We start from the raw sequence: 52,209 nt of genomic DNA on the forward strand, positions 1-52,209 counted from the left end.
CACCGACTTAAATTTAAAATAGTGGACAAATATGTATATATATATAATTCATACATAATATTTATAGAAAAAATGTATATAAACTAAGAAAAGTAAACAATGAACCGGCTGACTTGACTATTTATGTAAAGATCTCATTACACCCATGATAGTGAGTACACTAGTTTATAGGGGATCTTTGGCAAATACCTAGGCGGGGGAAACTATTTACCCGCCCATGCCCATGTGGTTTGCCCCCAACCCATTTTTTTTTTAATACCCAATGAAAGCCAACCAAATGAAGTGAAACTAAGCTATTAAACCAAGTCAAACAAAGCCAATTTAAGCCAAACCAAGCGAAGTCAATTTAAGCGAAGTCAAGCCAAATCAAGCCATGCCAAATCAAGCAAAGTTAAGCCAAATGGATAATGGGTAGGTAGGTAGGGGTAATTAGTTTTAATTGAGTAGGTATACATTACAAATAATTTTTAAATTGGTAGAAAAAAACAATTATTTTAAGCTCAATAGGTATTTTGCATAAATTGCTCTAGTTTTTTATAAGTTTACCTAATGAATCTAACACCATTACACCCATACAAGTTTAACTAACTATGTTAGTGAGCGCTCGAACAAACATTAAGTAATTCAAATAGAAGTCCACTGCCTCTTTCTTTGTCTCATTACTAATATACTGTTATGGCTGGCTGCATTACTCGAGAATAAATTCACCAAACACTTACAAGTGACCATCTACTTGTGCTCCAATCCATGACATAAAATATAAAAAGAAACAATAATAATCAAGCACGTAAAATTGTAGTACTACTTTGTATTGATGGTATAGAAAATGTTTATATTATAAAAATTGTGTCAATATAATATAATTACGGATATCTTTACAACAAGTAACTTGATAAAAATAATAACTAACATGCTATCACAAATTAAATTTGTAGTGTAATTTTTTTTTTAGACAATCTAGAAACATCAAACATATATTGGATAGCTAGGTAACTAGGTTACCACTACCAAGATTTATAACTCACCAGTACTGTTGAAAATTTTAAGCTGTAATTCAATTCTCACGGTTCACCTTTTCTCTTTCATTTATTCTTCCCTTTGTAATAATACAAAATCTTTTTTTAGGAAGAAAAAAAAAGGAGCTAGATTGGCTTGATGTATCAAGTAATTAGGTAGCAAATGCAATGAAAAGAGAAAAAACAAATAATTAGGCAGCAAATTGAAGATTCAATTAATTAAATGAAGAAACAAATAGTATTAGAGAGAGAGAGAGAGGGAGAGGGAGAGAGAGACCATACAAAATCAGCCACGTCAGCATAGGTTAGAAAGGAGAAAGTCCTCGTTCCAAATTTCTTGTTATAAAACTGCTCCACCATTTCCTCTCTCTCAGCTCAACCACTTCCTCCCTGTTCACCTCGAAACCTATTTTCTTCTCTTTTTTCTTCTGTTTCTTTATCTGGTATTCTCCATTGAAGCTTGAAAGTCTGAACTTCTGATTAATTGGTAAGAACACAATCTCTTTATCTTCCTTCATTTATCTCGACAATTGAACTTATTTTCCCTTCTTTTATATTTTGGTTGAAATTGTAGTGATTAATGGTGTGTAAAGGTTAGATCTTTGAGGGTTTTTCTTAGATGAATTTTTTCTTGTGTCTGATCATATCATGCTAAGTTGTACTGCAAATTGATCTTTGTTGGTGCTTAAGTCTTTACCTTTACCTACCATAATTAAGCAAATAATTTTGAGATCTTCTTGACATTATGTGTATGATATAGAAGAGGGTTTCCTCAATTATACTTTGGAATTAATGTCGTAATCTGCTAATGTTGGAATGCAAATTTTACTGTGCAAAAGGAGAGATTCAAGATTGAGATATTTTGTTAAACTGAGCCAATTAGTAGTTGTTTTAATTACTTATTGGCTACTAATGCTCTACAATTTTATATTTAGATTAGACAATCTTAGTAGCACCTAAGTCACATGTTAACATGTGTTTTTCCTTCATATAGCCAAATAAATTTTAATTTCTTGTAATTCTTTGGGGACATCCATAAGATTGATAAATGTCCACTGTTATGATTCTCATTGCTAATGTTCAGTGTAATACATGTTCCTTACTAGGATAAGTCAAGTAGAGACAATATGATTGACATTGAATAATTAGAATTTTTGAAGTCCTACCACATTGGCTAGTTGCTGGTGCTGTAAATCTATATTTTCTCTTTTCTTCTTTGTGTTTTTCCCATGTGCTAACTATTAATTGTTCTTTCAGATTTTTAAGAATCCTTAGGTTGAACAACTTATCAGGAAACAAATCCCATGGCTTTCGAGCAGTATTATGCGAACGAGTGGAAATCAATCCCTGCTCCAGCATCAGACTCAGAGAATACTTCTGCCTGTTTTGATTGCAACATATGCTTGGACTTTGCACGTGATCCGGTTGTTACACTTTGTGGCCATCTCTATTGTTGGCCCTGCATTTATAAGTGGTTTCACTTCCAGAGTGACTCGCTGTCTTCGGATGAACGCCCTCAATGCCCAGTTTGCAAGGCTGAAATTTCCCGAAAAGATTTAGTCCCTCTTTACGGGCGTGGGGAGACACTGCCTGAATCTGAGCCCGAAAACAAGCCCTCTTTAAAAGTACCTCCCAGGCCAGCTGCTGTTGGTCCATTATCCTTGTCGAATTCCTTTAATCCTTCTCAGCAACTACCACATCCTAATGCTTATAATCCGTATACAAGTTACCTCAACAGTCCATCATCGCCTTCTTCGTTCAACCTTGGAAACGATACATCAGTGGGAGTCTTTCATCCAGTTGTTGGAATGTTTGGAGAGATGGTCTATGCTAGGATGTTTGGGAACTCAGAGAGTTTATATACATATCCTAACTCATATCATCTAGTTGGAAATAGCAGCAGCTCAAGATTGAGAAGACAGGAAATGCAGGCTGACAAGTCTCTCAATAGAATTTCCCTTTTCCTCTTCTGCTGTTTTCTTCTTTGCCTATTGTTATTCTAGTTTCATTGAGGCACTCTCTTTTGTCCCCCCCTCTTCATCTTGTACAACACTAATGTTGATGAGCATCAAGTCATTAAAAATCACATGTGTGAGATGATAATAAGCAAAATTTTGACTTAAGTATAGTGAGTTCAAACTTTGTACATTGAAGGCATATTGTCCTATTATTTCCCCTTTCTTCATTTTCCACTTTCCTACTGTGCATAGGGCATGAATTTTCTTTTGCTCAAGAGATAGATTTGTCCACCAAGTGGAATTTGCCAAAAGAGCTCATGAAAGGGCTAGTTTATGTTGTATAGTGTTCAACTTTTATCCATCGATAACATCACCTAAAAGATAACCGGCCATAGTTGTCCATATTAATGAGATTGCATAAAAATAAAGCAAGTAGCCTATTATAACATGTTAAGATATACTGACAGTGTAAAGAAGTTTTAGACTATAAGCTTATAATAAGTTAAATCAATGAATGTTTTATCATGTTGCTTGTCCACCTTATTGTTCATATTGTTATAGTTCTGTATTGCTGTAATAAATAATTAATTAAACTTTCTGAAATATATATAAACAAAACAGAAAGTTAATAATACTTATTTAACGAAATAAATTCATAAAAAAATAGCATAGGAATAAATCAAGCCCACTGAATACACAGTGTATCCTTAAGGAAATTATTCCCCTCAAGTACCCGAGGTGTTGGAATATATCCTCCCAGGATAGAACGATTTAACTCACCGGAGTGTTGGTACCAAAACGCCGGTGAACAGCGAGCCACTCGAAGGCTGTAAAACACACTGGATTTTTTGTGCGGAAGAAGAAGCTAAGAAATTTCGTAAGGAAAGATTCTGGGATTAAACTCTATTTATAGAGTTGCTAGCATTGTTTCTGAAAAGGTTTGCAACCTTTTCAGAAACAGCCATGGCTGTTGGAATTGTTTGAAATATTGCGGGAATGGATTTAAAATAATTAAATAATTGTTTAATTATTTAATTATTTCGAATTGAATTTTTCGTTAATTATTTAATTAATTAATTAAATAATTGAAAGGAATTTTGTCCAAAAAGATTAATCAATCAATCTTTGTCCGAAGCCGAGCGAGCGAGCGACGACAACGGCGCGAGGCTTGCCTTCTTCTTTAACTCTTTAAGAGTTAGAAGAAGAGCAATTATATATATACCCATCAAAAGCCTTTTCTTCCTCCAATATGAGACAATGTCCCTTTGTCAAGGAGGGAAACTCAAATATTTCATTTTCCCTCCATTTCTCATTCACCCTCTTTAAGCTATACAAGCTTAAAATCCCAACACATATCTCTTTAAAAGTTCTAAATATAAGAATTGCTTCTAAAATTAGGATGCGAGTGGAATAAACGAGTTCAATACGCTGGATTTGCAAATTTTACACTTTCAATACGCTGGATTTGCAAATTTTACACTTTACGGCAGATTCTGTGTCCCAAAACATTTAGACTTAACTAAACAAAATGGTTGGTGGAATAGCTATAAACGTGGACAGAGAGAAAATAGCAAAAAAATTTTCTTCTGTTTTACCAAGTCCCCAACAATTTCAAGAATTTTCAAAATGGGGTCCTGACATTGTTCCAAAACAACGTAAATAGATACTTGGCCAGTGGTCTGTGAGGCAAATAGAGAAAATCTTGGCGTGCTCTTAAAGATCATTTAGCATTCTTTATTAAAATTGTCCCATTCAACATAATTCAAGTGCATGTCCCACTAAAGATAAGATATTGTAGATAAACTTTTCACTTAATCATGTGATTATTAACTCCTTACACCAAACTTTTCAAATCACTAAAATGGTTGGTTGACATGTCACTGTTTTGCCAACCACATAGAATATCCTAACTTGTTACAATGAATTTGCCATCTTTGAGTCAAATATCTTTCTTCTAATCTTAAAAGCCACATGATAACAGTAAGGTCTTTAATAACAAGCAATTGTTCTTGTTTTTCTTCAAGATAATTACTTATTTATTCGGCTCTCTAATTATATCATGTATTGTTAAATCGTTTTGTATTGTCTATTTGATGAAAATTCAAATCGTGAAGGTGGTGAGCATGTTCAAAGTTGACCCTTCTTTTCTTATTTTATTTTTTCCCTTTCCCGAATGCACAAAGCACAATAGAATAAGATGATCGGAATAACAGACTGACTATAAAAGATTCATATAGCTCACTCAAACTAAGTTGAAGTAACGTAGTTAATTGACTTATTGATTTTTACCTACAACAATTCATTCTTTGGGGAGTGAGAAAATTGAACTAGTATTCTATTAAATCAATCGCCCTCTAGTTTGAGGAAGATCCAGAAACTCCCCTATAATTTGAAATTCCGTTACAGACTTTGCAGTTACTACGATCTTTAAAAGCAATCGTGCCATATAACAGCTAAGGCATCCCTTGAGAGTAACAGCATAAAGAATCATTGTAAGAGAGAAGATTAACTCTCATTTTCACCATCAAAGAGGGTAGGTCTCAGATATTCTTCAATCAAGAGAAAACGTTCATTAAATATGCTAAACTAGGGAGAAATGACCCTACTCTATTTTTAGGAGGAGATGGCACACCGTCGGGCTTGGACTAACATTATCAGCTTCAACAAACAATATTGTCACATACTTAAACTACAATAACATCATATGGCGAAAATCGAAGAACCGAAGTAATGTACCTTCTTTTACTGTCTTCATAACCACACTCAAACAAGCCCAGGAAAGGAACTTTGGTGCTCCCACCAGCTATAGTTACCAAAACAAAGAATATACACATTCTGTTGAATTTTGGCCTTCAGACAAGCTCATTGACGCAATATATGTTACGACTTACGAACAAATCAGCTCATCTCTCTTGAGGACTAATCTTGCAGTATATTACTAATCAGCAATGAATATGCAGCCTAAGATCACTTGAGACCAACCACAGGTGAATCTCAATGAGAAATATCAACTATTTTCAGTTTGAACCCCAAAGAAAAGGAATCTCTGTCCGATAAATAAATTTCTCTTTAATTGTTCCATATCTAGCCGGCCTAACAGCTTCAGTTCACACTTACAGCTATTGTTGGCCATGCCTAACCTTGCGAGAGTCTCTCAAATCAGTTGTTTCCACGCAAGCTGTGTCGCTCAGGTCTGTAGTTTTTCTTCCTTAATAAAGCGCAACAACTTGTCACGAAAAACAGCCGAGAACATATGCTCTGCTTCTAAAGACCTTACAAAGTCCTCCGCTTTATCCACATTTCCCTGGTTTTCCCAGTATTGCACACATGTAACTAAGGTCTCCCTGCTAGGTCTATAATTAGGCGGGCATAATGAGATGGCCTTCTTCAATGCTTCTACAGCCTCTGGGACTCGATCTTCATGTATGTATCCATTTGCCAAGTGACACCACGTGGTGATCCATGGAACACCCCCTTTTGACATTCCTTTGTCCACTAGGGCCTTAGCTTTCTCTAGAAGACCATTTCTACAGTAAGTACCAATCAAGACGTCTGGAACTCGGAAGTCATAGGACAAAGCTTCCGATTCCCATTCCTCAAAGATCTTCTCAACTCCTTCTGTATCACCAAATTTCACTAGTGCGCTCATCACACTAATGTAACCTTTGTTAAGAATTTTCTCCTTCTGCTTGTACAAATCCCACAATCGGTGCACCTCTTCTTTCTTTCCAGCTTCCGCATATAGTTTTAGCAATAAATTATATGCACCATTACTTTTCTCACCACTCACAATCATGTCCTCCAATTTATTCAGCATTGATAAAGCTTTCTCCACCTGCCCAACTCTCAAACACATATCTGCTGCAATACTGTAAGTACCCCACCGCAAAATGCGATGCTTATCAGATTCCATCATCGCTACTATTTTATCCACTCCATCAGAATCTCCAGCATCAGCATATGCAGTTAACCGTATTGTGAGCGTGAATTCATCAAAATTTATGCCTTTCTGCTCCATTTCATTCATCAGATTGTCCATTTTTTCCCATCTTCCTGTTTTAGAATAGAGGTTCAGCATCAAATTGTAGCACAATGTACCCTTAGCAAACCCCATATCTCTAAGTTTCTGCATTAGGGCCTCAGCTTTCTCTGCAGACTTCTCGCTGGTATAGCAATTGAGGAGAGATGTATACACTGTCAGGCGTTTCAATTTCTGCGGAGTGCTATTGAAGTATTTTTCAACCTCTTCGAGGCCTTTAACTTTATACATCAAATCAATTCGTGTAGCAACATCAGCAGGTTGGACGGAGAAATATCTTCTGTCTGTCATCCAATGAGATACCTGTCACAAAACTATAAAGATAATGGCAAGATTTATAAGTTCAAGAATGAAGATACATAAGTAGCTCAGATCTTTCATCACCGACAAATTTTGGCTCTATGCTGTATCTTGCAAGGGTGAATGCTGTTTTATTCATTTCTATGATCTCTAGCTGTTACCTTTGCTTAAATTAACAGAATGACCAATGGGCACATGGAGGTTGGGAACAATCGATAACTAGATTAGGGCAAAAGATCAAGCGCTCAGTAGCTCTTTCTTTTTGTATATCAAAAGCTCTACTCTTTAAATGCTCAAGGCCTTTTGAGTGGTATGCCTAAGCCCATCGGTGACTTCAAACATGCACTTGTCAACACGACGAAGCCGCCTAACAGAGGTGGATACATGATTTACACTTAATAGGCTCAATCTTTAAGATTCTTAGCACTGAACTAAACTCATTGTACCGTTAAGAGTTATGGATTCGGATCTATTAAATCTTAAGATTTTGGCAGGTTTTTACATATATATTTGCACTCCGGGTCGAATATGGGTTCAGATGAACCATAGCCAGAAGGCCACATCCGCCTCTGCCGTCTAATAGATTCTCTGCAGCAACTTAGGAACAAAAAATGCTCTCATCAAAAACTTTATCAAGCTCATCCTCAACTTAGTTTTCTTGAACAAATAAAAATTTCTCCAGCAATACCTAACTATAATTTTATATTAGATCCATATATGCTAACAACTAATTGGTATTAAGGCTTGGTCGTGTTGGTACACTTACACTAGGTTTGGTGTCTGCCAGTTTTATGTATGTGTGTGTGCATCATTTGCTTAGCGAAAAAACACAAACAATTTTTTCAATGAAAGTTGGTGTCCAAAACAGCCTGTCACACCTCGACTTCCCGTAAGAACATGCTACATTCTACCAGCACAACTTTACCCACCAAAAAACCTTAGGCAAAGTGTTTTTTTTTTCTCTACCGGGTTTTGAACCCTGGTCTCCAGACAGTTTATTTCACAATGCATAATCTTAAACTCACTAAAACAACAACAAACAGCAAGATTTGTACCTCAAGGGCATGTTTGTATCTTTTGTAGCTCCTTAGCCTTTTGATAATCCACTGAAGCTCACTTCTCAACACTTGATTACCTTCTTTAACCCATTGTTCCAATACTGGAACCATTGAAACCTCTGGGCTACCTAATGGTGCAATTCTTGCGTAGACCCACTCACTCCTCTCCTCGTTATTTTGTTTAGTCGACGTTGTTGTGCCATAAAAACGGTTAATTGTGGCTTTGCAATAAGATATTGAATTTTGGCTCCTTAACGTAGAACGGGAAAGCTTCATTAGGGTTTCTGTTGATTTTGCTGAAGATGAAGCAGAAATGATTTGGGAGATTTAGGTGGGTTTAAGCAGCTATGGGTGACCCGGTCCATCGAAGTTTAGCCCGTGTCAGAAGAAGATGGATTGTAGCCCAAGTTATTAGGAGCCCAACATACATGGAGCAATTTCATATATACCACTTTTGGGGTCACCATTGAAGTTATATCCGTAATACACAAAATTTTATAAAGTATACCCGCTCGGATCTGAAGTAGTTCAATATCTTCAATGCAACTTCAGAAATCAAATCTGAAGCACTTCTACCTTTCAAATGCAACTTTAGAAATTCAAATCTGAAGTAGTTCAATCTCTTCATTGCAACTTCAGAAATCAAATCCGAAATTCTTTTATCTTTAAATGCAATTTTAAAAATTTGAATCTTAGATAGTTCAATCTATTGAATGCAAGATTTCGAATCTTAAGTTCTGAAACATAAACTTGTTCTTCGATTTTCAATAATCCAATACACGACTCAATGCCTAAATTTTCTCTGAATAAGCTCAAATTTGAAACATAACTTTCAAATATCATAAAGAACAAATCTCAATTCATCAGTATATCAAAATAATAACAAATTTAACAAATTTATCTTGCAACTAAAAAAGAAGAAGAAGAAACTCTAAGCATAAAGAAGAAGAAAACAATATTAAAGAAGAAGAGAAAATTATATGTGTATGAAATTATTCAAAATTGAGTATCAATTAAATTTTTTTTTCAAAGTGGGTATAAATTTAATGGGTGGCACAAAACTGGGCGCACATAAAAATTTACAACATACACTGGGCCGAGGAATTGCTGTCATCTGAAATTGAATTTCTTGAAAAAGAAAAAGCTATATTTTGTATAAATTTGCAGAACCTTCTTCTTCCTTCTTCGACCCAGGACTGGAAATATAATTAAACTCGCCCAAATGTTTTACCCAATTGCCCAAAAATTTAGATATAAGCTCCTTAGAGTTTTTTTCAATTATTTTCCTTGTACCCAATAAAAACCGAATCCAATTTTAAAAATTTAATTTTTGAATTCGAAGCTTTGAAACTTTAGTACTGGCAAAAAGCTCTTCTTCAAGTTTTTACAGTCCGAATCAATAGGTAAATACAGAAAGGACTTGTAAACAACAGCAAACCAACGTGAATCACTTGATTTTTAATTTTTTTAACAGATTTGCAGCTATTCGAACTCAAACCAGGAACTGGAGTTTGTATTACAACAACATGGACTAAATAAGAGATAGTAATAAGTGAAAGGGGGCAATATGCAAATAGACAAAAGAGATGAAAAGGTCGGCGTATAAGAGTATGTTAGAATGTACAGAGGAGATTCTAGAATATTCTGATCTCTAGCCCTCTTTCTTGTCTTCTTCTACCTCTTCTCTGTATCTCTACTGTATTTAGTTGACAATTGAATCAATGCTGGAATACATGATTGCATGTGTAGAAATGATCAATTAGCTCTCTCAATTTAGCTTACTTTGACATGGTATCAGAGCCACGATCTGGTAATTAGGGTTCCGACGAAAATTTCGGCAATCGGAGAGAAGTTCCTTGATAATCAAGTTCTGACGGAGATCACACCTGATAGATATGACAGAAAATGAGGTAACTCTACTTGAGCACAATCATCCACTATTTCTTCAAGCTTCAGATGCTCCTGGGTTAGTTTTAGTACCAATAAAGCTCACATGGCTAGAAAATTATGCCTTTTGGAGCAGGGTGATGAGATTAGCTCTGAGGGGAAAGGGTAAGCTAGGATTTTGTGGATGGAACATGTGTCAAAAGAATGTACAGAGGAGAGCTCGCGGAACAGTGGGAGAAATGTAATGCAATTGTGCTCTCGTGGATTGGTAGCACAGTTGCAAATGAATTAATGCTTGGGATTGTTTTTGCATCAAATGCAAAGAAAGTATGGAGTGATTTCAAAGAGAAGTTTGATAGATGTATTTTAACGAGAATCTATCACATGTGGACAGAGATAGCTACACTAAAATAAGGTACAGATTCAGTAACAACCTATTATTCTAGAATGAGTGATTTGTGGCATGAATTAGATGTGCTAGCCCCTAAGTCTTCCCGTGATTGTGAGGAATCTTGACCTTCATTTGAGCTTTTATAGAAAAATAGGCTACTGTAATTTCTCATGGGTTTGAATGAGAGTTATAGCAATGTTAGGAACAATGTTCTTATGAGAAGACCAGTTGTTTCAGTAAACGAGGCCTATGCGATAGTAACTCAGGAGGAAAGTTGGAGATCACTAGGAGTGGTTGATACAAATAGAGATCCCCTCACTATGATGGCAGGAAAGACTCAGGGATTCAAGCCTAAAAGGTTTGGGTTGGTCTGTGAGCACTGTGGCTACAATGAACACTTAAAAAAAAATTGTTATAAAATTATTGGCTATCCAGCAGATTTCAAAAGCAAAAAGAAGTTTCAGAGTGGAGGACCAAAGACTTATGCTAATGCAGCAAGCACTGAAGAGCTGGAATCAACTGTGAATAAATTTCAAGGACATGTACTGATAGAGGACCAATACAATCAGCTAGTGGGACTGCTAAACAAACCACCAGCTGGACAATGCTCATCCAACATGGCAGGTATACTTTCTTTATTTTTCAGTGCTTCAATGATAGATTGGATAATAGATTCAGGAGCTACGCTTCACATTACTCACAATAAAGAGGTCCTAAGTAATGTTAAGAGTATGGAAGGTCAGAGTAATAATGGAGTGCAGTTACCAACTGGAATAAGAGCAAAGATAGCACATACTGAAAATGCAAAAATTTTAGCAGACCAGTGGGTAAAGAATGTGTTACATGTACCTGATTTTAAGTTCAATCTACTGTCAGTGTCAAAGCTTACTAGGGATCTCAAATGTTGGGTCAGCTTCTACCCTGATTTATGTCTGTTTCAGGAACTCTTCAGTGGGAAGGTACTGGGGATTGGTAGAGAATCAAAAGGTTTGTATTTGCTGAATAAACGTGCAGCAATATTAGCTGGTGTGGTTCAGAGAAAGGGAACATAATCTACTCTTTGGCATCTGATATTTGGACATGCAGCTATGAGGACTGTTCAGCACATTCCAAGTATAAAGAATAAAGTTAGCAGTAGTGAAGTTAGTGACTGTGATATATGTCCTTTGGCAAAATAATGTAGATTATAATTTCCTATAAGTACTACTAGATCAACATCTATTTTCCAGTTAATTCATCTGGATGCATGGGGCCCCTATAAGGTGCCCACATATGATAAGAAGCAGTGCTTTGTCACTATTGTGGATGATTTTAGTAGGTACACTTGGGTTTGTCTGATACATTCCAAATGTGAAGTGATAGTTGTATTGCAGAACTTTCTTTATATAATAAAGAATCAATTTGCTGCTACTGTGAAGTTTTTAAGATCTGATAATGGCTCAGAAGTTTTCAATTCTAAGTGCAATAAACTACTAGCTTCACTTGGTATTATACATCAAAGTAGTTGTGCTTACACTCCACAACAAAATGGCATAGTGGAAAGAAAATACAGGCACATTTTGGAAATGGCAAGAGCCTTAAAATTTCAGAGTGATGTCCCTATCAAATTTTGGGGAGAGTGTGTAAGAACTGTAGTTTATTTAATAAATAGACTGCCTACACCAGTATTGCAAGGAAAAGCTCCATATGAGCTATTGTATAAGAAGCAACCCAGTATTGAGCATCTCAGAGTCTTTGGATATTTGGGTTATGCAAGAAACTTGCCAATAAGGGACACATTTGCTCCTAGAGCCAAGAAGACAGTGTTTCTTGGTTACTCTGACACTCAGAAAGGGTACAAGTTATATGACTTGGATAATAGAAGTTTTCTTGTAAGTAGAGATATTACCTTCCAAGAACACATCTTCCCATTCAAAGACATAGGCAACATTGAAGATGATATGTTAACTCAATGTCCAATTCACACTCAACTACTATCACCAGACACTTCATCTATCCATCATTCACCAACATAACAATAAGGACCTGCTAACAGCAGCCTTATACCTTATGCACCAGTACAGGATCAATATGATCATGACAACAATTCTGAGGATAGGTTCATTGCTCCAAGCCCCTCTCTTTGTGATGTTGAACCAGAAGTTCATCAATTTGAAGGGGAGACAGAAGCTGTTAGTGAAGTGTTTGAGCCAACAATTCCTGCAGTCCTACCTACAACTGCCCCAGCTGAACCATAGATTCAACTAACTGCACCTTCTGCTTCCACAGAGACACAACTAACTCAACCTGCAGGATCTGCTAGACCTCAAAGGAATTCAGCTCCTCGTGCTTGGCACAAAGATTATATAATCCATACCAGACCATCATGTAGAAGAAGATATCCCTTATCTTCCCACATTGCCTATCATCATCTGTCACCAACATATCATTCCTACCTGGGAGTATTCTCAGCCCAGACTGAACCAAAATCCTTCAAGGATGTTGTTAAGGATCAGAATTGGGTTACTGCAATGGAACAAGAGATTCAAACTATGGAGGAAAATAATACATGAGAGATAGTAGACCCCCCTGTTGGGAAGCAACCTGGTTCAAAATGGGTCTACAAAATTAAGCATAAGGCCAATGGAGAAGTGGATAAGTTCAAGGCAAGGTTGGTTGTCAAGGGTTATACACAACAAGAAGGATTAGATTATCATGAAACTTTCTATCCAGTGGCCAAAATGGTCACTGTGAGGACTGTGATCAGTGTTGCAGCCTCCAAAGATTGGCCCTTGTTTCAAATGGATGTTATCAATGCCTTCCTACAAGTGATTTATTTGAAGAGGTTTACATGGATCTTCCTCAGGAATTTCACAAACATGGGGAGTACAAGGTGCGTAGACTGTTGAAATCCCTTTATGGATTGAAACAGGCATTAAGGCAATGGAATATCAAACTCACAAATGCACTTCTACAAGCTGGATACACTCAGAGTGCCCATGATCATTCCTTGTTTACCAAGAGGCATGAAGAAGACATTGTGATAGTCTTGGTTTATGTTGATGATTTTTTAATAACTGGAAGTAAGCAGTCCCCCATTGACCAAACAAAGGACATTCTACATAATTCATTTAAGGTGAAAGACCTAGGGGAACTAAGATATTTTATGGGAATTGAAGTTACGAGATCAAAGAGAAGAGTGTTGCTGAATCAGAGAAAATATGCATTGGAGTTAATCACTGATACAGGCATGAGTGGTTGCAAATCAGTAGCAACTCCAATTGAATTGAATCAGAAACTAACAACAGTTGATTATGACAGTCATGTTGGAAGAGCAGATGATCCTCAACTTGAAGATGTAGGAGCCTATCAAAGACTTATTGGAAGCTAATTTACCTCACAATCACAAGACCAAGCATCTGTTTGCGGTACAGGTGTTGAGCCAATTCATGCAGTAACCCAAGAAGTCTCACCTAGATGCATCCGTGAGGGTTGTAAAATACATCAAATCAACACCTGGATTAGGGATACTACTGAGAAGAGGACATGCATCAACACTCACATCCTTATGTGACTCAGACTGGGCAGCTTGTCCCAACATAAGAAGATCTGTGACGGGGTATGTTGTGAAACTTGGGGATTCTCTGTTGTCATGGAAGTCCAAGAAACAACAGACAATTAGTAGAAGCTTGGCAGAAGCAGAGTATAGAAGTATGACAGTCGTGATGGCAGAAGTCGCTTGGATGGTTGGACTATTGGAGGAATTGAGAAACAAAATGGAAGTACCAGTCAACTTACATTGTGATAGCAAGACAGCTATGCAAATAACTGCAAATCCTATATTTCACGAGCGGACTAAACATATTGAAATAGATTGTCACTTCGTCAGGGAAAAGCTCAAGAATGGACTAATCGCAACTTAGTACATACCTACAAAAATGCAACTAGCAGGCCTGATGACAAAGGGCTTGAGTGCAACACAACATCAGTCCCTATTATACAAGCTAGGAGTAGAAGATGCCTTCCACTTACCAACTTGAGGGGGAGTATTACAACAATAGGGACTAAATAAGAGACAATAGTAAGTGAAAGGGGACAATATGCAAATAGACAAAAGAGAGGAGAAGGTCGGTGTATAAGAGTATGTTAGAATGACAAATCAGTTAGTTAGTTACAAAAATGAGATTCTAGAATATTCTGATCTCTAGCTCTCTCTCTCGTCTTCTTCTACCTCTTCTCTGTATCTCTACTGTATTTGGTTGACAATTGAATCAATATTGGAATACATGATTGGATGTGTAGAAATGATCAATTAGCTTTCTCAATTTAGCTCAATTTGACAGTTTGAAATTTCTCGATCTAACAAGGTTTTGTTCAACTTGGGGCCATAGTTGCAGTCATAGATCTCTTACCCAAGTAGTTTCAATATTAAAATCCCTATTTAAAATTATTCATATAATAATTTCAATTTTTACTACTAAGTATAATGTCTAAAATAAATTTATATATTTTGATAGTTCAAATATATTTTTAAAGTATATTAGCTTCACACATGTTATTTTCTATATTCTTATCACGAAACAGTCTCATCTTTTACTACTGAGTAGAATGTTAATATTTTCATACGTTAGAATAGTCAAATATATTTTAAAATAAAAAAATATTTGTGTTTACCCGAAAAACGGATAGAATTAAATTTGTACGTGGTTCTAAGGATATGTGGTGCAACTTAATACAAATTGTAAGGATAAATAGAAATATCAAGTATAGATTACAAAGAATGCAAAATGGATAAGGTTGCAAAGAAAGGTGAACTTTAGGACTAAACAAGTGGAATCAATTTAAAAAGTTTGAAAGAACAACTCTTCACTATAAGAGAATATGATGCTTGAATTACAATATAAGCAAAAAACTTGCCCTCTACAGAAATGATAACTATCCCCATTATAGTAGAGGGATCTTACTTTAGATATAATTAAAAATACGTAGTGGGAGACCCATAACAAATCAGCTTTTCCACAATTCCTGCCAAGATTCTCTCCTCTAGTGGGATTGCAACGGCTCTTGTCTATAAGCTCGATATTGACTCGAGTTTTCGGTCTTGACTCGAGCTCTCGATCTTGGCTTGAGCTCGATTCTGACTCGGACCCTTGAATTGATTCGGGATCAATATTGTCGGTCTCTGGATCATAAGCTCGACAACTTTACTTTACATCATAGCTCGATTTGGATTCGAGCTTGATTATAATATCGAGCTCGACATTGATCGGCCCCTCGGACTCGAAACTTGTTTGTACCATCTTCGGAATCCATCTCGAAGTCTTACTTCGATCGATTATGTTTCGAACTTGATCAATCGTACGAAAACCGAAATATATTTCGACCGTATACAATTTGGTCCACTTGTGGCATTCAATTTTTGAACTTCAACGCAATTGATTCAATATCCTTATGCAGTTTTATCTGGGAAATTAATTGATTGTCTTAGAAGAGATTAAATCATACTTACGACCAAACATATTAAGAGACTAAAAGAACCATATACGACAAATTTATATTGTAATCCATAATATTAAGAGAAGGAAAAGAAAATTAAGGAGAAGATCTATAAAGTACACCGAAAACAGCCCCTAACATGTGTACTCCTTCTATTTCATTTTATGTAATATCTCCTTTTTGAATTTGTAAATGCCACATTATTATATATAAAAATAAATTAATTTTAAATTTCTTATTTTCTTATTATATCATAATTCTCTAGTCGGAGAAATATTACAACTTATTTCACATAACAAATTTTAAAAATGATTTTAAAATTTTATTTTCAACCGAACATTCTAACTTAAAATGAAATGGGTAAAGTATGTCTCATGAGTATGGTCGTGGAACAACATATATGAGAGTTAAAATTGAAGAATTAAATTAAATACTAATGAAAAGTGACAATTACTTTTCTAGACACTTCTGAAGCCGAGTCAGCATTCGCGGCTCTTCTCCTCTGATCTCCATCCTTTTTCAATAACTTGTGAGTGCACACATTCTCATTACACCTGCATTCTTACTCATTATTTTAACTTAAATTATATTAGTATATATAAAAATTATTTTTTATATATTATTACTATAGGAGTATAAAACTTAAATACTTCAAAACATTACATATCACACGACAATAATATGATATTGTATGCCACGTTTGAAGAATGAGTATGGTCTTTTATTAGTTAAAAGAAATTCCAAGAGGCAAATTAAATGTGTCCAAATTCTACGTATCTTTGGCTTATTATATCCAAGAATATAATCGTGAAACTTCTACACATCTTCTAGTCAAGATATCGTCTCAATACCAAAAAAAAAAGATCAATAAAAATATCCACAGTAGAATGTATCAACACTAGTATAAGTAAGAACAACAAGCACTAGAAGTCTTTTTGGTTAGTCAAAAAAAAAAAAAAAAAAACTCCATTAATATATATAGCCATGGCTACAGATGCTATTCCGGCAACGGCAGATGATCGGAATATCAGCCGGAAAATCGGACGGTCATTGAGAACGAAGTGCCCGGCGCCGTTCTTGTTGAAAACTTATGATATTTTGGAGGAACAAGAAGAAGAGAATATTAATAAGGTTATTTCATGGAATGGTGAGGGAAATGGTTTTGTAGTGTGGTGTCCAGATGAGTTTTCTGAGCATATGTTACCAATATACTTCAAGCACAACAATTTCTCCAGTTTCATACGACAACTCAACACCTATGTAAGTCTCTACATCTATAATTTTGTGTTGTGTGTGCGCACATATTTAATTACATGTCATATACATATTTATCCTTAGCAAAATATGATTATCAACATATATATTCAGCTACTGTTTGCTAAGTATATATGTAGATTTAGAGGACTTGCTCTTGAGAAAAATAGTTAATTCCTTACACTTTGGTCTCTATATTTAATTTAACCATGATTAAAAAATATATAAATGCATGTGTATATAGAAGACATATGTCTTGTATCTATTTGTTTTTCCTGAGCAGAGGTCTATTAATTAGAAACAAACTCTAAGGTCTTGTATTCATTGGATTTGTACGAACGAGTGAGAAAAATCAAGTTCTTTCCCTCAACGCACTTAACCGTCTGTTATTTGGAGCTTTCTCTTCCAAGGGTTGTAGATAATTATTGGTATATATGTCTTTAAATTTCTAAGTGGATAAAAAAACGCACTGCTTCTGCTTGGTTTGGTACATATACAGAACCATGGTTATTATATTAAACTATATAATACTTTTATAGGCCATATATTTCGTGTTAATATTTCAAAATTTCCTAACATTTTTCTAGCAGAGAATTAGATGAAATACAACATAATAATAATAATATGCAAGATTATGGTAAAATTACTCCCATCTTAGCTTGGAACAAGCAAGGTCCGAGAGATGTTATTTCAGCCAACCTCTCTCAGTGACTCGATCAGTCAAGTAGTCATTTCACAAAAGCCCTTTTCCCCACAAATTAAAAGACCTAAAGAAAAGAAAAAGAAGAGTTGAAAGGTTGGGCAGATTGCTAGCCATTGTATAAAAGAAGTTGGGAATATTTCTCTTATTTTGACTAGACGTAAGAGTTAAGATAGATGGAATTAAGAATCTTTTGTTGGTGATCAGGCTTCGTAATTTGAGGAAAACGCATTTTTTTTTATTGTTATGAGATGCCTAATAATATTGTAACGCAAGTAGTGAAGTATTGTCTAATATGCTTGGTATTAGGATCAATGTCTAATATATCATAATCAAACTCTTAATCTACTAGTCCTTTTTCAACTGTATCTTTAATTGAAGAATCACATCATTAGTATAGCATGGCTGCTGAAAACTTTTTTTTGACGGTTTATTATCGGTGAAAGAATTTCTGACGGTTTTTAGACGATGTTGTTGGTCTAAATTTTCTATATTTCTTGTGTAGTGTCAAGTTTTCGTAACTAATTAAATGGTAGTCAAATTGGTAGAAAGAACCGATCGATCAACAAAAACCATCATAGTCTAAAGGCAATTTAATCACACGTTGTCGCCTTACGGTTTTGGGAAGAATTTATTTGACAGTAACAAGAGTACACTATTTATAATGAAGAAAATAACTTCAAGTTTGACAATGGAGCTCTACAATTATAAAGACTGTAAAAAGAATTGATCAACATTTAATATATATCTTGAAAATTTTCGTTCCCCTGAATACGACCAATTCCATTTTGTTGAATTCATGCGCTGAATATATTTCACCTTTATTTTATATTTCCTTAAATTAATGTTGAAAATTTTAAACGAATAATAGGGATTCAAGAAAGTAACATCAAAACGGTGGGAATTTCAGCATGACAAGTTCAAGAAAGGGTGCAGACAATTGTTAAAAGAAATAACAAGGAAGAAATGTGAGCCAAGTGCCTTTCCTACATACTTACAGCCAACTGAAAGGAATACATTTGCTATAAAAGAAGAGAATACAACAAAGCAGCTGCTCATGGAAGAGAACAAAAACCTAAGAAAAGAAAGGTTAGAATTGCAAATGCAGATTGCTCATTTCCAAAAATTGGAGATAAAGTTGTTGGAATGCCTTTCTCAATATGTGGAAAATTCACAAAATAAAACTAGAAGATTGTTTTAGAATGCACGGGAGCTTCGTGCAACGAACTATTTTTTTTTTTTATTTTATAAACAGCTATGTATAATTACCTCAAACCCAATAATTTTCGGGGGGGGGGGGGGAGGGAGGGGGCAAGGGAGAAGATAATTAACCCCGTGCACCCCCTCCGTTTGGCCAAAAAATAATTATCTTTGGCTAAACTAATTGAATGTATTAAATGAGGGGTTAAACCTAGCTAATAATAATAACTTCAGATATGAATTCAATGTTCGAATAACAATAATGGGAGAGGAATATTCAAGATTCAATTACATTGAATGGCTCAAAAGTAAATAGAGAGAATAATTCACCTAATCTCAAATGTGATGACATGGTTCTTCTTTTGACTATGATGAATGACAGATAGATACAAGGATTTCAGAGCCTTTCTGGGATCTGATGTCTAAGATATAGAGAGTCTATTTTTTTGTCAAGGAATTTCTTATCAGAGCCCCTTTCATTTGATCTATCTCTTTCTATTTATAGGGGCAGACCCTCAATTAACCCTAAAAGTAAGTATAAAGAATATCTAACAGAATATTCTCTACTAAACTTGTTGTTACTGCTCCCTCCAATACTCGACCTCGGCCATAATCGGTTGCTCGGCAACGGATCCTATTAGTTATTAGTCGACCTCGGCCATATTACTTATGGCAACATCACTCGTGTTGAATGCCCTTAGGCAGATTTTGACCCATACAGTTAGTCCTTGCTCGCGTATGAAGGTGATCACTTCCTGCTCGCGTATCTGAGCGAATGCTCCTGCTTCTACCCATTTAGAAAAATAATCAGTCAAAATTAAAAGAAAGCGTACGTTACCTCGTCCTGCAGGGAGGGGACCGACAATGTCCATCCCTCACTTGATGAAAGGCCAAGGGGAAGTAACCAAATGGAGTTGCTCGCCTGCTTGGTGGATCATTTGGGGCATATTTTTGGCATTGCTCTATCACGACCCAAAATCCAACTAGCCGTGATGACACCTAACCCAACCCGTTAGGTAAGCGAATTTACAAATATCTGATTCTAATAATATTTAACTCACTCTAATAAACTCCTTAAGGACTGGTAGTACAAATCATGAGATTCTAAGATTAGAATTTACAAAGTTAGTATGAAATAAATACATCATCTGTTCGAAATATACATAAACATATTTTCTTAAATAAATCTAAGGCTACCATGAACAAGAGGTAGCTACGACCGAAACACAGGTACGTCTCCAAATTCAGTTCCCGTCGATCACATCAACATCAACATCCAATATCTGCACGCAAGGTGCAGAAATGTAGTATGAGTACAACCGACCTCATGTACTCAATAAATAACAAACCTAACCTTAGGTTGAAAGTAGTGGCAAGCTGGAACAAAGGTCGGGTCCAACACCAATAGCCAACAATAATCCATAATAATGTAAAGCAAGTAATAAAAGAAGTAACTCAGAGATAAAATGCTCAGCTTAATCATGATTTCTGAAAATAACTCTGCCTTTCAAGTGTATCAGTAAAAGATCAAGTCTTTTACCGAAGTTGCCAAAAATATGAGTAAGTTTGAAAACAGTAGTTTTTCCAATTTTCTTTCAACAATAAATAAGATGTTTCATTTTCTTTCCACATAGCCAGCGAAAAATGCATCACTATGCCCATATGCTAATATGTGTGAGAAGTCATGAATGACGTGATACCGTACAACATGAGAAAAATGCATCTATATGCCTGTATGTCAAGTGTGCATGTCAATGCGATGCAACTTAGTGATAAAACCATATACATACTTTCAGAGTATCATTTCACTCAGTTCTCTCAGTCACTCAGTCCTCCCAGTCACTCAATCCTCCCAATCGCTCGGCACTCGCACTCGACACTCGCAGTCAGTTGGTGCATGCGCTCACTGGTGGTGTGTACAGACTCCGGAGTGGCTCCTTCAGCCCAAGCACTATAACAAGCCAATCATGGCATAAATCAGTCAATAATATTGTGGCGTGCAACCCGATCCCTTAAATAATAATATATATAAATCCAATATGGCCTGCTGCGGCGTGCAGCCCGATCCCATAATTATCCTCACAATCAGGCCCTCAGCCTCACTCAGTCATCAATCTCTCCAGTCTCTCGGGCTCACAATGTCATGAAACTAGCCCAAAATGATGATATGATGTATCATTAAATAACAACAGAGACTGAGATATGATATGCAATGAATGAACATGATTGAGTATGAAATTGTAATGTAAGCAAATAACTCAACAACAGTAATAATTTCAGTGGGTCCCATCAGGATAAGCATATAGTCTAGACATGGTTTCTAACATGAATCACAGCTCGATAACTCTAGTACGTAGAGATTCATGATTACAGATAAGTTCAGGTAATTACACAGTACCACAGAAATAACAGAGTCACAGTTCACACGGTGTACACCCACACACCCGTCACCTAGCATGTGCGTTACCTCAACACCAAACACATAACACATATAATCAGGGTTAATACCCTCAGCTCCAAGATTAGAAGAGTTACTTACCTCGAGCAAGCCAAATCCAATACCGAGCAAGCTGTACAATACTCCGGAAATTCCATTCCGCATGTATCAACCTCCATACGCCTTTCTATCTCCTCAATTCAATCCAAACGATTCGTATCTATTCAAACAATGTTCAAATTAATCATAATTTACTCTAATGCTTATAATTTAACAATTAACAAAAAATCCCAACTACGCTCGAAAAATCGACAGTGGGGCCGACGTCTCAGAATCTGACAAAACTCACAAAATTTGACAACCCATTCAAATACGAGTCCAACCATACTAATTTTACTCAAATCCGACTCCGAATCGATGTTCAAATCTCGAAAATTCATTTTATGAAATTGTAGAAAATTCCTCTAATTTATCTTGAAAAATCAATAATCTAACACCGAAAATGAAGATTAATTCATGGAATATAATCACAAGGGAGTAAAGAATGCCTACCCCAAGTTGTATGGTGAAATTTGCCTCTGAAAATTGCCCAAACCGAGCTCCCCAACTTTGTTTTCGTCAAAAATGGCAAAACCTCCAGTTTATAGGGATTTTTAGTGTTTGGGCGCCAGAGGTGGCATGGGGCGCTGCATGTGGCACAGTTTCCAGTATCCCAAAAATTTCCAGGGCCAGGGCTAGCGCCCCACGCTACCCTGGGCATTGGCGGCGACGAAAAATCGTTCCCGACACGGAAATGGGCGGGGGCGCTAGCCCTGGGCGTTGGCGGCGACGAAAAATCGTTCCCGACACGGAAATGGGCATAACTCTCTCATACGATGTCCGAATTCGACGATTCTTTTTTGCTATGACTCCGTAATTTCAATACGGATCTAATAATTTAATAAAAACTGCATTTGGAGCTCATTTTATTAATGTGATACCACTTATACTTGAAGAAACGACGTCGGAACATTCTACATTCGATGCCGAAACATAGCAAATCAAGTCCGATTGACCTCAAATATTGCACACAAGTCATAAATGATATATCAGACCTATTTCAAATTTCTAGAATCAGATTCTGACCCCGATATCAAAAAGTCAACTCCCCGGTCAAACTTTCAGCTTAAATTTCTATTTTAGCCATTTCAAGACTAATTTAACTACGGACTTCCAAACAATTTTACGGATACGCTCCTAAGTCCAAAATTACCATACAGAATTGTTGGAATCATCAAAACTCTATTTTGGGGTTGTTTACACATAAGTCAATCATCCGGTCAACCTTTTCAACTTAAGTTTTCAACTTTGAGACTAAGTGTCTCAATTCATTTCGAAACCTCACCGGACCCAAACCAATTACCCCGACAAGTCACATAATAACTGTAAAGCATAAATTGAGTTGTAAATGGGGGAACATGGCTGAAATACTCAAAATGACCGGTCGGGTCGTTACATTCTCCCCCACTTAAACATACGTCTGTCCTCGAATGTGCCAAGAGTTGTTTCTAAGCCGTCACATCACTATTTCATCTTACCACGCACATACCCGGGGGTGATCCCACATCACCCTATACCATATAGGCCTGAAAATACCACATAACAGAAAATCACTAATTTAGCCTTAGCCCATTAACCTTGGAATCCAATTTCCAACATCCAAAAATTTCTTTTCAAGGCCCGAATCTCACATCTACACGCTGTATGAGTCTTAATAAGTTGTATTAGGCCTTAACCATACCCCATATATAATAACATAACATACTACACAACTCGCATACTCGCAACACCATTTCCTATCACAGTAACTACTCAACCAACCGGTACTAGTATTAAACCTCATATCAAACAAAACCTCGTTCCCAAAACCTTCGTACACTGCTGATAATTAACGAAACATGTGGAATCTCATAACCACTTATCAGATCAACTAGTCATGGAGCTATCTCGCCCCAACCAGACCCATAATAACTTTTTAAGCTGACTTTCGATATCATCCTCCCAAATATAACATTATCAAATCCGATAGTACTTATTCTAGGTCCAATGACCTCATCTCATCAAACACAACCACTTTATTGACTTGCAACCCCAACACAACCTGATATTTACAACCAACTCCTCAAATTTCCTGAAGAGGATAACCGTAGGCGTATGTGCACAATTCCTCAAATACACTACTCAAATAATTTTTATCGTAGAGGAAGGAAAACAATAAAATCAGATAAATTATCAAAGAAATGAAATTCCCACACACTGCAGGGACAACTCACATGCGACACGGACAACTCACGTGTCAATGATACCAATATGTAGATCCGCACGGACAACTCACGTGCCAATAATATAAATCGCATGGCATGGTCACATGCCTCCAGTCCCAACATATCATATAGGAGCAATTAAATAAGTACACATGTATATGATAATGAAATAAGATTCTCATGCTCCTAGACTGGTATAAATAACACGCCATAGTGTAAGCATGTACAAAGTCTGCTATTTACAACTCAAATCGGCAAGTTAACACAGAAATAGTAACTACCAAGTTTTCTCAGGGAATTAGCCTCTTTATAACCTCGAGTATAGCCCAGATAGTTCTCCAAAAAGGTACGAATACGAGAAACCTTATAACTTTATGCTTTACAGTCAACTCTAGGCATAGCATAGCCTAAGCATTCTTTCGAGTATGAATGCTTGCCCTGATTCTCGCTTATGGGCTCAAACCTCACATATATACGCACTTGTAGCGCGTAGCTGTCACAAATAATTAATGCAACTAGTGCCTCCATTGAGTTTAAATAAAATACTCACCTCAAAACAGGCCATAACCCTGAAACAATATGCTTCTGAGAACTTCCAGTCTCCAAATTCATATAACGCATGAATCACCGTAACTGGTCCCAACTCCAACACTCGAATGACTAACACATCTTTCATGCACAATCATCCCATGAGGAATTCTTCCAAAAAATTTCCGTGCCACATAGCAATAATTAGAATATCAACAGTCTATCAACCAGGTGAGTACCGTAATACCGATGAACATCCGTAAGTCAAAACACTATGCGCCTTCTCAAATGTGCACCCTTCTCAGGGATTACCGAGCAGTTACAACATTTATCTAAATATCTGAAACTTACCATTCTGTCCAAACTTCATGACCTTCCCTTCAAGGCCGAACTGCCACCTTGTACATGTAAATCTTAATCCCGCACAAAATACCACATCTATCATACCATCATGTGAAAAGCACGAGAATCTCATTATCAACTCTGAGTCACCAGCAGTTTACATATCCGGTTATTTAGAAACCTTCCTCTTTCTTCCTTCCAGGAGGAAATCACAATACACAACACGTTCCCCACACCGATAAAAAAATAAATATTTGGTCCAAATCATGGTAGAAACTATCAAGAACACTTTGAAATCCATTTGCACATAACCAATCTATCAGAACTGAATTTCTTTAACTTGACCAAGCCACGCAAGTCACCAAATCCAAGAATATTGCAACAAAAACATATGTAGAGCCTCACCACATCATAGGTAACCAAAGAACCAATCATACCATTACTATACTGGTCCAGCCTGCTACCCAGTCGTTCTATTATCCTTAAGTTGACACTTCTCCTTGTCAAAACTCCACAATCCTTACCCAATGCTCACTACAAGACATCCTAACATAAAACCACATCACCCTAAGGCCCATAAGCCGTTGTATTCTTCTTAAGCACCTCATAAATACCACAACCGAGACACCCACTCTGAAAGACCTTATGTGAAATAAAAATTATTCCTCTTTCCTTTATTATACTAAAATATAGAATCTATAGTCATACAGAATTACCGCAAGTCCCGACACCCTCCAATGTAACTAACCGATTTTAGCGATATACAAATCTGAAAAATTCTCCATTGCTTACATATAAATCTTGAATGCATTAGAACTTTCTCGAGAGTCATCCACTCTGCTCAAATCTCAATTGCACCGCCCAAATGGGCCGAACTGCCTATGCTCAATTAGTACAACAACACCCCAAAGAAGTAACCATGTCTTAACACAAACGAGCAAATTCATACTTCATGTACAATACATCCGTCACGAATAACAACTCAACTCATTCAGTGATTTTTATATGCTCATAAAGTGCAATATAACCCGTATCCAGGAATTTCCTTACTCGACTCACCCTCCATCTCAACCTCTGCAAGTCATAACTAATCCACAAGTATACCTCAGACCAAAACCAATACAACACATAACCGTGCAATCAAATCGTAGATAACAGACTTCCCCACTTGGCTCAAAGCCATAGAACAAAACATTCCATAACTCACAATATCCATACTCTATTACTGTCATAATACCGCAGTCAATTCAATGAAAATTCTTCTCAAGCTCATGCTACACCAACCATAAAATACCTTAATCATCTGTTAAGCTCGTATTTATTTCTCTTGACAGTAAAGTTAACTTTCTCAACCATATTCAAATTCAGATCTCAACACATACACCCATCTTGTAGAAAAGAAACTCTCCGCTTAGCATTATAAGGAGCACACCTCCGTAGATTGCTCCGCATGAGATAACCCACATGCTTTGCCAAAAATTGACATCTTGATATACCCTTTCGCAGCCACAATCACTACACGATCACTTAATCTCCCTAAGTCTGAACTCATCTACAAGACATGAAAATCTACTTTGCTCCACAATTAAACAACATGAAAGATCCTTCAACACATTCATACTCGAGACTATATGTCAAATCAAGACAGACACCATATCTCAAGCAAACTATTCTCGTCACAATCAAACCATTTAAACACATTCTGCAGTCACATCATGCTCATCATATAGCTATTCAATCGCTCATTGAGCCACAAATTCCACTCATATGGACACTACCGTACATATGAGTCCAAATGTACAAGTTCACACAACTGAAGCTACCGAGCCTAAGATGTGGTCTAAACCCGGCCTCAAGTACTCCAAAATGGCCCATCACCAAAACACAGAATACACATCTCAAGCATCGTTCATAGAATCACAAGTCGGTGATGCACAGCTGATACTGAGCGCTCACATGCGCACACAAATGCGTGGAAGGAATTCAAAGTGTTATATTTCAAGCTGAATCAATTCCGTACGATAAGGAAAGAAAGATGGAAAATTATCCTAAATGCCCTGTAGCCTCTCGGAGATAAGTATGGACGTCATCATACCGATCTACAAGACTCTACCAGACACTTGCTCATGATTTGTAGAACCTATGAACCTAGAGCTCTGATACCAACTTGTCACGACGCAAAATCCAACTAGTCATGATGGCACCTAACCCAACCCGTTAGGTAAGTCAATTTATAAATATCTGATTTAAATAATATTTAACTGAATCAAATAAACTTCTCAAGGACGGGTAGTACAAATCATGAGCTTCTAATATTAGAATTTACAAAGCTGGTATGAAATAAATACATCATCTGTTCGAAATGTACATAAACAGATTTTCTTTATAAATCTAAGGCTACCATGAACAAGAGGCAGCTACGACCGGAACACATGTACCTCTCCAAATTCAGCTCCCGTCGATCACATCAACATCAACATCTAATATCTGCACGCAAGGTGCAGAAATGTAGTATGAGTACAACCGACCCCATGTACTCAATAAGTAACAAACCTAACCTTAGGTTGAAAGTAGTGGCGAGCTGGAACAAAGGTCGGGTCCAACACCAATAGCCAACAATAATCCATAATAATGTAAAGCAAGTAATAAAAGAAGTAACTCAGAGATAAAATGCTCAGCTTAATCATGATTTCTGAAAATAACTCTGCCTTTCAAGTGTATCAGTGAAAGATCAAGTCTTTTACCGAAGTTGCCAAAAATATGAGTACCAATTTTCTTTCAACAATAAATAAGATGTTTCATTTTCTTTCCACATAGCCAGCGAAAAATGCATCACTATGCCCATATGCTAATATGTGTGAGAAGTCATGAATGACGTGATACCGTACAACATGAGAAAAATGTATCTATATGCCTGTATGTCAAGTGTGCATGTCAATGCGATGCAACTTAGTGATAAAACCATATACATACTTTCAGAGTATCATTTCACTCAGTTCTCTCAGTCACTCAGTCCTCCCAGTCACTCAATCCTCCCAATCGCTCGGCACTCGCACTCGGCACTCGCAGTCAGTTAGTGCATGCGCTCACTGGTGGTATGTACAGACTCTGGAGTGGCTCCTTCAGCCCAAGCGCTATAACAAGCCAATCATGGCATAAATCAGTCAATAATGTTGTGGCGTGCAACCCGATCCCTTAAATAATAATATATATAAAGCCAATATGGCCTGCTGCGGCGTGCAACCCGATCCCATAATCATCCTCACAATCAGGCCCTCAGCCTCACTCAGTCATCAATCTCTCCAGTCTCTCGGGCTCAAAATGTCATAAAACTAGCCCAAAATGATGATATAATGTATCATTAAATAACAACAGAGACTGAGATATGATATGTAATGAATGAACATGATTGAGTATGAAATTTCAATGTAAGCAAATAACTCAACAACAGTAATGATTTCAGTGGGTCCCATCAGGATAAGCATATAGTCTAGACATGGTTTCTAACATGAATCACATCTCGATAACTCTAGTACATAGAGATTCATGATTACAGATAAGTTCAGGTAACTTCATAGTACCACAGAAATAACGGAGTCACAATTCACACGATGCACGCCCATACGCCCATCACCTAACATGTGCGTCACCTCAACACCAAACACATAACACGTATAATCATGGTTCATACCCTCAGCTCTAAGATTAGAAGAGTTACTTACCTCGAACAAGCCAAATCCAATACCGAGCATGTTGTACATCGTTGATTGCATCCAAAGTTTCTTGGCTTCATTTTTATCATCTGGGAGTACGCCTTCCTGCAAGTATGCAATAATACGGTTGTGCCAATCCCAATTTAGGTTTATAGTCCTTACTTCAATTTTATCTATTGACGAGTGGAGGGCGACCACGTCTCCTTCGCCGGTTATCCTTTTGGTGGCTGCCACTAATTTGGCGAGGCCGTCGGCTTCGTTGTTTTGTGCTTGAGGGATTTGGTCAAGCTAGCATTCATCAAACTCGGACAGTAATTTGCAAATTTTTCTCTTTGATCTGGAAAGTCCCTCTGACTTGGTTGACGACGAGTTGTGAGTCACATCGTAGGATGACCCGCTTTGCTCCGTACCTGAGCCCTTTATCCTGCAATCACGGCCTCATTGTCAGTCATGTATAGACACCTTATGAACTGACAAATTACTTCGCCTATCAGGACCCCGTATACGAGTCCCAGTCCAGACCCTGATGCATTGGAGGCGCCATCGGTGTACAAAATCCATTGATCTTACGTTTGCGGGGAAGTGTGGGCGGCTTCTTTTTCTACTTCATGCATTATTTTTGCGCTGAAGTCGGCGAGGACTTGTGATTTTATCGCAGTCCATGGTTGATACGTTATATCATGCTCACTCAATTCTATAGCCCATTTAGCCAATCTCTCCGATAGCTCAGGCTTATGTAAAATACTTTTGAAGGGGAAAGTTGTGACTACCGAGATGGAGTGGCACTAGAAGTAGGGCCTAAGCTTTCGCGAAGCTACGACCAAAGCCAATGCCCATTTTTTGAGGTGTGGGTACCATGTTTTGGCGTCGATTAAGGTTTTGCTAATGTAATAGATGGGAGATTGCGTACCTTTATTTTCTCGAACTAGGACTTCACTCACCGTAACTTCGGATCCATCGAGGTAGACGAGCATACGTTCCCCTAATTCTGCTTTGGCAAGCAATGGTGGCGATGATAGGTAGGCTTTTAAATCCTTCAGGGCTTGAATGCACTCAGATATCCATAGGAGGTCGTTGTCCTTCTTGAGCAAGCCGAAAAACTTGTGACATCTATCAGATGATCGTTAGATGAATCTTGACAAGGCGGCGATGCGACCCTCAGCTTATGAACTTGTTTTTTGCTGGTTAAGTGTTCTGGTATTACCCTCAATGGTTTTGATTTGGTCGGGATTGACCTCGATGCCTCTTTGTGATACTAGGGAGCCCAGGAAGTTTCCTGAAGTTACACCGAACGCACACTTCTCAGGGTTTAGTTTCATCCCATATCGCGTGAGTATGTCGAAGGCATCTTTCAGGTGGTCGATGTGATCTTTTTTTTTTGGACTTGACCAACATGTCGTCTATGTAGACTTCCATGGTCTTGCCAAGTTGGTCTTTGAACATTTTGGTCATCAACCTTTGGTATGCCGCCCTCGCGTTTTTCAGTCTGAAGGGCATCACCTTGTAGCAGTACGTTCCTTGGTGGGTTATGAAGGTTGTTTTCTCCTGGTCCTTCTCTTTCATAAGGATATGATTGTAGCCCGAGTAGGCATCTAATAAGCTCAGCAGCTCATGCCCGGTCGTTGCGTCAATGAGCTGGTCAATGTGAGGTAGCGGGAATGAATCTTTGAGGCATGCTTTGTTTAAATCTATAAAGTCTACGCATATCCACCACTTTCCGTTCTTTTTTTTTACCATAACCACATTGGCGATCCACTGGGGATATTTTGATTCCCTGATGGAGCCGTTTTCTAACCGTTTTTTGACCTCCTCGCGGACTGCAACATTTATTGCGGAATTGAACTTCCGCCTAACCTGCCTCACCGTGGGGTGGAATGGGTCGACGTTCAACCTATGTGTAGCGACCTCTTTTGGGATACCTGGAATGTATGCATGGGAAAAAGCAAACAAGTCCGCGTTAGCAGTTAAGAATTGATAGAATTTACCTGGTTCTTGAAGCTTGCGGTCAACGTAGGTTATCTTGTTATGGTCATTATTGTCAAGTTGGACGGGTCAAGTCCTTCTACGATTGATCCCATGGCTTCCATTATTTTGGGATCTCTGATGACGTTCGCTTTCTCATCACAACTCGACCTCGACATTGTTAATTGCTATGCATCCTCTGATTTGCCCTTTATTTGTTGGGTATATGTACAATCCTGGGCGATGCGATAGTATTCTCGAGATGTGTGTTGTTATCCTCGTATGTTGAACACTCCCCATGGGGTTGGAAATTTGATAACTTGGTACAAGCTGGAGGGGATAACCCTCATGGCGTGTATCCAAGGTAGACCTATTACGGCTTTGTACGCCGTATCCTGGTTCATGATGTGGAATATGGATTCTAGAGTGACGCCACCGGCTAGGACGGGGAGTGTGATTTCCTCGGATGTTCGTTCAACTGCATTGTTAAAACCTGTTAGCGTGATACAGCACGGTACTATCTTATCCTCGAGTTTTATTTGTGTAAGTACTCGAGGATAGAAAATGCACACGCCACTCCCATCGTCCACCATAATGCATCTTACATCTGTATCTAATATTCGTAAAGTGATAACAAGGGCATTATAGTGAGGGAAAACCAAACTGTGGGTATTTGACTTATCGAAGATGATACTTTTTTCGAGTTCGTCGTACTATTTATGAGTGATTGACTGTTTGAGCTTGTGGGTTGTGGAAAATTTTACGTTGTTTATCGAAACGTCGTCGCCGCTCCCGATGATCATTTGAATGGTGCGAGTCGGTGATGGTGATTTCAGCGGTCCTCGATGTTGTTCACGTCCTCGGGCAAAGTTGGTCCTTCCTCGGTCGCTCAACAATTCTTTGAGGTGTCCTTGATGAAGCATGTTCATCACCTCCTGTCTTAGGGTGATGCAGTCCTCCGTTTTGTGACCTCGCTCTTGGTGGAACTCGCAGAGGGCGTTTGATTTTATAGTGCTTGGATCTGACCTCATCTTTTGTGGCCACTTTACTTTTGGTCCGAGTTTTTCCAATGCATAGACTATTTCTGTGGGTGACACACAAAAATTATGAGCGGATAGTAAAGGGGGCATACCTCTCTCGTTCCGGTGAGTCCCTGTCCTTGGCCTAGATGGGCCCTCTTCGTGGCGGGAGGGGGTCATGATGGCGTTTCTGATATATGGGTGATGCCTTTCTCGGTTGGATCGTGGAGCTGCAAGATCTCTCTTGGAATCATTTTTTCGATCCTTCCTGGTTTCGTCTTGTGCCAAGGTCAATCGATGGGTTGGCCCATTCAAGTCGTCTTCGTCGGCACGGACCTCGGCACAGTAGGCGTTGTGTATTTCATACCAAGTGGTTGGAGGATATTTCATAAGCCGGCTTAATAGTTTTCTGGTCGCCCTTGAGCCATTCCTGTTCAGCCCGTTCTGGAAAGCTCCTACAACCATTCCTTCCAATACATTCGGTAAGGTCATCCTTACTCTGTTGAATCGTGCGAGGAAGTCCCTTAATCCCTCTCCGGGTGATTGTTTGATGGCAAATATATCGTTCACTCTTGACTCTACCCTTTTAGCTCCAGCATGGCCGTTTCGAACTTGTCGGCCATATCTTCGAATGTTTCAATGGAGCACGCGGGCAGCTGTGAATACCAAGTTAACGCTCCTCCGGTAAGGGTTTCACCAAACCTTTTCAACAAGATGGAGGAGACTTGTTATTTTGCGAGATCATTGCCCTTTACTGCAGTGACATAGTGAGTTACATGATCTTTGGGGTCGGTCGTACCGTCATAAATTTTCAGATAAGGCGGCATCTTGAACGTCGATTGACCTCAAATTTTGCACACAAGTCATAAATGATATAACAGACCTAATAAAATTTTTAGAATCAGATTCCGACCCCGATATCAAAAAGTCAACCCCCTGGTCAAACTTCTCAAAAATTCGACTTTCGCCATTTCAAGCCTAACTCCATTACGGACCTCGAAATAATTTTCCGGACATGCTCCTAAGTCCAAAATCACCCCACAGAGCTATTGGAATCATCAGAATTCGAATCCTAAGTCATTTACATATAAGTCAATATCTGGTCAACTTTTCCAACTTAAGTTTTTAATTATGAGACTAAGTGTCTCAATTCACTCTGAAATCTTTTCGGACCCGAACCAACTAACCCGGTAAGTCATAATACAACTGTAAAGCATAACTTGAACAATAAATGGGGGAATGGGGTTATAATACTTAAAATGACCGGTCGGGTCGTTACATTCTCCCCCTCTTAAACAAATGTTCGTCCTCGAACGAGTTTAGAATCATACCTTGAGTCTCAAATAAGTGTGAATTTTTGCTCCGTATCTCTTGTTCAATCTCCCAAGTAGCTTCTCCGACTGGCTGGCCTCTCTACTGTACCTTCATTGATGCTATGTTATTTGAACTCAGCTTTCGAACCTGCCGGTCTAAAATGGCCACCGGCTCCACATCATACGTCAAATTACTGTCCAGCTGCACTGTACTGAAATTCAGAATATGAGACGGATCCCCGATATACTTTTGGAGCATGGATACATGGAATACTGGATGCACACCTGATAGACTAGGTGGCAAAGCAAGTTCATAAGCCACCTCTCCAATTTTCTTAAGTATCTCAAAAGGCCCAATATATCGAGGGCTCAACTTGCCCTTCTTCCTGAACCTCAACACACCCTTCATGGGTGAAATCTTGAGCAGAACCTTTTCCCTAACCATGTAAGCAACATCACAGACCTTCTGATCATCATAACTCTTCTGTCTAGACTGGGTCGTGCAAAGCCGCTCCTGAATCAATTTAACCTTTTCCAAAGCATCCTGAACCAAATCAGTACCCAATAGTCTAGTCTTACCCGGCTCAAATCAACCCACCGGAGACCGACACTGTCTCCCATATAAAGCCTTATATGGGGCCATCTGAATGCTCGATTAGTAGCTGTTGTTGTAAGCAAACTCTGCCAGTGGCAGAAATTGATCCCAAGAACCCCTAAAATCAATGACATAAGTGCGTAACATGTCCTCTAAGATCTGAATAGTGCACTCGGACTGTTCGTCCGTCTGAGGGTGAAATGCTATACTCAACTGAACATGTGTGCTCAATTCTCGCTGCACTGCTCTACAAAACTGTGAGATAAACTGCGTACCCCGATATGAAATGATGGACAGTGGCACACCATGTAGGCGAACAATCTCGCGGATATAAATCTCAGTCAACCGCTCCGAAGAATAATTAGTACCAACTAGAATAAAATGCACGGATTTGGTCAACCGATCCACAATCACCCAAACAACATCAAACTTCCTTAAAGTCCGTGGAAGCCCAACTACGAAATCCATGGTAATATGCTCCAATTTCCACTCTGGAATTTCACGTCTCTGAAGCAATCCTCTCGGTCTCTGATGCTCGTATTTCACCTGTTGACAATTTAAACACCGAGCTACAAACCCAACTATATCTTTCTTCATTTGCCTCCACCAATAGTGTTGCCTCAAATCCTGATACATCTTCGTGATACCTGGATGAATGGAGTACCGCGAACTGTTAGCCTCCTGGAGAATCAATTCGCGCAAACCCTATGCATTAAGCACACATAGCCTACCCTGCATCCGTAATACACCGTCATCCTCAATAGTGACTTTCTTGGCATCACCGTGCTCAACCGTGTCCTTAAGGAAAAGCAGATGAGAGTCATCATACTAACGTTCTCTAATACGACCATAAAGAGAAGACTGAGAAACCACACAAGCCAAAATTCGGCTCGGCTCGGAAACATCCAATCTAACAAACTGGTTGGCCAAATCCTGAACATCCAAGGCTAAAGGCCTCTCTACTACCGGTCAGTATGCCAAGCTGCCCAAACTCTCCGCCTTACGTCTCAAGGCATCAGCCACCGCATTGGCCTTTCCGGGATGATAGAGAATGGTGATATCATAATCCTTAAGCAACTACAACCACCTCCGCTATCGCAAATTAAGATCCTTCTATTTAAACAGATGTTGTAGACTCCGGTGATCGGTATAAACCTCACAATAGACACCGTACAAATAATGCCGCCAAATCTTCAAGGCATGAACAATAGCTGCTAACTCAAGTTCGTGGACCGGATAATTCTTCTCATGTACCTTTAACTGTCTGGATGCATAGGCAATCTCCTTACCATCTTGCATCAGCACTGCACCGAGACCAATACGCGATGCGTCATAATACACCGTATAAGACCCTGAACCCGTAGGCAATACCAATACTGGGGCCGTAATCAAAGTTGTCTTGAGCTTCTGAAATCTCTCTTCACACTCATCTGACCACATGAACAGAGCAGCTTTCTAGGTCAATTTAGTCATAGGCACCGCAATAGACGAGTAACCCTTGATGAAGCGACGATAATAACCAGCCAAGCCGAGAAAACTCCGAATCTCAGTAACTGAAGATGGTCTAGGCCAACTCTGAACTGCCTCTATTTTCTTCAGATCCACCTTAATTCCTTCACTGGACACTATGTGTCCCAAGAATGCCACTGAACTAAGCCAGAACTCACACTTAGAGAATTTGGCATATAGTTTCTCCTCTCTCAGCCTTTGCAATACAATACCTAAGTGTTGTGCATGCTCCTCCTGGCTACGTGAGTACACCAGGATATTGTCAATAAATACTATGACAAACGAGTCAAGATACGGCTGGAATACGCTATTCATTAGGTGCATAAATGCTGTTGGGGAATTGGTTAGCCCAAATGACATCACAAGAAATTCATAGTGACCATAACGAGTTCTGAATGTCGTTTTTAGAATATTCGAATCCCGAATTTTCAATTGGTGATACCCCGATCTCAAATCAATTTTGGAGAATACCCTCGCTCCCTAAAATTGGTCAAATAAATCATCGATACACGACAAAGGATATTGGTTCTTGATTGTAGCTTTGTTCAACTTCTGTAATCAATGCACATCTGCATAGTACCATCTTTATTTTTCACAAACAAAACCGGTGCACCCCAAGGTGACACACTAGGCCTAATAAATCCCTTATCAAGAAGTTCCTGAAGTTGTTCTTTCAATTCTTTTAACTCAGTTGGTGCCATACAATATGGAGGAATAGAAATGGGCCGAGTGCCCGACACCAAGTCAATACCGAAATCAATATCCCTGTCGGGTGGCATACCCGACAGGTTTGTAGGAAATACATCTGAAAAGTCTCTCACTACCGGTACTGAATCAATAGTAGGAGTATCTGGATCGACATCTCTCACAAAAGCCAAATATGAAAAACACCCCTTCCCAACTATACGTTGGGCCTTCAAATAAGAAATTACTCTGCTGGGAACATGATCTAGAGAACCTCTCCATTCGACCTTCGGCAACCCCAGCATTGCCAACGTCACGATTTTTGCGTGATAGTCCAGAATAATATGACATGGAGACAACCAATCCATACCCAGAATTACATCAAAATCAACCATACTGAGCAATAAGAGATCAACTCTAGTCTCCAGTCCCCCAATGGTTACCACACAAGACCGATATACACGGTCCACAATAATAGTATCGCCCACCGGCGTAGATACACGAACAGATGAAACTAAGGAATCACGGGGCATATCCAGATAATGAGCAAAATATGATGATACATATGAATAAGTGGAACCAGGGTCAAATAATATATAAGCCTCCTTGTGGAACACTGAAACAATACCTGTCATCACTGCATCTGAAGCAACAACATCTGGCATGGCAGGAAAAGCATAGAATCGGGCCTGACCACCACCTGATTGGCCTCCCCCTCTTGGGCGACCCCTAGCTGACTAAGCCCCACCCCAAGATGGATGAGCGGGTGGTGGAGCAACTGGTGCAGAAGTAGTAGCCTGACTCCTCTACTGAGCTGGACCTCGAGTAAGGCGGGGGGAAAATTTCCTTACATGACCTAACTCTCCACACTAATAGCACTCCCTCTCGAAGAATGGCGGCGAGTTCTGTGGCGGACCTCGAGAACCAGAATAACTACCAGAAGAACCTGGTACAGATGATCCCTGAATTGAAGGAGCACGGGGCGTACTCTGGGCTGGAAGTGCACTGAGAGATGACTGACCCTGATGAGAACTATATGAACCATGGCTGGATTATGCACCACGGTGAACTGGACGACCCGTCTGAGCGTGTCTGTAATTACGACCCCTGTTGTGGTAGGACTGCCTTCCAGAAGGTACCCCACCAGAACCGCCTGAACCTTGAGGCCTCTTGGACTTCCTCTCACCACGCTCCTAGCTACGGACCACCTCTATCTGCTGAGTAATGTCAACCACCTCGTCAAAAGTGGCACCAGATACCCTCTCCCCAGTCATAAGCAACAGCAACTGATACGTGAGGCCATCAATGAACCTCATAATCCTCTCCCTATCAGTGGGAACCAACCAAACTGCGTGACAAGCCAACTCAAAAAATCTCATCTCGTACTGCGTCACAGACATGCCATCCTGACGTAACTGCTCAAACTGCCTGCGCAGCTCTTCTCTGCGAGACTGCGGCACAAACTTCTCCAAAATGAGAACGGAGAACTTCTGCCATAAAAGTAGTACTGCACCGACCGGACTGTGCCTCTCATAAGCCTCCTACTATCTGAAGACAGCTCTAGAAAATTGAAAAGTAGTGAACGAGACCCCACTAGTCTCCAGAATACCCGCTAACCCAAGCATCCGCTGGCACTTATCCAGAAAACCATGAGCATCCTCTGACTCAGCAACGCTAAATGATGGAGGTCGAAGCCTCCCAAATCTCTCAAGTTTCCTCTGCTCATCATCTGCCATAACGGGGACTACCGGGGCCTGAGCAGCTGCAACTGGCCTGAGAAGTGGCAGGTGCAACCTGAGCAGAAACCACCTGAGCAAGGCCAGTGCAAACTGTCAATATCTGGGCCAAAGTCCCCTGAAGGCCTGGAATCTCAATGGGCACAGCTGGTGCCTAAGCTGGTCCTGTCGGCTTAGCTTTATCTGGAATCTGCTCCTGAGCTGGATCAACTAGTGGTGCTACACGTGCTGCTCCAACTGTTGTACGAGCTACACCTCGACCTCTACCTTGGGTGGTCTGGGAGTATTTCGGCGCTTATTATGGAAGGATGGAATTTTGGAAGTTTAAGAATTTCGTAAGTTTGATTTGAAGTGAATTTTTGTGTTATCGATATCCGTTTAGGGTTCCGAGCCTTGGAATAAGTTTGTATCGTGAATTGTGACTTGTGCGTAAAATTTGACGTCAATCCGTGATGTTTAAGTATGAATCGGACGCATTCGTCGAAGTTCGAATGTTTGATAGTTTTGATGCCGAAAGATCCGAAACTATCCAAATATTGTACAAAATAATTAATATATGCTAAATGATTCGAAATCTATCTATTAAATAAATCACCTTATCCAAAATGGTAAAATTTCTAAAATTCACCCCGGGCTCACGCGCTCGGATTCTGGAAATTTTCGGATGAAAACATTACCAATAATCTCAAGAACTTAAATATATAATTTCTACCCAATTTCATGACTATTTTCGTGGTTAAAATCTCATATATATAAAAATTTAGGTTTTTCATCTAAATCTTTGATTTCTAAGATTTACTAGTTATAATCTACCTATAATCTATGTATTTAACTCAAGGGGTGTGGAATTAACTTACCTTTCAATTGCTAATTGAAACCCCCTTCTCAAAAGCTCTGAAATCGCCCATCAATGGATGAAAAATAGAAAGAAATGGACTAAATTTTCGTCCATTTTAAGGTTCTGCCGAGACACATTTTTCGCACCTTCAGAAGGAGTACAACACATGCGGCTTTCGCACCTGCGAAAATTCCTCGCAGGTGCGCATTTTCCCTCTTTTTCTGATTCCGCACCTGCGGAAGAAGAGCTCGCTTCTGTGCAAGCGCAGGTGCGCCCATTCCTTTGCACTTGTGCATCCCTTCGCTTCTGCGCACAAGACCTTCGCACCTGCGCCAAATTACTCTGCATCTGCGATGGCTGGGCAGGCTCCTCTCTTTCGCACCTGCGATTGGTGGCTCGTACCTGCGGCTGTCCAAGCGCATGTGCGATTATGACAGTAGCTGGGAGCTTCAGTCCTTGCTCAATTTCCCAAAATTGGTCCGAGCCTCGTCTAGTTAATACTCGGGACCCCCGCGGCCCCGCCCGAACATACCAACAGGTTTGAAATTTATAAAACGGACTCGCTCGAACTCTCAGAACGCATAAAACAACATCAAAGCTAAGAATCATACCCTAAACCAAATTGATTCAAACTTAAGAATTTTAAATTCTTCAATTTACTTCCAATGTGCCGAAATATACTTAAACTACTCGGAATGACACGAAAATTTGTGTGCAAGTCTTAAATCACAATACAGAACTATTTCCAAACTCAAAATTCCAAACGGACTTCAATTACTCAAAATCCTACTCCAAACCAAATTTAAAGAATTTTAAACCTTCAAATAGTTGATTTTTACTATTAAGCGTCAAAATACTCCCGGGTTATTCAAAATCCAATTCGGACATACGCCCAAGTACAAAATTATCATACAAACCTATTGGAACCGTCAAATCCCAATTCTGGGGTCGTTTTCTCAAAATATTGACCGAAGTCAAACTTGTCCATTTAAAGCTAACTTAAGGAACCAAGTGTTCCGATTTCAACTCACACACTTCCAAATCCAGAACCAACCATCCCCGCAAGTCATAAATCATTAAAAATACATACGAAAAGTTTTATTTAGGGGGACGGGGTTCTAACAGTCAAAACAACCGGTTGGATCGTTACAAAATATATGAAAATATTTGTTATATTACCTATGGTTTAGACCTATTTTTAATTAATTAAATCTAAAGCATTAATATTAAAAGGGGATAGTGTCATTCATCTAAGTAGGAACTCGGGGAAATGGAGATAATAGAAAATGGAAAGGAGTTGTATATGCTAAAGCTTACTATTACGCAACAAGAGAACTTCATAATTTTTTTCACTTGAAACTACAGTAGAATATAAACTATGAAACTATAGTTATTATTCTCATTTTTTTGGTACATAAAAATCTTATTACCAAAGTTGGAATATGTACAGCTCAACAAAAAACAAAAATCAGTAAATCTGCAGTTTGGACATAATGACCCAAACATACAACAACAAACTCATTTTATATTCTCTTTTCACAATAATATTATTTTATAGGAAAATATTTATGATTTACATTAGATAGTAGATACTCCCTCGATCCCTTTCTATATAACCTTTTCATATTGAACTGGGAGTTTAAGATATCAGTTTTACTTTTATATTAATTTGTAATAGTAAAAAAAAATCAAAATAATAGTGTAAAGTTTGGTGTATATAGTAAAAAAGAAAACTTTCACTTCAAAGTTAAAATTTTTGAATTCTTAAAGTAATTAAAGTTTTATATAATAATAATATTATAAGAATGGGTCTAAATATTTTAAAATTAGTAAAAAATAAAATTAAAGAAGTTTTATATAGAGATAATTCATTTTTTTAAATTGAGATAAAATCTTTCGTTTAGGTGTAGATGCAAAATGGTGGATTGAGAACCTCCTCCTCCCCAAACCTTTAACCCCCTCCTCCCCAAATCTTCCAATAGTTAATTAACAGAATAGGAAGTATAATAAAGAGCAAATACTATTATTTGGTCCATAATGAGGCAATGGCTCTTGTCAGAAGGAGAAACTCAATAATTTGTTGACTCAACAGTTGGTTATGAATTTCTACACATTTCTTCTATCGTGGAAGCAGTTCAAGAGTTGAAACAAGAATTATAGGTATCATGAGGTGTGTTGTGAACATCAGATTCGTGAAATTTCGGCTATTGTTATCGGAGGATGATATTATGATCATGTGAATGGTGCGGTGCATGGTCTAAATTCAACCAAGGTATGCAACCATGTATTGGTACATCGTGTAGTGATTGATTCAGTGTTCGTAGGTTAGAAACAGGCATGGTGGAGAATTCTCGATGTTAGAATTGGGCTTTAATGCTTATTTGCCTAAATAAAGGGGAGAATCTTCAGATTGGCTCGAGCTAATATGCTCAACTGGGTGTGGTAGCACGAGTAGGTGCACGAGGTATTAAACAGTAATTTTTGGATCTCCGAAACACTCCTTAGCACATTCGAGGACGAACGTATATTTAAGTGGGAGAGAATGTAACGACCTAACCGGTCGTTTTGACTATTAGAACACCGTTCCCCTAAATAAAACTTTCCGTATGCACTTTTAATGATTTATGACTTGCGGGGATGGATGGTTCGGGATTTGGAAGTGTTTGGGTTGAAATCGGAACACTTAGTACCTTAAGTTGGCCTTAAAATGCTAAGTTTGACTTCGGTCAACATTTTGTGAAAAACGACCCCGGAATAGAATTTTTATGATTCCAACAGCTCCGTATGGTGATTTTGGACTTAGGAGCGTGTTCGGAATTTTATTTAGAAGTCCGTAGTTAAATTAGGTTTGAAATAGGGGTGTTCAAAACCAAATCGAAACCGAAAACTGAACCGAAACTGAAGCATAATGGCTTATTAGTATCAGGTTAACGGTTCAATGGACGGGGAACGGATTGAATTTTTTTTATTAACGACTTATCGGTTTGGGGGCGGATTATTCAATTTTCTTAACGGATAATCCGTTAACCCGTTAAGAATATATATATATATATATATATATATATATATATATATATATATATATATATATATATATATATATAGAGAGAGAGAGAGAGAGAGAGAGAGAGATAGATAAAAAAAACCTTCCACTTCTTCCGGTACTTTATCTCTAAGTTCAAACGCCTAACTCCTAAATAATCAGAACCCTTACGTACTATGCATCAGAAGATCCCAGGCTTGGCTTGGCTTAGCTTACTCTCCCACCCTACAACAAGATTGTTTAAGTTGATGTCTATGGTTCACCTCTGCTTTTGTTTTTTAAAACTAATGCATGTTGTCTATGTTTAATAGAAGAATAGCAGTGTTGTGCCACATCTTTTTTCACTCTACAACACATGACACACTACATCATTCTTATGTAGGCGTTAACAGACATGTATGTCTGGACTCAATGTATAATTTTTTATTCTGAATTTGTATGTTAGGCGGTCAGCAAATAATTAATACACGCAATATAGATTGAATTAGGCCGATAAACCGCCCAATAACCGCCCGATAAAAGCTAAACCGATACCAATCCGTCCGATATCTTATCGGGTGGCTAGCGGATTAATACATTTAAAAGCCGATAATCATTAAGCCAAACCGTTAAGAGTAATTAACAGCCCAATCCGCCCGATAAGCAGCCCTAGTTTGAAATGGCTAAAATAGAAATTTAAGTTTGAAAGTTTGACAGGGGAGTTAACTTTTTGATATCGGAGTCGGAATCCAGTTCTGAAAATTTTTATAACTCCGTTATGTCATTTACGACTTGTGTGCAACATTTGAGGTCAATCGAACTTGATTTGATAGGTTTCGGTACCGAATGAAGAAGTTGAAAATTTTAAGTTTCATTAAGCTTGAATTGGAGGATGATTCGTGGTTTTAGCGTTGTTTGATGTGATTTGAGGTTTCGACTAAGTTCGTATGATATTTTAGGACTTGTTGGTATAATTAGTTGAGGTCCCGAGGGGCTCGGGTGAATTTCGGATGGCTAACGGATCATTTTTGGCCTTTGGAACACTGCTGGTATTTTCTTCTGGTATCCTTATACGCGATCGCGTAAGTTGGTCTGCTATCGCGCAGAGTAATTTAGGCAGAGGTGGATTTGTTCTACGCGATCGCGTGAATGGGGTTGCGATCACGTAGGGTTAATTTGGGCATCTGGGAATTTGTTCACTACGATCACGTGGACACGTCCGCGATCGCGTAGGATTGGCGATTGTGTATCGCGTGTCAGTGTTTGCGATCACGTAGGGGAAACTTGAAAGGAAGCTGGGCCATGCGTTGTGCTACGCGATCGCGTGAAGAGGGGTGTGATCTTGTAGAGTCGGAACCTGGTGCATTCGCGATCGCGTGGGACTTGATGCGATCCTGTAGGGATAATGTTTGGGCAGTAAAATTTGTGCTACGCGATCGCGTGAGGAAGTTCACGATCGCATAGAAGAAATCACTAGGCAGGGAGTTTAAGCCATTTTTAACGATTTGGAGCTCGGATTTAGGTAATTTTTGGGAGATTTCTAAAGAAAATAATGGGGTAAGTGTTCTTAACTCAATATTGGTTAAATTACCCGAATCCATCACTATTTTTATCATTTAATTGGTGAACTGAGTTGGAAAAGTTTGAAAACCCTCTTGGATAGATTTGAGGATTTGAGGGCCGAATTGTTATCGAAATTTAGTGATTTTGGTATGGGTAGACTCGTGGTTGAGTGGGTGTTCATATTTCGTAACTTTCGTCGGATTCCGAGACATGGGTCCCACGGACGAATTTTTAATTAATTTCGGAATTTTTATTGAAAAAGTAGTATTTTCTTATAGAATTGATTCCAATAATTTTTAGTGATTGTATCGAATTATTTTGGATAGATTCGAGCCAGACAGAGTTGGATAATCGTGGAAAAGACCTTCGAGTGGATTAAATTGGAGCAAGACGAGGTAAGTCTCTTGTCTAATCTTGTGAGGGAGAAATTACCCCATAGGGATTAAATTGAATAATTGTTGCTAATTGCGGGGGCTACGTACGCACGAGGTGACGAGAGTCCGTGCGTAGCTACTATTAATGCTAAAGTCTGGATAGTTTACAACTCAAAGCATGAATTACTTGTGTGAATTGTACTCTTTGTTTAATTAATATTATTTGATATATATGAATATATTGTGAATTGTTAGATAAAGATATTAAAGTATGGAAATCTCATATGTTTGATCTTCTGTTTAAATTAATTAATTATTAAAAGAAATTATTCTTCCTCCCGAATTTATCTTATAATAAATATACTCTCCTTCCGGAGGTACATAAGAAAATATTCTCCTTTCTTGTGGAGCGGGCCGAACGTCTCGGCATGATAGATGCATCTATGGATCGTGCCGCACGTCCCTCGGCAATGTACACAACACTCTGGATCGGGCCGTACGTCCTCGACAGAAATCGTACTTAATAATAATAATCACATGATACCTTAATAGTTTATTGCAGCTTGTGAAGCTAATTGATAAATTGAAAATCTTTGGAATTTAATGAATTATTATTCCTGTTTGTTAAGGAATTATTGTTATTTCTATAAATGAGACTAATTGATAAATTGAAAATTTATTAAAATTGAATTGCAGCTTGTAAAACTATTTGATAAATTGAAAGTTTTATTGAAATTGCATGATTTAATTTATAAATTGAAAAATTGTTGCATTTGAAGGATTCTTATTATTTCTGCTAATTGAATAAAATTTTTGTTAACTCTGTGAACCATGCTGATTTGAATAATTATAATTTATTCCAATTATTATTATTGACCTATAGTGAGTGTCAAAGTCGGCTATCTCGTCTCTACCACTTCGATATTAGGCTTGATACTTACTAGGTACACGTTGTTTTCGTACTCATACTGCACTTGCTGCATATTTTATTGTGCAGGTACATATATGTATAGCAGCCTTGTGGGTGCAGAGGTGTGGTTAATAATTGTGGGGGGCATATGTGAGCTGCATTTTATATTACGATCCTTAGCTAACAGAGTCTCCTTCAGAGTTATTATATTTTTCTGTCTAATTTGTATTCTGGACAAATGTCGTATTTTATTTTTAATTCCTTAGTAAATGCTCATGCACTTGTGACACCGGATTTTGGGAATGATTGTGAATTGTTTAGAAATTTAGTTGCTAAAAATATTTATCATTTACTCTATAAGTTTTATCTTTACAATTTCATTGAAGAAATTTTTATTTCAAAAATATTAAAATAGGTAATTAAGTTAATTGATTATGGTTGGCTTACGTGACAGTGGTGTCCGGCGCCATCACGACTTTTTTTTGGATTTTGGGTCGTGACAATATGGTATCAGAGCACTAGGTTCACATAGGTCTCACGAGTTATGAGCAAGTCTAGTAGAGTCTTGCAGATCGGTACAGAGACGTCTGTTCTTATCTTCGAGAGGCTACAGGACTGTTAGGAATACTTCCCTTCTTGATTCCTCATCGTGCGATTCGATTCCTTTGAGGCTTATGCCTACATTTCCTTCATATTCAATCTTATGCGACGTGAAGCGCTTGTTATAAATTGGGGATCGAGAAAATTTTTAATGGTACTACAGATGTAGTGCTGGATGCTTCTCCCTGTGTAATTAATTGGGATATTGTCGTCGCCTTGCGGAAGGCCGCTCTATCATTTCAGTACAGTATCAATACTACCTAAGGTTTTGAGATTTGTCATTGATTGTTATGACGATTCATGCATTGTTATCACATAGTGTTTATATAATGGTAGAATGCATGTCTATGTGTCAGGGCAGTAAACGACTTGAAAGAAGGTTTTTCTCAGTACATGATTCAGAGGTTCCATGTTTTAATTCCAGCGGAGAAAAGACAATCAGACTATGAATGTTCAGGTTTGGGGTTGATGGAGTAACGAAGCTTGATATTTTCGAGAGTGGTAGAATTCTCAATTTTGATGTGGTGTCATCGCCTTGTAAAATGCGTTAAGGTTCGCCGGTGTTATGGTTTTCTTTAACTTGCCTTCACGACGGGGTATTAAGAATTGGTATAGGGGAAGCAGTCGTTAGAGATTACGGTGTGCAGTGATTCAGGATCGAAGCAGCGTTTCTAGTGTTGATGTCTCGAGAAGGATGATTGTCAGAAAGGTTTAAAGCTAGTAACGAGCTATTGGTTCAAGTGCTACAGAGATGGATTTTGAGTTAAGGCAACAACTGGGCAGTGAAGGATGAGGAAGGACATGTGGAAGGTGCCTTGTGGTGGTTAAATTCCTAGAAGGCCAAGTGTAAGAAAACAGAAGCCGAGTAGTTGCTTAAAGGAGAGGGTTTGACCAAAGTTAGAGAGTGGCAAAGTAGCATATGGGTTACGTGGTAGGATAACTACACGGCTTGAGGAAGGTTTGAAGTGATTTGGGATCCATGGTGGACACTGACTATGTCTACGGGCTTAATTTGGAATATTGGCTGCTATATTGAGGAAGATTTGGTGTGACAGGAGAGAGTTGCTTGATATGAAGAAGGATACAACATGACTTTGGATTGGAATGTATTGTCGCACCTTTAGCAGATGACCATGAGGAGTGAACGGACTGAATGCAACTGGTGAATGAGCTTGGACTCAGGATGATCTACTGATTTCGTAGTAATTGCACCCAGTGCAGCGATGTTGGAATATGTCAGCATGTAATTTCCACATGTGGGTTATCTCCTGTAAGCAGGTTAGAGGTCGCGTGGTGTTGACGAAGCTTCTGCGAAGAATTCTACTGGCTACCCGGTAAGAGATTTAATATGTAAATGTGGCTAGTGGTTCAGAGTGTTTATTAAAGGTTAATAGAAGGATTTCGAGAAAATTTGGCAAGTTGCGTGTGCAGGATCATATCAATGATGAAGAAAGAATCTCGGTGGATTCCAAAATTTTGTAATTGTAGCTTCAAGCTAAGTGAGAGAGCCCCACCATCTATGATTGGATTGCGTAGTGTCAACTTGTGCGGTTTCTGGTTATCGGTGTATTGGTGGATCATTGAAACTAAGGAAAGAAAACATCAGTGGTAATTTGAGCAAAGGATTTGGGGAATGTGTGCCATATTTGGACTTACCAATTCATATTCAGGTTTTTGGAAGACTCAGAGTTTATGCTTCGTGTAGATGTAATGCACAGGAAAGTGAAATAGTCGGATGTTTCCTTGATAAAGTGTCCATGTGCTAGCAGGGCCTTGGAATTGATCATGTTTGGGAACAAATCAGAGCAAGTGACTCTCAATAACGGTCCTAGTAGATTCAAAAATTTAAAGTGTGGTGTCTAAGGATCTCGAGTCTATAGTATGGTTGAGTATCGAGCTTTTGCAGCAGATTATGAAACGGGGCTTGGAGTACTCTGCGTTATCTTCAGGTTGTGGTGTAGCATTAGAGAAACGGAAGAAAATAACTTCGGATTCATAAAATAAGTATCATAATGGGTATACCAGTTGAAGATGTAAAAAGTGCGCACAAGAAGGGATATGAGATAATTAGTGGGTTTTGAAATAGCGTGGTCTCATGAAATAAGGCCACTTGGGATGAGTGCGGATTTGAGTCCGTGATGTAATGAATGGAGCTATTATTATTTCTAAGGCAAGTTGAGAGTAAATTGAGAAAAGACGGATCGACTAACAATGGTTGAATCGGCACGATAGTGGCAATGATTAGTTCCTTCAGCGCATTGAATTATGCATGTGATTTGTGGCGGTACGTACGAGGCTTGACGACCGCCGTAATTGATTTTATTTGGAGGAATTCAAGTATTATGACATATTATGTGTAGAGGGATCCCATAAGAGTTATGGTGGTTTAGACCACTACCTGAGGCCGGTATTTTTTTACGGATATGGGAATTCAGTCACGTGTTGCAATGGTTCTCTTGAAATGAGTTAAGAAGAAGGTTTCTATATGATGAAGTATTTACCCTATTAGTGGTTCGGGAGTTATGATGGAATTCTTGTACTCCTGCGCATTTGCGTTATTAAATGCACTAAGTAGCATGGAATTCGAAAGTTGAGGATTTAAAATTTCGGTTCGGTGTTGACAAGGATGTCATGAGCTCGGATGAGCAGGAAAAGGATTTAGATGTTTAAAGTAATATGGTATTATTTTTGGCATCATCTAAGGTCGATGTCAGGTGTAAGAGACCTTGTGTATTGATTTGTGAATTCTTGATATGCTTTACAACATTAGTGTAACCGGTAGCATGGATGTGCAGACTTGTTACCTGGTGCGGAAGGTCGTGGGAGCATGTCTCACGGAAAGATTGTGTAAGAGTGACATGTAGTCACTTGATTGAGTGAAGATTGAAACCAAGTATGAATATTGTGGTAATATCGCTGATTCGAGAATTTATGCCTAGAGGGCGCTCGGTTCATTTGGTTGTCGACTGTGGAAGTATTATTCCGGTTATAATGGCTATTCTTGTATGTTATGGGAAAAAGGGTTATTATGGATACTTGAAAGGTTATTAGCCTAATATGATGCGATAAGAATTGACTTGAGGTTTGTGGATGGATTTGAATATGAATATGGGCTCTATATCAGGCCGGATGTGTTCATTTCAGCATAACCGCTCCCTATGGAGGAATATTTAGACGTTGGATGTCGTTTCGTCGTCGGTTATTTCATGTAATACTATATTGTGCCGTGTGAGTTGCGAACCGGATTGATAAATTTTCTTATGTATTGAGGTTCCGCATAGCGATGGTGTTATGTGAGCAGGATGGCTCTCAGATTCAGATCATATATCGCACCTTAGTTGTGCTTGAGTTTTGTAGAGTATGGCGTTGTCGGTCCTTCCAAGGATGGTATTATGCACTTAGCGTGCTTGTGTCCGATGTTCGGATATTTTGTAAGTAATGAGCATTCTAGCTCGATAAGTATTTTCTTATAGATTCTTTTGTGTGGATCGGGTTGCACGCCGCAACAGTGTGATGTTGAGTACAGTTCCCTATATTCTATTTTGTGTGTTTTGTGTCCCATTTTCTGAGGAAGGTTCATGACACCTTTTCAGTTGTTTAATTAGTCACGTGGGTTGAGTAATCCTTCCCATAGTCTATTTTCCTTATGTATCGCAATCGAGTCTGTAGCTTATTAGCTCATTGTGGCGTCATATGAGACTTTTTGTCATGTCTGAGGTGGCTTATTACCTGAGCATCTTATACTAAGTGAGACGAGGTTATTGGATCCGGGATCAGTACGATCGGATTATATGAAGTATAATAAAGAGAAAATACCATTATTTGGTCCATAATGAGGCAATGGTTTTTGTCAGAAGGAGAAACTCAATAATTTGTTGACTCAGCAGTTGGTTATGAATTTCTACACATTTCTTCCATCATGGAAGCAGTTCAAGAGTTGGAACAGAAATTATAGGTATCATGAGGTGTGTTGTGAACATCAGATTCGTAAAATTTCGGCTATTGTTATCGGAGGATGATATTATGATCATGTGAATGGTGCGATGCATGGTCTAAATTCAACCAAGGTATGCAACCCTATATTGGTGCATCGTGTAGTGATTGATACGGTGTTCGTAGGTTGGAAACGAGCATGGTGGAGAATTCTCGATGTTAGAATTGGGCTCTAAGGCTTATTTGCCTAAATAAATGGGAGAATCTTCATATTGGCTTGAGCTAATGTGCTCAACTGGGTGTGGTAGCACGGGTAGGTGCACAAGGTGTTAAACAATAATTTTTGGATAACTCCGGAACACTCCTTACCACGTTCGAGTACGAACGTATATTTAAGTGGGAGAGAATGTAACGACCCAATCTGTCGTTTTGACTGTTAGAACCACGTTCCCCTAAATAAAACTTCCCGTATGTACTTTTAATAATTTATGACTTGCGGGGATGGTTGGTTCGAGATTTGGAAGTGTTTGGGTTGAAATCGGAACACTTGGTTCCTTAAGTTGGCCTTAAAGTGCAAAGTTTGACTTCGGTCAACATTTTGAGAAAATGACCTCGGAATAGAATTTTGACGATTCCAACAGCTTCGTATGGTGATTTTGAACTTAGGAGCGTGTTCGGAATTTTATTTGGAAGTCCGTAGTTAAATCAGGCTTGAAATGGCTAAAATAGAATTTTAAGTTTGAAAGTTTGACCGGGGAGTTGACTCTTTGATATCAGAGTCGGAATCCAGTTTTGAAAATTTTCATAGCTCCGTTATGTCATTTATGACTTATATGCAAAATTTGAGGTCAACCGGACTTGATTTGATAGGTTTCGGTACCGAATGAAGAAGTTGAAAATTTTAAGTTTTATTAAGCTTGAATTGGAGGATGATTCGTGATTTTAGCGTTGTTTGATGTGATTTGAGGTTTCGACTAAGTTCGTATGATGTTTTAGGACTTGTTGGTATAATTAGTTGAGGTCCCGAGGAGCTCGGGTGAGTTTCGGACGGCTAACGGATCATTTTTGTTCTTTGGAACACTGCTGATAACTGCTAGTTTTTTCTTCTGGTATCCTTATACACGATCGCGTAAGTTGGTCTGCGATCGCGTAGAGTAATTTAGGAAGAGGAGGATTTGTTCTACTTGATCGCTTGAATGGGGTTGCGATCGCGTAGGGTTAATTTGGGCTTCTGGGAATTTGTTCACTACGATCGCGTGGACACGTACGCGATCGCGTAGGATTGGCTAGTGTGTATCGCGTGTCAGTGTTTGCGATCGCGTAGGGAAAACTTGAGAGGAAGCTGGGCCACGCATTGTGCTACGCGATCGCGTGAAGAGGGGTGCGATTGCGTAGAGTCGGAACCTGGTGCATTCGCGATCGCATGGGACTTGATGCGATCGCGTAGGGTTAATGTTTGGGTGGTAAAATTTGTGCTACGCGATCGCGTGAGGAAGTTCGCGATCGCGTAGAAGAAATCACTGGGCAGAGAGTTTAAGTTCTGATTTTCTATTTTTAACATTTTGGAGCTCGGATTTAGGCGATTTTTGGGAGATTTTCAGAGAAAACAACGGAGTAAGTGTTCTTAACTCAATATTGATTAAATTACCCGAATTCATCACTATTTTTATCATTTTATTGGTGAATTGAGTTGGAAAAGTTTGAAAACCCTCTTGGATAGATTCGAGGGCCGAATTGTTATTGGGATTTAGTGATTTTGGTATGGGTAGACTCGTGGTTGAGTGGGTGTTCATATTTCGTAATTTTCGTCGGATTCCGAGACGTGGGTCCCACGGACGAATTTTTAATTAATTTCGGAATTTGTATTGAAAAAATAGTATTTTCTTATAGAATTGATTCCAATAATTTTTAGTGATTGTATCGAATTATTTTGGCTAAATTCGAGCCAGACATAGTTGGATAATTGTGGAAAAGGCCTTCTAGTGGATTAAATTGGAGCAAGGCGAGGTAAGTCTCTTATCTAATCTTGTGAGGGAAAAATTATCCCATAGGGATTAAATTGAATAATTGTTGCTAATTGCGGGGGCTACGTACGCACGAGGTGACGAGAGTCTGTGCGTAGCTACTATTAATGCTAAAGTCCGGGTAGTTTACAACTCAAAGCATGAATTACTTGTATGAATTGCACTATTTGTTTAATTAATATTATTTGATATATATGAATATATTGTGAATTGTTAGATAAAGATATTAAAGGATGGAAATCTCATATGTTTGATCTTCTGTTTAAATTAATTAATTGTTAAAAAAAATTATTCTTCCTCCCGAATTTATCTTATAATAAATATACTCTCCTTCCGGAGGTACATAAGAAAATATCCCCCTTTCTTGTAGAGCGGGCCAAACGCCTCGGTAGGATAGATGCATCTATGGTTCTTGCTGCACGTCCCTCGGCAGTGTACACGACACTCTGGATCGGGTCGTACGTACTCGGCAGAAATCATGCTTAATAATAATAATCACACGATACCTTAATAGTTTATTGCAGCTTGTAGTTATGAAGCTAATTGATAAATTGAAAATCTTTGGAATTTAATGAATTATTATTCCTGCTTGTTAAGGAATTATTATTATTTCTGTAAATGAGACTAATTGATAAATTGAAAATTTATTGAAATTGAATTGCAGTTTGTAAAGCTATTTGATAAATTAGAAGTTTTATTAAAATTGCATGATTTAATTAATAAATTGAAAAATTATTGCATTTGAAGGATTCTTATTATTTCTGCTAATTGAATAAAAATTTTGTTAACTCTGTGAATTATGCTGATTTGAATAATTATAATTTATTTTAATTATTATTATTGACCCATAGTGAGTGTCAAAGTCGGCTATCTCGTACCCATACTACACTTGATGCATATTTTATTGTGCAGGTACATATATGTATAGCGGCCTTGTGGGCGCAGAGGTGTGGTTAATAATTGTGGGGACATAGGTGGACTGCATTTTATATTACGATCCGCAGCTAACAGAGTCTCCTTCAGAGTTATTATATTTTTCTGTCTAATTTGTATTCTGGACAAATGCCGTATTTTATTTTTAATTCCCTAGTAAATGCTCATGCACCCGTGACACCGCACCGAGTTTTGGGAATGGTTGTGAATTGTTTAGAAATTTAGTTGCTAAAAATATTTATCATTTACTCTATGAGTTTTATCTTTATAATTTCATTGAAGAAATTTTTATTTCAAAAATACTAAAATAGGTAATTAAGTTAATTGATTATGGTTGGCTTGCCTGGCAGTGGTGTCCGGCGCCAACACGACCTTTTTTTTGGATTTTGGATCGTGACAAAAGAAATATTAAGCGTGATATAAAAGTGCATAGCTAAAGCTTATTACGCAAGAAGAGAACTTCACAATTTTTTTCACTTGAAACTCAACCGTAGGGGTGTACAAAGAAAATCGAAAAATTGCACAAAATCGATAATCCGAGTCAAATCGAGAAAAAAAACCCGACTATGGTTCAATTCGATTTGATTTGGTAT

The 52,209-nt window shown here is 38.4% G+C and overlaps 1 protein-coding gene and 2 long non-coding RNA genes across 3 annotated transcripts; 2 read left to right on the forward strand and 1 right to left on the reverse strand.

The window, feature by feature from the left end:
• The first annotated feature begins 1,372 nt into the window (after positions 1-1,372).
• On the forward strand, positions 1,373-3,201 carry LOC104119800 (uncharacterized). The gene is made up of 2 exons (XR_011413994.1): positions 1,373-1,503; positions 2,274-3,201. It is a non-coding gene; the product is annotated as an uncharacterized lncRNA (long non-coding RNA).
• Positions 3,202-5,464: 2,263 nt separating this feature from the next.
• LOC104119799 (pentatricopeptide repeat-containing protein At2g20710, mitochondrial-like) lies at positions 5,465-8,724 on the reverse strand. Its single transcript, XM_009631386.4, has 2 exons — positions 8,369-8,724; positions 5,465-7,316 (listed from the first exon to the last, which is right to left on the reverse strand). Exons 1-2 carry the CDS (start codon positions 8,645-8,647, stop codon positions 6,162-6,164), a joined length of 1,434 nt encoding a protein of 477 aa, XP_009629681.1. The 5' UTR covers positions 8,648-8,724; the 3' UTR covers positions 5,465-6,161.
• An 8,204-nt stretch (positions 8,725-16,928) lies between these two features.
• Positions 16,929-19,262, forward strand: LOC104119798 (uncharacterized). Its single transcript, XR_011413995.1, has 2 exons — positions 16,929-17,384; positions 18,950-19,262. It is a non-coding gene; the product is annotated as an uncharacterized lncRNA (long non-coding RNA).
• The last annotated feature ends 32,947 nt before the right edge of the window (positions 19,263-52,209 follow it).

This window comes from Nicotiana tomentosiformis, chromosome 2, assembly GCF_000390325.3.
Source record: "Nicotiana tomentosiformis chromosome 2, ASM39032v3, whole genome shotgun sequence".
NCBI lineage: Eukaryota > Viridiplantae > Streptophyta > Magnoliopsida > Solanales > Solanaceae > Nicotiana > Nicotiana tomentosiformis.

Bases quoted from the DNA above. Each gene is read 5' to 3' on its own strand.
- LOC104119799 (XM_009631386.4), bottom strand. From the start codon at position 8,647: ATGAAGCTTTCCCGTTCTACGTTAAGGAGCCAAAATTCAATATCTTAT. The intron at 7,317-8,368 runs GTACAAATCTTG...GTTTTGTGACAG, and splicing joins GATACAAACATGCCCTTGAG to GTATCTCATTGGATGACAGA.